This window comes from Centroberyx affinis, unplaced genomic scaffold, assembly GCF_046629955.1.
Source record: "Centroberyx affinis isolate AG114_WGS23_722 - 3 ecotype Tasmania unplaced genomic scaffold, CSIRO-AGI_Caff_v1 ptg005060l_1, whole genome shotgun sequence".
In the NCBI taxonomy this organism is placed as follows: domain Eukaryota; kingdom Metazoa; phylum Chordata; class Actinopteri; order Beryciformes; family Berycidae; genus Centroberyx; species Centroberyx affinis.
In genome coordinates this window covers 1-51,296 of record NW_027282496.1, presented here as the reverse complement: position 1 = coordinate 51,296, position 51,296 = coordinate 1, and the positions used below count along the sequence as shown (strand labels likewise).

Sequence of the window (51,296 nt, the reverse complement as noted above, 5' to 3'; positions counted from 1 at the left end):
TTATTGTATCATTAGTTTGTGTAATATAAAATCATTTGTTTAAAAATTATATATTGTATCATAGCTGATAAGAGACGGTAAAAAGGGTAAAAAGCTATGATACAATATATAATTTATAAACAAATGATTTTATATTACACAAACGAATGATAAAATAACATAAATTATAGCATTACTAATAATTAGTAAACATTATTAATGATAATTTCATTGTTTGTTAACAGTAAAATAACTATTAACTAAAGTTTAATTAACTATCAATTTACCATTTATTAATGATGGTTATTATAAAGTGTTACCCTTACCTTTTCTTTTCCATGGATGTATAAGTATTACAACTTGGTTAATGGCACTCAAAATGAGTATGCTTCATAAACATTCGATACAAAACTAAACGTATAAGGGAAACATTGATATAATTAATTTAGTGCCGGCAAAATGTAAGTCACAAGCCATACGTTTATTTAATAAGACAAATTGACCAAGAAGAAACTCCTTTGACATTTGCAATTAAATAGTAGGATTACACATTGACCACTGTGGTATACCATCTGCTGTTTCACACCTTGTGTACATAAATTTACCCAAATCACATGATTTGATCGATTAGACCACTGAAACCTTGTGTTACAGATGAGGCATCTCCAGCGATACCTCAATTTGTGAGCATTCCTCTGTAGAGGAATGCCACAAATTAGAGGACATACAACTTTATGTCAAACAATCTTCAGATGTGACAATCTTATTATTGGAAAAAAAAAAACCCCAGCTGTAATTCATTTTGCTTCTTGTAAAGAAAGCAGACTCCATAGCCTGACATCTATCAATAGCGAGCTACTTACCTTCTTATTAACATCCTTGAAAAAGATGGGACATTTTAGTGCATGTCAAAACAGAGATCTCACTTGTTCTATGAATAGTCAGGATACTCATCTATGAGTATCCTGACTATTTTGAGAAGTCATTATTTTCCATACTCCCAGCTACTTTTAAATGACAACTCAAGCTGCCTGCTGCCATTATTTTTGTTATTGTAGTTATTGTAGACACATTGCATTAACACTTTGTTGTTAATGTGAATTGGAGCAACCCAGTCTCATACATTTTTTTCAGATCAGGCTAGACACAGGTTAATGCAGGTGGAAAGGTCTTAGATGTCATTAGTGTGGGCCTTAGCAGTGCTCGCTGCTAGCTTCACCCTGTATGCTAATTATCTCCTCACTTTATTATAATGCATATGGTAAGAAGGCCTGTACCTAGTTTTGCAATGTAGATTGTGAAATGTGTCATCTGTATATAAAATGTCCTAGATGTTCTCAGAGGACTATATGTATCAAGTTTCTTAGAAAAAGTGCAGACAACTACCCAGCTCACCACAGCATGAAGGGTAGTACATCGACTTCTGTACAAATCAGCTCCTTAATCATCTTACCTTTGGGTGATGTGAAGCAGTTTCACTCTGTCCAGTTTGTACAGTATGTGTTCACTTTGTTCAGTGGAGGCTGGCAGCATCTCTAGCAGCATCTCTAAAGCACTGCAGTCATTAAATACTGTACTGAAACTGCTATTAGTCCTCTCGTTGCACAATAAGAAGTTGATCAAACAGCTGATTTGCCATAAAGTGTCTTTATTACTTAAAGAGGTCTCAGTTCAGCACTCTATTTTGAGACACTTAATACATATAGTAAGTAGGCCTAGTCGATAACTTTGCCTAGCTTAGTTTATGACAAGCGTACTGATTAATGATACTGTCCATAATTTTGGATATTTCACCATTAACAAATACAAGCAAACTTTGATAATGTCAGGTAACTTAACACCACAATTGACCTTATTCCCATGGTGGCCATTTTGAACTTACTTTAGGGTACGTCACACTCAGGGTGGGAAACTCTACCCAGAAGACTGGCATAAATAATGCATATAAAACTAGCACATAATGGATCAGGTACAACAACGAGGCCTGCTTCAGTTTAACAGAGTTAACTAGTTTACTAGCTAGCTACCCAAGCTAGATTCCGCTAGCTAGCTATAGTCGGCCAAATACCAAAATCCCTTGCTTCCAATAAGTTTTTTGGTGCAATCTATGAAATTGTAATTTTTGCTGAAGTTTGAACTTTGTGTGCATCTTCGTTCACATTAGGATATATAGTAGCTGGACTATACTTGCGCTCCTGGGCAGGGTTTCCCACCCCAAGTGTGCATGGTGAAAGTTCCAAATGGCCACCGTGGGAATAAGGCCTATAAAGGCTGTGATACTCTTGGCATTTTTTTGGGGCACGTTTGGGCGTGGATTAGCACCATTACCAGAAACAAACAAAAATAAGAAAAGTGCCAAAAGATGCTTTAAATTATCTCATGGCAACCGGGAGATTGTATGTCAGTACAACAATGCTGAGAACACTGCATTGGGAGTATCAGCATCATCCAAAAAATTGCCCTATTCGTCACTGCCTTGAGGCATAAGCCTGAACATGTAGTGCTGAGTTCTACCCACCTCATACATGGATCATAATTAGGTGTCTTAACAGCTAGTGTACACTATTACCTCATTGTAATAGAGTTGTACAGAGTGAAATATCCCTAGGTTTTTCTGCAGAATAATGTACCTATATACTGTACAGTAGTGCATAATGATGTATGTAGGAGTCTGAGAGATGGAGATACCATTCATAATTGAAATTACATGCTGCATTCTTTATTTTTACTTGTCCTGGCATTTGGACAAAATGAAAATGAATGTCCACACAGATAAGAGAATTTCTTCTGAAATTCTTTAAGTTGGACACATTGGTAAAGATGTGATGTGTGCACCATGTGCTTTCCGTACCGTCTTCATATCCTATTCTTATTGGATAAGAGAATGTGTGATTTTATTGAACGAGTGGCTGAGTTTCAGCATGGTTCAATGGCCTGAATGCAGCAGGTGACTTGTTTTTAATGAGCCTATACTGTAAGCTATGGGCCACATGTGCAAAATGAGCAGTAATCATTTGAAAAAGAAAAAAATAAATCAGGGATATTCCTGATTTATGAAGTTAATTCCATTTGAATTGAGGACTGCTAAAACAAATTGTTTTCGATAGTCAGGCATTACTTTGGTTTTACAAGAGAGAGAATACATCAGTAGACACACTCAGTCTTCAAACATTTGCAAAGTGACCTTTTTTGAAAACAGCTAGTCTACTATACACACAACTACTGACTTTTTTTTATTTGTTGATTTTAAAGCACAAAAGTGACATTTAACTTTTTTTTTTGGACTATTTTCCTATGGTGACATTCAAATGCACTGCTTCTTTTGTCATTGAGGTATTGACTTAGACCCTGTGATGAAATTCTGTTGATGTTCCTCTGTGACAGTCTATTTTAGAGTATAGCCAGTGCTGTATGTAAATACATATCCCCCATAGATTACCAGGGGTTAGCATGCCTTTATATTTTTTAATAAGCTGTATGTAGCTGAAAAGGTATTTTAGCAATATATGATGATATGAGAAAACAATTTAAAAAGCCACTTTTAGAAATTTTGAAATAAAATTGAAGTATACTTTCTTTGAAAAAGCTATTTGTGTGTTGGTGTCAGTGATTGAGTGGTGCATTTAATGTGGAGGATGTGTACTGAAGAAGTAATACCAATTTTTACGTTAATCTGTATATGTGTCATTAGATTTGAAATGAACTGGCATTAAATCTGAAGAACTAACCTCCAGATTAATGGAGAATGTTAACAAATGAATTTTACATTTTGAGGCATTTAGCTGAAAATGAGCGCATTAGTAGATTTGGCCTCAATTCCTACATTGCCAACATTAACTAACCAAAGAAAAGCATGACAGTGAAGTGCAGGTAGGACTAAATGTCCATTAAAGAGCATGTAAAAGCATGCAATTGATGCTAATCTCATAAATAAGACTAGAATGCCTCCTAGTGGCAGAGCTTTGACATTACAACAAACATGAAAAAAGTCGCATCCACTCTAAAATAATCTGTTAAAAAGTTAAATGTCATAACAACAACACAGCAGGTGAGAAACAACTTTTAATTATTTTAGTCGAACAGAACATGTTTCTAATGGAGGAGTTTGAGGAAGCATAAAATGCAACAAAATAATAAATAACCATCAAAAACATAACAAAATAAACGTTTCTTATGAAAGGTACAGCTGTTACAAATGTAAATGTAATAACTTCACATTAACAAAACCGTTAACAAATTACAAATCACAGTTTAAGAGGGTAATAATCCTGTTAACATAATAAATTTCCCATCAACATAATAATAACTTTATTTATATAGCACCTTTAAAAACAGAGTTTACAAAGTGCTTTGACAGACAAAATAAAAGCAGAATACTCAAATTATGAATTTAAAAGGCAATAAAACAATAATAAACAGGGATCGTAGGATGAAAACCAATATAAACAGTAAAACAGAATAAAAGTAAGATAGAATTAAGACAGAGTTAAGATAAAAGAACGTAAAAAGACAATAGAAAGATGATAAAGACAATAAAAAGCCGATAAAGAGACAATGAAAAGCCGATAAAAGATAAAAAGACGATAAAAAGACGACATCACATAAAAGCAAGTCTATAAAAATGGGTTTTAAGAAGTGATTTAAAAGAAGTCACAGATTTTGCAAGCATTCTCTCCTCAAGCAGGTCGTTCCAAAGCCGAGGGGCCCTGATGGAAAAAGCATGGTCACCTTTAGTTTTAAGTCTAGACTTTGGAACAGCCAGAAGGGCCCCGTCTGAGGATCTAAGGCTGCGCACTGGCTCATATGGGGTCAACATATCTGTTATGTAGCTTGGAGCCAGACCCAAACGTGCTTTAAAAGTGATCAGTAAAATCTTAGAATCGATTCTAAAAGGAACAGGGAGCCAATGGAGAGAAGCCAGGATTGGGGTGATGTGATGTCGTCTGTTAGAACCAGTAAGAAGCCTAGCTGCTGCGTTCTGAACTAGCTGGAGGTGAGAGAGCGACTTTTGGTTGATGCCAGAAAGGAGGGAGTTACAGTAGTCGAGTCGTGAGAAGATTAGGGCGTGGATTACTTTTTCCAGGTCGCTGTGTGATAGTATTGGTTTGATTCTGGAGATGGTTATCAATTGAAGGAAGCAGGACTGGACATTTTTTTTTAATCTGTGGTTTGAAGTTTAGGTCAGAGTCAAATAGTACTCCCAAGTTTCTGGCAACGGGCTTCACATTTGTGGACAGAGGACCAAGGCCACTCTCACTATGACTGATGGAATTTGTGGGACTGAACAATATGATTTCTGATTTTGAATTGAGCTGAAGAAAATTCTGTGCCATCCAACAGTTGATGTCATTGAGGCAATCTACAACAGCAGCTAAGCTGTTTGGGTCACCAGGTCTCAGGTGAAGGTATATCTGTGTGTCATCTGCGTAGCAATGAAAAGAGACATTGGCCCTCATTTATCAATCTAACGTAGAAACCAGCGCAGATCCGAGCTCGGAAATCATCTTACGACAGGGTTCACGTGTGATTCATGAAACGTTCGTATCTCACCAATCACAGCGTAAGAATGATCGGGCGTTGATAAATGTGGCGACTGAAAACAACCATCATTTAAATATCACGCCCCTAAATATTCTCGGTTTGGAGGCCTCGCCCCCAGAGTTTACGACATGGAGATGCGTAATACGTCCAAGAAGAGAAACTTCTCCGACCTCGAAATAGAAACTCTAACGTCCCAAGTCCAATTAAACCAATTAGTTCTGTTTGTCAGCCTGAAAAGTGGCATCAAAAGAAGTCGGAAAAATGCAGCATGGAAAGAAATCACTGCTGCGGTCAACAGCGTTGCCGACGACAAACGAACTCCAGCTGAGGTTTGAATATTTAATTTATACATCCGTGATATGTATAGTCTATATATATATAATAGTAGCCTAATATAAAGCTTGTATCGCAATTCTTTACATTTATGTGAGGAAAAAATGGTCAGACCTCAAACAAGTAGGCTATCTCAAAATGAAAGAGAAATTAATCTTACACCAGAAAACTGTTAACCCCGTTAATTGCAAACAATTTGAAAATACCTATTTATGTTACATGTAGGCCTTTACAAAATATAACATTTTGCCATAGGCTACATATTTTTAAGTGATGAATATGTGGCTGCATATGCTTAGATGCCAGTCAGAATATATGGTCTACTAACAATTCTCCGACTCAGCCTAGCCTATGCTGCACCGCAAGTCCATGCTGACTGGAAAACTTGCTACACGAGTCGAGACTTGACGTGAGATTTGATCGTAGCCTCCGCTCACATGCAGATTGATAAATGCCGAGCTTTGCGTGGAAATGACCGAACGCCCAGTTTTCTGTCGTACGTTCGTTTCGAAAATGAGGGCCATTGTGTCTTTGGATAATTTGGCCAAGCGGCAGCATATAGTTTGAAAATAAAATTGGACCTGAAATAGAACCTTGCGGTACACCACAGGTAATGTGAGTTGGAGAAGATGAGTAGTTACCTATGGTGACCGTGAAGGTCCTTTCTAAAAGGTAGGAATAAAACCAACCAAGTGCAGTGTCCTTGATGCCAACCCAGGTGTTCAGGCGGTCAATTAAAATGGCATGATCTACAGTGTCAAAGGCTGCACTTAGGTCTAAAAGAATTAAAATTGCACTTTCCCCCGTCAGCTGCTAAAAGGAGGTCATTGGTTAATAAAAGTTACCTAACAATAATGTAATGACCTTTTTCCTGTTACCATAATAATTATTACATTAATGGGCATTATTCCATTACAAATTTTCAGGCTTCGAAAATGTAATAATGGAACTGAAAATGTAATAATAATAAAAAGTCAATACACAACGGTCATCAAAGATTTGGTTATTAACAATGGTGCTACATCTAATAAAAGCATGAGTGTGTATGGCAGAGGTCTTTGGGAATCATAGTGAATGGACTACATTTCAAAAGTTTCAAACTTCTTATAATGTAATAACACCCAATAATGTAATAATTAGGAAAAAAGTTAGTACATTAATGGTTGGTAACTTTTATTACATAATGGGAAATTTATAACATTAACAGGATTGACACTGCAAACTGTGGTTTATTACGTTAATGGTTACATGAACAGTTGTAACAAGCTGCATGCATTAAAGATTATTACAAGTTTTATACAAAATGTAAACATCCCAAACATTTCTTTAAAAAACGGTGTGCTAATGTCTTTACATGTTTACATGTAAATGGATTTGGGTTGGCACCAATTAATTTTAAATTCAGCAAAAAGAAAAAAGAAACAATAGTTTACAAACAAGGACAATTTCTTAAAAAACGGTTCATTAAAGGCTGACAGAGCTAGTCTAGCAATATCACTGAACTGAAACGACTGAAAGTGAAGTGATCCTCAGCCAAACGTTTCTTAAAGAAGAAAAACAAATACAGCCTGAACAATATAACACTGGTCTCCGAGCATTTGAGTGAATAAAGCTGCCTGCCACTGTCCGGTATTCACATTGATAGGCTAATAAAACAACAGTGTGTACTACTAAACACCAACAACATCCTATTGAAAACAATATTCAAACTGAGAATCTGACAGTAAAACAGACCACCTGAGGTCTAGTGGACGCTGTGTTTAAATCAAACCTCCTTTGAAAAGAGCTTCCAGGTAAAAAATAAAGTATTGGAGCAATCTGAACTAGATGGCACAAAACTTGTATTGGGAAAAAAAATAGTGTTGGTATCCCTTCCAATATTGAAATATTAAATAAAGCAATACGAATACTGAAAATGAATACTAGCCATGTGAATACTGTCTGCTTTCGAATGTAGTGCGGGAGAGCTAAAGGAAGACATCAATTTTGGAATCCTCCATGTCTCTCAGTTAACGCTTATAGTCCACACCAAATCCACATGAATCCTTCAGATTTGTGTAAAAGCACCAAAACAGATCTATATGCACAGTTTGATGCCCTGAACATGTTCAGAATTGGAGGCACCACAAAATTGGTACAGATCAGACATTTTTGCCTCCTCCATTGCCAGGGTTTTGCTCCATATCTGCTGAACTGACCATGATAGAATTCTCCATTACATGATGATCTGACAAGTTTATGATTTTTCTAAGAGAACTCTGCAGTTCTCTTAAAATATGAAACCGTTCAGAGCATCAAACCGCACATGTAGACCCGTTTAGTGCTCTTATAGAAATCTGAACGATTTGACCGATTGCATCTGGACCCTAAAATCATCTGACCTGAACCTCCTGCTGTCTCGGTGGCCCCTCACCTCATCCACGTACCCCGACTCATCCCGCTGAGGGGGGGCATCCCGGGCGGCAGCGGAGGGGGCAGCTGGCCCTGCCCGGCGGGCGGGGGTGGCGGGTACCCGCCGGCCAAACCGGGCGCTATCCCCATGGCCGAGGGGGGCGGCGGGGGCAGCGGGTAGCTGTAGGCGGGAAGCAGGGGCGGGTGGTAGGACGCGGCGCCCGGGGGGTAGGCGAGGCCGTGGTAGCCCAGCGGTGGTGCGCAGGCCTGGGGCACGGCGGCGTAACAGGAGCCCTCCGTCGTCATCATGGACTGGAGCTTCTGGTAGCCCTCGCTGGACAGCAGGGAGCTGGAGGCGGGGAGGTCCAGCGGCGGCGGGGGCGGCGGAGGGGGCCGTTGGGGTAAGGGCGGGGGGTCTGATGGTTCGGAGGGGAGGTCCGGGGCTGGTGGGTAGGAGGAGGGGGGTTTGTGGTCTGGTGGGAGAGCAGAGAATTGTGGTAACGGTGCAGAAGAGTAAATGTAAAAAAAAAAACGTTTTTATAGTGTGGAAGAATTTCTCTATAGGAATACAACACACACAAATGTGCAACGACATGTGCAGAGCAAGGCCAATAATACAAAATAATAACAAAAAAAGAGATGGAAATGCTGCACACTACAGTCCATATGCAGTCCAATGAAACCACTGTGGTCTAATGCGGTTGGTGTGTGTTGAGCGGACATCAACCTGCTTGGAAATGGCTTGGCTGTCAGTTTGCGTCTTTTCTCTAAAGCCGGGTTAAAACCTGGGGTTAAGATTTAATATGATTACATCTACTAAGTAGTCAGATTTCACCAATGCGGTTAACAATCTGATCTGCTGCTCTTTCACCACACACACACACAGACACACAACCTGGCCTGACTAATATGAAGAGATCAGTGCTCGGCTTGAGGAGGAAGGCCAGCAGCATTGAGGTTTTGGCTGTATTTATCAGGACTAGTCCAGCATGTGGAATACTGCTTCTCTCCTGAGCAGAAGACTATCTGATGGACATGGCTGGCAGTCATCTCCTATCTAAGGCTGCTTTCACACCAAGCATGTTCTGAGTGATTCATTTGAACTCTGGAGTGTTTACTCCTGGTGGTGTCGTTCATTAGGAGTGAGAACATAATACCAACCAATTACAGGAAACAACCCCAAAACACAAGGGTTTATGGGTATCAGGAGAGGGGTGTTGGCTTAAGTCACTGGGACTGGAACTGAATTTATTTTCTCTAATCACGTGAGATGACAGGTTACCACAACTCTGTCCAATAAGCCAAGTACATGTGGCTTTTCTTTACAAGCCCTGGTTTGCCTGTAATTGTACAGTGTAAACCTAAATGAACGAAATACAAAACCGGCAACAAAGTCAACTTTTCCACTACGGTTCAGACCAAAGAAAACCAATTACTGGTGTTATTGCAGCCTTATTTGTCTTCTCCCACTGAACCACTCTGATCCAAATACTTCCCCAACATGGCTTCTTAAATGTAGAGTAGTAGTGCTGTGGTTAGGCTGTGTTATAACAACAAAACTAGTTAGTAGAAGAGAAGTTTCTTGAGATCAGCAACAGTAAATGAGTAGGAGATACCTGGGATATGTCCAGGGGAACAGTCCTGCCTTAATCAGTTTTTATAAATTCTACTACAATTTTGGAATTCGTTCCAACAACTCTACTCAGTTCTACTCTCCACTGTGTCCCCCATCCTACCCTCCTCATGATCTAAATGACAGCTTTACAGGGCGTTTAAATGGAGCCGAATGGGGCAGAAGGTACTGACCTGGAAGTGTGGCGGCCAGAGGAGGAAGAGGAGGGGGAGGAGGAGGAGGAGGTTCTAGATGCAGGAGCTCTGGACGAGACAAAACACAAGACAGGGAAGAGGCAAATGAAGGCAAAGAATGGACTGATTACAGCATATGGATCCATGAGCTAAAATTAATCCCTGAGGCCTCCAGTGTATTAGGCCTCTTCAGGGTTTTTGCTTACCAGTGGCCTTGCTGTCATCTTTGGGAGACGGCTGAAGAGCAAAAAAAGATAATATCAGGATCAGAGAATGCACAACTTGCTAAAAGCAGGTTGAGATGCATGTAGGACACAGGCTGTCTTCACCAGCACTAGTACACACCCATCCATCTCCACTATATATATGTGCAAAAGTCTTAGGCATATGTCAAAGATATCCATAAAGCGAAGATGCTTTCAAAACTAATGAAATGAAAAGTTTCTCAATATCAAAAATGTACAATAAACAGCAGTCTACTGGCACACTAATGCAGAAAACAAATAAACATCTAAGACTTCTAAGAAATGTATATAAAAAATCTAGGGGGCCTAAGACTTTTGCACAGTACTGTATATAAATAGATAGATAGATAGATAGATAGATAGATAGATAGATAGATAGATAGATAGATAGATAGATAGATAGATAGATAGATAGATAGATAGATAGATAGATAGATAGATAGATAGATATCACTGACCTGGGCTGGTCGGGGCGGTCTGGGGCTGCTCTGGGGGGAGGCCTTCTTGGCCGGCGGTGGGGCTGGGGAGGAGGGGACGGAGGAGGCGGGGGGTTTCTCCCCGGTCCCTGCCCCTCCCTGGGGCATCTGCTGCTTGCCCTGGGAGTACAGGTCCAGGATCTGGTGGCAGATGTCTTTGGGATCGGAGGCGAGCGGGGAGAGAAGAGGAGATGGGCGGGGAAGGAGAGGAGAAAAAAAGTCCTAATGCTGCATAGGAAAACTTTCTGGCCCCTCGCTGTATTGTCTCATGAGTCAAACCCCACTTTATGTGGTTAGTAACGCTAACCCCCTTACCTTCCAGCACCTCCACAGGCACGTCCTGGACAAACTGCTCCCACCAGCGCCGGGACGACTGCTTGGACGTCCACTCCTGGATGTCGAACTTACAGAGGCGTCCGGCCAGGTACATGACGGCCACGGCTATGATCTCTGGTTCCCACTGCAGGGCCAGCATGGTGCACAGGCTGGGGAGGACCACAGCATCACAAACGCCATATCCGTCTATTATTATAATACAAGCTTGCCGGTACACATGCATCAGTATGCTAATAAAAAGGGATTTAGTTACATTTTTTTCTTGGACGTGTTAGTTAGGGTCAGATGATATATGGGGTTGATTTTGGCCTTTTATTAAATGTCAGATATCAGCCTGTCAGTGTCAGAAAAACAGTCTGGAAAACCTGACATTTGATTTTCTTTGCAGATTTTATTATTCAATTATATTTTTGTGAATGAATCCTTAATTTAAAAGGCAGTAATGGTGTCCCAGAGTTTCCCTACCATTGCATAGGTCACCCTGCCTTAAAGAGCTACTAACCGTAAAGGAATTGTATTAGACTGGGGTTCAGTGGAGAGTTTTAGTGTCCCATGATGGACTAAATGCCGTTTCAGAGGCTTTTCCACACTGACAAATACAATTCTTCAAAAACCCGGTTGAACCCTAGCTTTACGAATATAGGAAAAGTGTGAGAGAATGATGTAATCAGATTAGCTTGAATATCAACCCCATGCTATGAGTGATTGACAGCTGTCAGTTCTGAACTCACCTGTCATTCACAAAGGTCCAGGCCATCTGAACCAACTTCTGCACCTTGTTCTTGTCACCTGAAAAACACATGACTTGTCTCTCCATCAGCCAAACCTCCATAAGTGCATACATTTTTTTCTCTAAAATTGGCTATCAATTCTCAATGCTGAGATCTTGAGCGGATGCCCCACAAATGGACCAGCAGAGGCGGACGTACCTTTGAGCTGCTTGGCATAACGCAGCAGGAACTGGTAGGGATGTTCCACCTGCAGGTCGAACTTGATGGTCTGCAGCAGGATGCGCTCCAGCACCATCACCTCCTCCTGTTAGCATGAGGATTGTTCCTTAAACAAACCGGGGCTTTGCAAAAATGTACATTTATGTTGTAAAAAGTCCCAAGCGGGGAAGGACTTAACAAGATAGATCCCACAGCTTTCTAGGGAAGAATATATAATCAATCTGTGGGTCTGAAGTTAGAAATTCCACAGCCTTTTGAAAAACAATGTGAAACACTAATTTTCATGAAATACAGACAGAACAGAATGACAACTGTTCATGTTGTTCTGTTGCTTAATGCATCTCCAAGAGCCATTTTTAAACTACAGACACTACAGAAACTACAGACCCTACAGATACTTTAGCCAATAAAGAGGAAAACTGGACATAAAACACTGAAATAACATTTAGATCAGCTATAAAAACGGTGCTCTCTCTCTGCTGTAGATTGCCTGGCTCCATGGGGCAGACTGTGAGTGGAAACGGAAACGCTTAACAGTCCTGCAGTGACATCTAGTGGGTGATTTCTGCATGATTCTGTGACTTTGACATTGGCACCCAAAACGCATGACAATGTTGCAAGGCATTACCGATCATGGCCAAATGATGGGACTTCCTGTTACCAACCTTTGGATCATCTCCAAACTGGGCGAACTGGATGTCGGTGAGCAGGCTGCGAGCGGTCTTGATGATGTCTTTGCACTTCTTGGGAGTTTCCTCCACTTTGCCTGCTAGGAAAAGGCAGCATCCCCCTGTCACCTGCAGGCACATCCAACAGGTTAGGAACCAAATATACTGGGCCTCCTCCTCCTAATTCACAGGTTCAATTTACAGTTTTTGCGACTCAAAGTGCTTCACATAATAGCCTACATCTTAATATTTACTTCAGATTCAAATAAACAGTCACTATGCCTGTTTGGTCATCTGATTGGTTTGGAAGTCTGAAGTTTGGTTAAAAAGTATGTGATATATACAGTGCCATCTACCTTATAGAACTTACTTCAGTGAATTTCCCAAGGCTGGAGTGAATAGAGAACTCCATACTTACATATCTAGGGAACTGCTTGAAGGAATGGAACATGTAGAAGCGGTGGAAGTAAATGATCCCGGTTGCCAGCGTGTCATAGTGTCTGGCCACAGAGGTTAAGAGGACTGACAGTGGAAGTTTTTGGAAAATTGTAGACAGTGGGTGGTTATTTATCAGATCAATTTCAGAGTCCTAACAACAAGCTACTAGAACCGGAGCTGTCATACACACCAGTCAATCCCTTTACTATTACAGCCTGTGAAGGAGGTGTTCCTTCAGCAGAAACTGCAATTTCCTAAATATAAAAAATTGATGAGCTGTTGCTTACATATTCCCAATCAACTCATTTGTTTAATCTTTGTCTTTTGCACAATAAATATCTATTTGTGAAAGTTGTCTTCTCTGTGTGTATTAAGGGTTTTTAGTGCTAATATGGACAGCAATGCGACAGGGCCAAATAATATCAACCACATGACTTTAGCCATCCATGTGTCAAGTGTCATTTATCAGATTATCTTTTATAGGGTGCAGCCATAGTCCTGTGTGCCAGCCAAGGGCAGAGGTTTCTTATAGTTAACATGTTTTCTGTTATATTCCATGGCGGTTAACAGGTTATATGTTAAGTTTCTTGCAGGTTAGGTTAGGTTAGGTTATCTGGCTATAAAAGGATACAGCCCCAGCCGTGTGCCCACGTCAAAGATGAACCGAGCCCCTTCTCTCCGGTACCGCGCCTCGGTGGCAGGGTCCAGTCCCTCTGACTGGGATGGGGTGTGGGCCAGGTCCTTCTTGTCCCAGTACCAGCAGGGTTTGATGTGGTCCAGGCTGGCCAGGTCCTTCTTGTCCCAGTACCAGGAGGGTTTGATGTGGTCCAGGCTGGCCAGGTCCTTCTTGTCCCAGTACCAGGAGGGTTTGGTGTGGTCCAGGCTGGCCAGGTCCTTCTTGTCCCAGTGCCAGGAGGGTTTGATGTAGTCCAGGCTGGCCAGGTCCTTCTTGTCCCAGTGCCAGGAGGGTTTGATGTGGTCCAGGCTGGCCAGCTCCTTCTTGTCCCAGTGCCAGCAGAGTTTGGTGTGGTCCAGGCTGGCCAGGTCTTCCTTGTCCCAGTGCCAGTAACGTAAGTTTCATGTAGTTCAGACTGTAGTTCTCCTGTATTATGTTTAGGAAACCAGCAGCTAACCTACTAGCAACGGTTTAATAGTCTGCCGACGAGGGGGGCTAGCGATACTGGCTACCGTTACACTACACTAGCTACCGTTATACAGCAATGGAAGTGATAAAACAATGACTCAAACCCAAGGCGATATTTGTTCACACAAACTACTGTTACAATTACACAGCACTGGAAGTGATTAAAAAGAGACAAATATCTGTGAGATGCATTCCCAGTGATATACAGAAAGTTATCCGTTCAGCACCGGCTATAGAGATAGCTAACTGATTTAGCTGCTTAGCTCCATCCAAACAAAGACCACGGGCGCCACATCTGGGATAGACATGTCTTTCAACCAATCACCACAGCTCTAACCTTACCATTTATGGTCATTTTAATCAATCTAAACTAAACTTCCAATCACAAGGCTCGTGAGGCGGGAACTGTTATTATTTACACCAATCAGAAGGCGTCTATGTTATCAACCAGTCGCTGTCCGCTAGAGCAGCGCGTGCGGCCAAACAACCAATTAGAATAGCGGAAGCAACTGTTGTTTATGTGGGCGTATTTCCTGGATGCGCCAATCAACATGCGTGGTTCAGTCAAGGTAGGTTTCAGTGCAGGAACAGAGGAACTGCTGCTGTCACATAGAAAAGGTAACGATGACTGAATCGGCGAAAAATGCTTATGGTTTGCTTATGTATAGTTCTGACTTGGTATCCAATAGTATTCAGTATGACTGCATGCATGTGTTTTACAGTCAGCTGCGGTTAGCAGGCTAGCCTAGCCAGCCAATCCAGCAGATTAGCCCCTGTTGAAACTCAGGCTGATCCTTTATCACTTGGCAGGTTAGCAGCTAACAGCGAGCTAACACAGCTAGCCTGGGTAACGTTAGATCAGAGCAGCCAGTAAAGATGAATGGGCTCTGTACCCTGCCCTGCTCCAATTACGTCTCTGCTTGGATGGGCGTGATTCTTTTTATGCTAGTAAGCTAGCTGCTGGCCTAGTGGGAACGGCTACAAATACCCTGAGCCGGTCCACGAGGAGCAGGCTAACTACTGGGTTCCAGCTTGTAGCCGAGCTAGCCCCAGTGATATCTAGCTAACACCTCATATGTAAATCTTGGCTAAACTCTAGCTTGCTATAATAAAGATACAGAAACCATACACTGTATCAAAATGATTCATTTCTATGTGTATTTTACTGTCATATCGTGACATGCAATACTTGCTGGAGAAGTTGGCAGTAGATAGGTCTTGGTGACAAACGGGCTAAATTGGAAAGGTTTTACTTGTGTCATTACTTTTGAAGAGTAGGAGTAGCTTAAGTATCCCCACAGTTGAAACGCCTAGGCTGTGAAACTTAATTTCCATTGCAGTGCTCTTCCCTGCATGTTTGGTTATGTTTTTAGGCAGGTCAACTATGTTCCAATGGGCTTTGACAGGAACTCAAAGCTTTGTCTGTCTGATGCGGCCGGACAGGAGTTTATACTGAGGTTTCAGCAAAAAGCATTTCAACACAGAGGCCTTGTACATATTAAACAGCTTCAAAGGCTTTAGTGTCCGAACCGTTTGAGCTGCTTCTGCAACTTGCCAGAGACTGTGTACAAAACCACAAGTTCACCAGCGTGTCACCATTGATTTCCACACAGCTGAAAGTTCACTGTCTATTGTGCGTTTTCCATCACTTGCTTAGTGAGGCGAAATGCACGCCTACAGAAATTGTGTATGTGATTTCATCATATAGCTAAGTAAGCTAGACCTTAACCGCCAGAGTTTGCAATAGTTTTCACGCCGTGTGCCACATTCTACGGAGAGGATAAGGCTTAGATAAAAGTTATTTGTAGGGACATGTTACCCAATCTGGGTCCTATTGGGTGGCTGGAAAAGAAACACTGTCACACACTCCCTGGAGGGGTGGATTTGACTTTTTTAAACTGCCATTGTGCGCAAGACCCAAGAAGTTAATGAATGCAGATGACAGCCCGAAGCTCTGTTCTGCTTATAAGCGATTGGCTTTGGACTAAAGTGACAACTGCTACTGAATGTCACTGAGCAGCTGTCTAGTGTGTGTGTGTGTGTGAGAGAGAGAGAGAGAGAGGTGTGTGTGTGTGGTGGTGGTTGTAGGGAGAGTGGGAGGGACGGGCCTTTCTGTTGGACAGAATGAGACCCCCGACTACCAAAAATGGCCTCAGTCACTTCTTTTGCTTTGGTGATCTGTCTGGATTGTGAAATGAGGTGTGTGTGTGTGTGTGTGTGTGTGTGTGTGTGTGTATGTGGGGAGCAGCTGCAGAGGGAAGAGGAATCCACATTAGTCCTGCTAAGGCCAGTAGGAAATCTTCTTGATCCACGTAAAGTGGACATTGACACTTGGTCTATTTAAAGTTGTCATTATGCTGGCGTAAAAGCCCGAGGCCTAACACTGTCATTACCACGCTAAGTGAAATATTAATGTGTCACTGAAGTCGAGTGTAGAGATGCATGATATTAAGGGATAATTAACGTTTTTCAGCATGATATTGACACTGTTCTTTGGCCTGAGATCAGTTTGAAGGGTCTGCTAAAAGCAAACCAAACATCAGTAAAATGTAGTAGCTGTAATTGCTAAGACATGCTTCAACTGTTATGCAAAGTCATTATGCATAAAACAAAGAATTTGTGATTTAAGTAGACTTGTCATGAATGTTGAAGCACAGTTTTCCCTCTGACTCTCATTCATTTCATATTGATGTGTGGTCATTACTAGAGAACCAAGCCATGCATTTCCATGTTCTGAGACTGCAATGAACATTCCCATTTAACATGGTAGCTGAAGTTTTAAGCCTGCTAATGGCAATGGAAGTGGGTTGGGTGTTATGCTAACAGTCTGCCTATTGGCAGTTTATTTTAACTAGCATAAAAGATAAATATTTAACTAGGGCTGAGCGATAATACAATATTATCGTTTATCGTCTTTCAGTGGAATCATATCGTGATGATATGAAGATATTTTGATATCGTGACACACATTTCTGCTGTCTGAATTGATGATGACAAGCAAATTTTACTTAAAAACTATATGGTAGGAATATTATTTGAATATTTCTGTTTTGTTTGACATCACACCTAACATTACCATTCGGTTCAATGAGATGAACATTAATTTGAATATTTAACGTGATTTTTCATACATGAACCATATCGTGATATATATTGATATCGAGAAGAATCCTTATGATTATCATGATATTGATTTCAACCATATCGCCCAGCCCTATATTTCACAATCTACCAGCACTACCTTGCAGTCTATTTTAAGCTAGCTGTAATAGGTTTTTTGTGTTAGTTGTTGGCTTTAACCACATAACCACATAACACATTGCAAAAGAAGCAGGTCAGAAAATAAAAGTAAAGGACATATAGTCGAATAAAGCAGTTTTTTAATCAAAACTGTAAACATACATTTTTGTTTCAGACTGACTTTGACATGGAAAACCCAAAGAGGATGTTGACACACTCTCTGGCTAACTAGTTAGCCTGTTAGCGTTCCAGCACGTTACAGCTAACTGCTTAGCTTGTAAGTGTTACAGAAGACTACTATCTATCTGGCTATTCACTATTAGCGTTACAGCAGGTCATGGCTGTGAAGTTCAGCCACAAAGGCTAAGCGTCTTTCTCAAGCCAATGAAGCAAATAAAGCAGCATTGTTATTACAGGATTTTGCACTGTGATATATTACTTCCTCACTAGATGCTTCTGATAAATCTCTGCTCTAATTAGCTAGCTCACTCCTCTCTATTGTGGACATGAGAGTATTTTTTTCTCAGTAGCTGTGCCAGAAGTTTATTAATGTTGTTGCACTTCCTACTGGTCACCGATAAGAGGTTTATAGAAGTCATAGATTAGGCTACTTAATGTGCCTTTAACAGAAATATCCCACCACTGTACCTCCATTTCCCAGTGACCTGCAGGATCCTTTCTTCTCTTCTCTTAATCAGAGAAGACGAAGCTTCTAGAAGCTATCCGAGTTAATGATAGGCCTTTTAAAAAGTTGGGACGTATTGTCATTTTTAACATCATGGCCAGAAGCTTTAAAAGCTTGCGCCCAGTTCTGTGGCCTACATATTGTTGGGGCGCTGTAGCCTGGCGGTACAGCAGGACTGATGCCAAAAACTCATTACTAGAAATACTTTAAACAGTCAAGAGCTGAAAGTGCGGCTCTGGGTGGTTATTTGAATTTCCTGTCTGGTTTGCATGCTTCGTCTGAGGCAAACAGCTCAACTAATACATTTTGTCTTTTTTGTTCAGGGGAAAAGTGGAATAGGAGCTACAAAGCAGCAAATCAGCTTAACGGTTTTTATAATAGGCCACACAAATGTAACGGCTTGTTTAATGAATATGTCTCTTTGAAAAATGATGTATTAAGTGAAGGAAAAATCAAATAATGGATTTTTTTTTAGCAGCACTGCTAGTGAGGGTGAAGTGTGGAAAAAAACGTGGAAGTATTCCAGCCTGATAAAGAGCATGTTGTCACCACTGCAGCATAAGTAGGTGTTTTTGTATGCCTGCTGCGACCTTTGACCTATCACTGTCCACAGTATCATCATTTATTGTCTTTGAATACAGATTACATCATACACACAAGCCAGATAGGAATGCTTGAGATGATATCAGTCTTTCTTACTTATCATTTGTCATACAAAGGACAAACATAACAATTCCTAGTATTATTTTTTTAAACGGAGAGCATTACATAATCAATGAGAGTCTTTGTTCCTAAACAGTACAGGCTGGAAAGTGAGTGTGGAAGCCAGAAATCGCAGCACCTTGCCAAGTACTCATTGAGTCATTGATATTCATCAACCCCTGCAGATATATTATAGTCATTTTGTGCTATGGGACAGTAAAAATGTGTCTAAACAACATGGCAGTTGACAGAATACATAAGGGATAGACTTGTATTTTTTTATTGCTTAGAGAGTAATACCAACTCTACCCATCCAGTTCAATTTTCAATGTCAAAAAGCTAGTAGTACAGTATTAAACGCAAACACTAATGACGCTGTATCCTCTCAGCCCAGCTGTCCATCCACCACCATGGGAAAGAAGAGTCGAGTGAAGACTCAGAAGTCGGGCTCTGGAGCCAGCGCTGTGGTTTCCCCCAAGGAGATGATGAACCTCGTGTCTGAACTGCTGCAGAGTAGGTCCACCTCCGGCTGCCCGGCCAACAAACACCTTGTTCACCTCCCACCCAACTAGGGATGGGACGATATGCTGATCTCCCAATACGATTCAATACGCGATATGGGCTTCACGATACGATGGAATGAATAAAAGTTCAATGAGAGCAAAGTATGACTGTGCAGAATTCTGATTATTTCTGAGCCACAGATCTTTCTAGCGATGGCATTGGCTCGCTAGAATGTAAACAACAATTTAAAAATGCCATTACAATGTGACAATAATATAATTTGGATGGAGAGCTTGTGAAATTGTGATGGGCAAGCTGTCTCATTTAATATCATCATTAATTTTTCTGCCCCACGATACGTATTGTCACATTTTTGTATCACGATATATTGCATTTCGATATATCGTCCCATCCCTACACCCAACGCATCCTAAGAAGTCAAAGAAATGCACAACAGTTGCAACATTTTAAAGGAGTGTAGCAACTGATAACGTCATATCTGTCAGATATACCAACTTCTCAAAATGTTATGAAACATTGCTTTAAAAAATATAGTGAAACCTTTTAATGTAACGAATGCCTAATAAGCTAATAAGTGGATTTGGGGGGTTTTAAGAGAAAAGAAAGAATGAATATAGCTATTTTCTTGCAGTTTTAAACAACACTTTGTACAGACATTGCATCCAGAAAAAGTCATGGATATTGCAATTTTAAAATTCTAAATAGCTGTAAATTGACTACGCTTGGCCACTCTAGTGTTAACCAGCCGGTATTACTCCATAAGGGCTGTAATAACTATAATATTAACTGATGATATAATAATAATGATCCAGTAATGTAATAACATGAGTTACTACAGTCCTCTTAAGGCCCATTCACACCTAGAGCAATAACTATAAAGATAACTATAAACGATAACGATACATTGTTCCTCAAGCATTCACACCATAGTCGACTTCAGTAGTGCTCTGTTTGTGGGTGCCTTGTAATTTCATCATCATAAAACAATCGGCTGCTGATTTACAGCATGGCAATTTGTTCATGTTTGGTAATGACAGCTGTAAAGTTGAGAGGAAGTAATGCTGACATGGAATCAGCCTCTTGTTAGAATGCTGTATAGTGTTTTGCTGTGTGGTTAACGTACAGTGTTATGGTTAAATCAAGTTAAGGGGTTATGGTTAAATCAAGTTAAGGGGTTGTTGTTGTTAACTCAAGTTAAGGGGTTGTGGTTAAATCAAGTTAGGGGTTGTTGTTAAATCAAGTTAAGGTGTTATGGTTAAATCAAGTTAAGGTGTTATGGTTTAATCAAGTTAAGGTGTTATGGTTAACTCAAGTTAAGGGGTTGTGGTTAAATCAAGTTAGGGGTTGTTGTTAAATCAAGTTAAGGTGTTATGGTTAAATCAAGTTAAGGTGTTATGGTTTAATCAAGTTAAGGTGTTATGGTTAAATCAAGTTAAGGGGTTGTTGTTAAATCAAGTTAAGGTGTTATGGTTAAATCAAGTTAAGGTGTTGTTAAATCAAGTTAAGGGGTTATGGTTAAATCAAGTTAGGGGTTGTTGTTAAATCAAGTTAAGGTGTTATGGTTAAATCAAGTTAAGGGGTTGTTGTTAAATCAAGTTAAGGTGTTATGGTTAAATCAAGTTAAGGTGTTGTTAAATCAAGTTAAGGGGTTATGGTTAAATCAAGTTAAGGGGTTGTTGTTAAATCAAGTTAAGGGGTTATGGTTATGGTTAAATCAAGTTAAGGGGTTATGGTTATGGTTAAATCAAGTTAAGGGGTTGTTGTTAAATCAAGTTAAGGTGTTATGGTTAAATCAAGTTAAGGTGTTGTTAAATCAAGTTAAGGGGTTATGGTTAAATCAAGTTAAGGGGTTGTTGTTAAATCAAGTTAAGGGGTTATGGTTATGGTTAAATCAAGTTAAGGGGTTATGGTTATGGTTAAATCAAGTTAAGGTGTTATGGTTAAATCAAGTTAAGGTGTTATGGTTAAATCAAGTTAAGGGGTTGTTGTTAAATCAAGTTAAGGTGTTATGGTTAAATCAAGTTAAGGGGTTGTTGTTAAATCAAGTTAAGGTGTTATGGTTAAATCAAGTTAAGGTGTTATGGTTAAATCAAGTTAAGGGGTTGTTGTTAAGGTGTCATTGTTAAGTTAAGGTATGGTTGGCTGTATGGTTAGGGTGTTGGTTGATGTCACCTTCTGTAGTGCAACTAAGATCTGGCACCAAAGATCAGTCAATAGCAGATGGCCATTTCAGTAGCATGCTTTTTACTTATTTAAATGTCAGGCTTTACACAGATATGGGTTTGGTGTTAAATTACTCTTAAGTTAAGGTGTCATGGTTATTTGTTTGGCAGAATGCAGCAGTGCAGCGCCCTCTGCTGGGAAGGAGTGGGAGGAGTACATCCAGATCCGAGCCTTGGTAGAGAAGATCCGCAAGAAACAGAAGGGTAAGACACACACACACATATACACACACTGTGGTTCACTCATTCAATCATCTATAGGCTAGGATTGGTTTATTGCTGAATTAAGAAGGTGCGGCGGAAGGCTTCTATGTTTCAGAATAAAACAACCTGAGATGAATTATGGATTCTTTGTTGTCGCTGTGTGTTTTCTGTGACTGTAATATGTATGTGTGTGTGTGTGTGTGTGTGGTCAGGTATGTCGGTAGTGTTTGATGGCGGCAGGGAGGACTACTTCTCAGACCTGATGTCCTGGGCTCGGGACAGCGGGGCTTCCTGCGACGGCTTCACAGTGGCCAACTTCGGCAAGGAAGGCTACGGCCTGCGGGCCACCAAGGACATCAAGGTGAGTTGCCCGGGTCCAGACCTTTGAATCCGCCCACTCCACCGAATTGACTGACTCTGGTCTGGCATCGTGACATGAAACAGCGGTTTCTCTCAGTTGAAAAATGATCGGCCCAATGAGCGCCGGGGGGGGGGGACTAACAATTAGCCAATCAGAGCCACGGGCGGGACTAACGCCGTTGTCAAGCTGTTGTCAAGCTGTGCGCCGGAACCAAGGAGGAGTAATAACAACAATGGCGACCGCTATAGACAAGATAGACGCTGCTTTTGAGGCTGTTCTAAATCCATTAAAAGTACCAGTTACTTTGAAATCCGAACAGCACTCTGCTTTGAAGGCATTTATTCAAAGGGGAAATGTTTTTTTCGCATCAGTGTCGACTTAGAATGACGTTAGATTCAGGCGGACACGTCGGTCTCTAGTGATTGGTTAGGGAAAATCGAATCCCCCTCCCCCACGGAAATCGGTTAGAGTGGAGGCAGAGTGTAACGAGTTGACAATTCTGTCTGACATCGGGCAACAAGGTGAGCTCACCCAGCGAGGCACCCAATCATTATTCCTTTACTTTTTCTAAGGATTTTGGGGTTTTGAACGCTCAACTCCGATTCATCTCTCCCCGGGAGATTCCTGTTCCAGTGCTGAAAACGCTGAAGAGTTTAGTAAATGAATGCAGGTCTGTGAGCGGTGTATTGATGCAATGACGCTTACTGTGTGTGTGTGTGTGTGTGTGTGTGTGTGTGTGTGTGTGTGTGTGTGTGTGTGTGTGTGTGTGTGTGTGTGTGTGTGTGTGTGTGTGTGTGTGTGTGTGTGTGTGTGTGTGTGTGTGTGTGTGTGTGTGTGTGTGTGTGTGTGTGTGTGTGTGCACAGGCAGAAGAACTGTTCCTGTGGATTCCCAGGAAGATGCTGATGACAGTGGAGTCGGCCCAGAACTCTGTACTTGGTAAGGACTTTAAGTTCAGATGAAACTTTATTGATCCTCGCAAATGGCAATAGGATACATCAAAGACGAGTAGAATCTAAATAAGAATACAGCAAAAGTTGAAATATAAATATATAAACGCCAAGTATTTAAATAAGCTCTGTACCCCTCCAGGTCCTCTGTACAGCCAGGACCGCATCCTGCAGGCCATGGGCAACGTGACGCTGGCCCTGCACCTGCTGTGCGAGCGGGCCGACCCGTCGTCGCCCTGGCTGCCGTACATCCGCAGCCTGCCCCAGGACTACGACACGCCGCTGTACTACCAGCAGGACGAGGTGCGCCACCTGCTGGGCACGCAGGCCGTGCAGGACGTCCTGAGCCAGTATAAGAACACAGCGCGCCAGTACGCCTACTTCTACAAGCTGGTACAGGTGAGTGGCGGGCATGCGACACACACGCATATATATAGAAGTACATGCAGGTATTCAGTGACATGTGACACTACAAAGAACACACACACACACAGACATGGTAACGTGTTCCTGAGAAGACTGGCAGAATCCAAGATTACACAAGCAGCAGTTTACACCACTGTTGGTATATGTGTGTGTGTATCTAACCATGCATTTGAACACAACATTCTATATCATATTTTCTTCTTCTGTGTTATTGGTCTTCAATTGTAAGACTGAATTCAAACTATCAGGACCAGAACTTCCCTTTCCTGCTGGTTTACTCCAAGAAAGTGAAAGCTAGCTTAGCGCTACTTCAGTGTTTGCTAGCTGTGAGCGTCTATGAAGCCAAGACAGCCAATGGCAAACAAAAGCACACAAAACAACCGTCACCACATTGTTATGTTTTGAAAAGCCACGTGGAAATATAAAAATTAGAAGTAAAATCAAGTCCCCACTGTCTGTAATTTGACTACTAATGTTATTGCTAACACACTTAGCAAGGCCTGCTACGCTAACGTTACATCTTCAACAAAGGATTAAAACCATTTTGACAGTTCCACCATGATGATATTTGTTATTGCTGTATTTGTTATCGTTATCTTGTGTGTTCGTCTCATCAAATATTGTAAGTAATGTAAAACTGGCCTGCGTTCAGCCCCGACAAAACGTAGCAAAATGTTTATTTAAACGCAAACGGTGGTGCGTTGAACACCCTGTTGTGTTACGCAAGCGTTGCAACTACGGCAGCTGAGAAGGCCATTCTTTGCGTTTTTTTCAAAGAGTTTTCGGAGCCTGATGAAATCGGGTTAAATACGTGTTTAATGCTACAAAATACGCTCGATGTTACAGTCACTGCCCTTGCCGTCCAGAATAGCAGAGAACATCCCAATGGAGTGAAGGGGTTTGTGGAAACTGTGGTTCCTAATTATAGTGATCCAACATTTATCTCGCATTTCAGGATGACAAGGCAAACATTTCAGGTGAAGGATAATCCACTTCTTACCTTCGAGACTATGTTACGATCTATATGAGCTAATTATTATATTATGAGTATATGATATGATATTGTAATATTTACCATTATATATTTAGAGGAGTAGAGTGGAGTAGAAAAGTTTATGAAAGTGTCACTCCACAATGGTTCATACACCGTTACGAGGAAACATGGCGTTCAACCCGGAAACCGTAGCAAAACGGTGCACACCGTTTTCAGATTGAACGTGCCCCTGATGTTGTGATATAGTGATGACTTCTGTTGTCACATGATCTGGAATTATTACCACCTGTTGGCACAGAAAGTCTTTGTAAACCCACACCTGATGCCAATCAAGTGAAGAGCGAACCTGAAGAAGCCACAATGTGAAACGTGTTGTTCGCCCCGATATTTTTTATGAATTAAACTAAAAAGTCGAGTTGAGCAATCCTGGTGTGCGCTGGATTACTTTGATCTTAAAGGATTAAACCACTTACAACGGAGAAGTCCAACAAACAACATTATCTAATGTTGTATGTAAAGACATGACCTACCTTAACAGAAAACCAGAGAACTTGAAGTGAATCTTCTCCTAGCTAGCCAAACACAGTTTGAGTTGTAGAGAAATGTGAGTCTTCCAATGCAACTGCAGTGAAAAGTAGTGTCAGCAGGAGCATCAGCTGGTCTATAAAGGTTACTACCACAGGCATTTCTCTCTCCCTCTCTCTGTCTCTCTCTCTCTCCCTCTCTCGGGTCAGTAGAATGGAGTTAAGACGTTTTGCAGCAGCAGTAAGCGCACTGTGGCCTCTTGAACTCAATTCCCCCACGTTTCGCTGATAAGCAGCAATGATACAGAAGGGGCTTTGGGGAGCCTGCAGTACCCCGTCATGACCAGGAGGGGGAGGCATTGGACTGTCTACCAGAATGTAGATTTAAAACAGGAAGGATTGATTTGGAAAAATGCAGCACATCACCTCATATGAGAGGAGGAAACCTTCTGCAGCAGGATAACTGGTGGTCTAATAGTTGGACTGAGGGTTATAATCACTGATATAGTCTACTGTATTCTGTTTTTTTTTTTTTGCAGAAATAGTGTACTTTTGACCCAATACAAGCATAACTTTTAGTCCATTTAAAAAAAAAAAAAGTGATGTTGATGTCAAGATCAGCAGATGCCAATGATTTAATTCAATTTGGAAAGAGAATTTTTAGAAGAAAATCAATCTGGGGAAACTTGTGAAAACGCTCACATCAAGACTTTTTCAGTCCGGTTTCACGCGCCAGCAGACAGCAGAGGATGTAAATAAGATGTAGGCAGAGTGATTAGGGCCTATGATGAAATGTTGGTTAACACTCCAAGACAGCAGATAGTGGGATGCTAATCTCCGAATATGCTAATGTCCCATTATTAAACTGAAGCATGGTAAAATGACAATTCCCTTCAGCTCGGCTTTGATCAGAAAACACCACAACCGTTCTCTTAGAAGTCAGCCTCTTTTTTCCTTATATCAAAGAAGCAGCGGAAAATGTCTTTCAAATGATTCATTCCTTTTGTCAGCGGCTAGGTATTTGTTTTAATTAGATGATGGACAGGCAAGGGAAATTAATGGTTTGCATGTGTCAAGATAACAGGCATCATAATATACGTTTTTGACTGGATCTTTGCTGACAGACGGGTTTTTAATAGAATGTCTCAGATTGTTCTCAATTTGTTTTGATTAGTTTACCGTTTTTTAATTAGTTCCACGACATTTATAGGAAGCTTTTAATTTATATGAAGGTTTTTTTTAACATGTAAGATAAATGTTTACCCCTTATCATGTTTTCCTTTCTGAAATCTCACTATCATACTATCATACTGTCGTTCTCAGGCCACTAGGTGGCAGTGTTGGATTCTGAATAACCTCATTCAATAAGATGGGAAAAGAATCCCAGTTTCTTTAATCAGTGACACATTACTATTGTTTTCAATGAGGATTTTGAGAGTCCCGTGGTTTAACTGTTGTTAATGTCACTACTATTGGTTTTAGTGTCACATAATCTAAATGCTGTTAATTTCATTACTATTGGCTTCAATTGAGAGTTTTTGTGTCCCGTGGTCTAAATGCTGCTAAATTCATTACTGTTGGTTTCAGTGGAGAGTTTTAGTGTCACATGGTCTAAATGCTGTTCATTTCATTACTATTGGCTTCAATTGAGAGTTTTAATGTCACATACTCTAGTCTAAATGTTGTTAATTTCATTTCTATTGGTTTCAATGGAGGGTTTTAGTGTCACATGGTGTAAATGCTGCCAATGTCATTAGTATCTTCAGTGGAGAGTTTTATTGTCTCATGGTGTAAATGCTGTTAATTTCATTAGTATTGGTTTCAATGGAGAATTTTGGTGTCCCATGGTCCAGCTGCTGTTTGTGAAGCTTTCCCACCTGGCCGCGCAGGTTTCTTTGGGTGAGACTCTGGCCTTGATGACGATGATGATGATGATGATGATTTTGGATCTCAGAGGATCCAGATTGTCTTCTGGTGGAAGATTATTAACCAGTCAGCTACAGTGACTTCTGCACTGTGCTTGACCTATTGATGTAGTATAAGCAGCATGCAGGGCTGACCTCCTGCTTCATGGATGAATGAATACGGATAATGATAATGGATTATAGGTAGACCTAGATATATGGATGGATGGATTTAGATCTGATGGTTTGTAAAATGTTCTCAATGATGGAAATGTATTCTGTCATTGATAGGTACGTAACTCTCTAGCGACGTTACCAGTCTCTCTTTCTACCTATTGAGGCTCAATTATGCTCAACGTTAAATACGTATACGGATACGGACGGGGCCTTCTGTCCGTACTCTGCGTTCATTTCGTCCGTATTTGTGCACGTTTTCTGAAAGCTTACGGATACGGACGCAACAGAGCAGTACCACCGGAAATCGTGGGGGCAGTGTAGCCGATAGTTCAAGCGAGACACGACAAAGACATTTAAAAAAAATGGCGGAACTCTTTGAGGAGAGGTTTTGCGAGTTGGCGACGATGGACAGAAACATTTGACTCTCTACTGCCCTCTAGTGGATGTATTGCTTAACATCCATGCCAGCGTAAAGGACGTATGGAAGTATGTGGGCAGTGACGGTTACATCGTTTGAAACGGACGTATTTATTTTCGTACGTAAAGGGAGCATAAATTAGCCTTTAGTAGGGCCGGGCGATAATTCAATATTATCTTTTATCGTCTTTCAGTGGAATCATATCGTGATGATATGAAGATATTTTAATATCGTGACACACATTTCTGCTGTCTGAATTGATGATGACAAGCAAATTTTACTTAAAAACTCTCATAAAATGAGGTATGGTAGGAATATTATTTGAAAATTTCAGTTTTGTTTCACATCACACCTAACATTACCATTCGGTTCAATAAGATGAACATTAATTTGATTATTTAACGTGATTTTGCATACATGAATACATATCGTGATATATATATTGACATTGAGAAAAATCCTTATGATTATCATGATATTGATTTCAACCATATCGCCCAGCCCTACCTATTAGCATTATAGACTCATTAATTCTTCCATTTTAAAACGTGTAAAAGTCCCCATAGCTACTGTAGCATCATGACAGTCTAACAGCAGTATAATGTAGACTACGTCAAACTGTGAGGTTTGGACGGGACTGTGTGAGCGACTAGAGCGGTGTATTTAATAATGATGTTGCTCAGAGTTCGACTCTTCAGGAGCGGCGACACACACACTCACAATACGTAACACACACACACACACACACACATACACACTCTCAGCTCTCCGTTGCGCTTGGCTTGAGATGGAAACTCGGCAAAGAGGGCTCACGGAGGTGTGTGTGTGTGTGAGTTAGGTGTGTGTGTCCTGTCCCCTCGTCTTCGATACATCTCCTTTCATCACACACACACTTCCCTCCTCCTGTAATCTCTCGTTCTGTCCCCTCCTCCTCCTCCACTCTTCCTCCTCTCTCCCCCCACCCCCCCACCCCCTCCCTCCTCCTCCTCAGATGACCGGGCTGGAAAATTAGCTTGTCACATTGGCTTTGAATTGAATTGACCTGAATGTACCTTCCTCAAAAAGACCCCCTCTCTCTCCCTCTCTCTCTCTCTCTCTCTCTCTCTCACTCTCTGTCTCTCTCTCTCGCTCTCTGTCTCTCTCCACCCCCCACCCCCCTCCCTCTGTCCAGTGTGTGTTGGATGTATGATCCACCGCACAGGCTGATGTATGTTGATGTACACACACAGACAGACACACAGACAGACCTACTACTGACATAGATGTGACTCCTGCATGTAAACACACACACACACACACACACACACACACACACACACACACAGCCCAGACCCTCCCATAATACAAGGCTCTTAAAAGCTCTTAAATAAGGTCAACTGTGTTTCAAAGGTTTTTCAAACTGCTTTTTCGCTGCTAAGTGACAAATCTACTACTGTTTTTTTACTTTTCAAACCTATTATAGGGGTGCAGAATTTTTTATTCAAATTGGCATTACAACAATCTTAACTTGTAGAAACCTGTAGTCGCATTGAGATTTTCATTGATATTGTTTCGTTCTTTCCTCCCTCCCTCCCTCCTTTTCTTTCTTTGTCTTTGTCTTTCCTTCATAACTTTGTTTCTTTCTGGTATCCGCAGATCTCTTCAAGTCTTAAATGATCGAAATGGAAGACCCTAACCCTCATTTAGAGTCTCAACTCAATTTTGTCTTCCACCAGAAGACAAAATAAGAGTCAATAAAACAAAATAAAAATACAATAAAAATAAACACCAGGGATAAAAATTAAAGTAAAAACCAATGGTTAGAACTTAAAAACTAAGGCTATAACATTACTCCAAATTAAAAGTGAGATTAAAAAGATAGGTCTTTAATTTCCTTTTAAAAATACAGAGAGAGCTTGCCATTCAGTATTGAAAGCTTTAGGGTTAGGGTTTGCTTGCACAATACCCATGAGCCTCTGCTCTTTGTGGAGTCTTTATCCATTAATCGATTAACAGGACACTATCTCTACCTTTACCTTTACTGTCTCTGTCTCTCATACACTCGCTCGTTCTCTGATCCCCCCCCCCCCCCCCCCACCCATGTCTACCCTTTACCCATACCTTCACCCCCTTCCAACACATGCGCACACACACACACACACACACACACATACAGACACAACGCTCCACAGTGGCACATGATGGATGACCCTTGTCTTCTGATGCTAATGCACCAAGAGCTCAGCGTGCAGAGCTGTGTGTGTGTGTGTGTGTGTGTGTGTGTGTGTGTGTGTGTGTGTGTGTGTACAGATAGGCGACCATTCTACGTTTTTTGTTTTTTTACACACTTGTGTCCGTCTCCTACAGGTCCTCTGGTGAAACTGTAACTGAATGCGTCTGGTTGTCAAGGTTTTTCTCTTCCATCTTACTGAGGTTTTCTTTCGATTTCTTTGCTTCCACCTAGTACATTTTTCTCCGTAAGAACACACACCAGCCAGTCATTTTGATTGACGGGTCGGGTTGATGTATTAGCTGTTTTGGTTGTGTAAAACATCAACGCCAGCAACATTAGCACAAACCATGATCAGTCATTCTCAACCTTTTTCATATCAAGGACCCCCAAATTACTACACACTGGGGCCACGGACCCCCATTTGATGAGATTTTGTCTCTCTGACCCAAATCTGTGAATATGTTTATTGAGATAACAGTCAGACTATGATCAAAACAGTCATTCTTCTACGTTCTCTAATTGTGTTAACTTCTTGTAAATTAAATAATGCTGAAATGCTGGGGACCCCCTGGAACCTCCTGAAGGACCCCTGGTGGTCCCCGGACCCCACGTTGAGAACCACTGGTTTAGATTGTCATAAAAGGACTCATTTCACTGGTTAGTTCCTGCTGTCTGGTTGAAGGTGCGTCCACAGCATCAAGGCGTGTTCTCTTTACCCCAACCCTTATTTTGAAAATGAATACATAAAGCTACCTCTCTTTCATCTTTTAATGAGTACGATGATTTAATAAATTGTGTGGTTTTAGCTGGTAAATATTGTATCAACAAATGTGCCAAAGCTTTGCCACCTCATCCTTAACAGAAGACGTTCATTCATGAGTCTAAATTTTATAATGCAACACTAAGATTGTTTTATATTCTTTGTGTGTGTGTGTGTGTGTGTAATATGACCTCTATTTTTCGTGTGTGTATATGTGTATCAATGTATCTGTACGAATGTATGTACTTATGTGTGTATGTATATTTGTGTGTATGTATATATGTATATACACCTATATATTCTAGTATTTTTTTTTATGTGTATTATTTTTAGCCTGTCTCATAACTCTGAGAACTCTAAACGAGTGGTCCTCAACCTGTTGAGGAGTGACACATAAATAAAATTCTCTCTCTCTCTCTCTCTCTCTCTCTCTCTCTCTCTCTCTCTCTCTCTCTCTCTCTCTCTCTCTCTCTCTCTCTCTCTCCTCTCTCTCTCTCTCTCTCTCTCTCTTCTCTCTCTCTCTCTCTCTCTCTCTCTCTCTCTCTCTCTCTCAAACTGGAGCATATGCTGTAGTCTACAGTAATACCCTATGCATTATAGGCACTGTTCTAAGCATAACCCAGGCATTTGGCCCACAACACAAAAGGTTTATGAGCCTGCAAATGCAGTAAATATTTCACCTCTAAAGGTGAAAACTATTGACCTAGGCTATATAATGGTCAGCTGGGTTTATATCACACACCAGCCCACACCGCCGAGGCAGCCGATCAGTCACAGCTCTACTGAAATGGGCAGCATTACAAAGCTTCTATAGAAATATGTGCATTCAAAATCCAAATGCTACAAGATGAAGTGCGTTGTCGAAGGCTATAACCCATATATCTGAGGTAAAATTGATGATGCGTCAGTCGACTTGTTATGCTTTCGGCTCAGGAAATTGATGAATCCTGTAATCGACTTGTGATACCTTACAGTGACGGTATACTAAATATATGTTAATCTTCGAGTAGTTCTTGAAAATTTGGCGTCACGATGTCCTTTGGGAAACGGCATGAGAATGTCAAGAACTTTCTTGAAGTAGTGCGCGATGTATATCATAAATGTTCAAGATGCACAGTTTATGCACAGTTTATGATGTTTTCCATAGCACTATTGTCATCTTTGGCCATCGAAACATAGACATAGGCATATTTTTTTTATCTTTTCACAGATATACAGGAAAACCCATTTGCTGGTAAAGAAGGCAAGACAATGTCCGCCATAGCTGATCAGTACCATTTTCGCGATGACTCACATTCTGAGCATTTTTAAGCATCAAACTGTACTTGGGTACAATTTTTTTTTTTTTTACACAAATCTGATGATTCATGTAGATTTTGGCTCGGACTGTAGCGGGTGAAGTCTTTAAGCTAGATTCATCCGCTCAGTCTGTTCCATGGAAACAGAGGCTGATAGGCCCATATTGTCCCGCACTCTGCTGCCCCTAAATAGGTCTTTTCTATTGTCTCTTGCTTCATGAACAGAAGCTTCGTATACATTTACTGTACGGACGTTATTACACAGAGACATTGATGTTTCTGTAGAAGACTTAATTTTTTATTGCGTACCAGGCAATTGACATTTTATGCCATTTTATGAGCCTTATTCCTCCACATGGAGTTGTATATTAACTTATCAACAGTGAAGCAAGTGGAGTGGAGTTTAGGTTGGAAATGGGAAACTTCCACCTGGTAGGTTGTGATTCCATCCTCTAGCTTGGAAAAAACGGGAGCCCAACATAATATTCTGTCCCCATGCAACAGCTAACATTATGCCAATGATATCTGGCAACATTAGATAGTTGGTATAGCCCAGACTCACCCCAACAGTCAGGATGGTCCAGTCGGGGCTAGAATCAGCCTTAAAATCGTGCTGTGTGACCTAGGCTTAAGAAGAGATATGTTGGAGGGTAGGGGTCATACATACACACAGCATGATAGGTGAGATGGGGGAAGGGGAGTCAGGCTGGTAACCCCCCCCCCCCGACCCTTCTGGTCTAGATGGGACAGAGTCAAGTCAAGTAGAGCAAAGATAATTGTTTTCATTCTCTAGGTGTGTGTGTGTGTGTGTGTGCCGGAAGCCTGGTCACTTTGTGTAGCTCGACAAGCGTGATCCTCCTCACTTACCTGTAGGGATGAATCAGCGTCACTGCCGGACGCTCTGTATTAACACACACCCTCTCTCTCTCACACACACACACACACCAGCCATCTATCCCAGGAGGTGAAATATGATGTGACCAGTCTATTTTACCTTGAGCTGTGTGTATATGTGTGTGTGTGTGTGTGTGTGTGATGTGTCTTTAGGAGGTGAGGTGTTGGATGGTGGTGTTGAGCTCTCACTGATCTTGATCATGATAACGATGAGTCTGGTGTTTCTGGACTTCTGTGTTGTTTAGTTTCAGCCAAGTTGAACCATATGAGTTGAAGGAGTTTTGTAGATTGTGCCGTTGGTCAACTTAGCTGTTAAGTGATGAGAACATGGACACCAAGATCATCCACGTGTCCTCAGTATATCATTGGCTCTGGTGCTCTGTGCTAACACTTTAGCATAGACTGTGCTGAGTGATAGTAGATTCCATGCTAACACTTTAGCATAGACTGTGCTGAGTGATAGTAGATTCCATGCTAACACTTTAGCATAGACTGTGTTGAGTGATAGTAGGCTCCATGCTAACACTTTAGCATAGACTGTGTTGAGTGATAGTAGGCTCCATGCTAACACTTTAGCATAGACTGTGTTGAGTGATAGTAGGCTCCATGCTAACACTTTAGCATAGACTGTGTTGAGTGATAGTAGGCTCCATGCTAACACTTTAGCATAGACTGTTTAGTGATAGTAGGTTCCATGCTAAAACTTTAGCATAGACTGTGTTGAGTGATAGTAGGCTCCATGCTAACAATTGAGTGTACATTATGTTGAGTGATAGTAGGCTCCATGCTAACAATTGAGTGTACATTATGTTGAGTGATAGTAGGCTCCATGCTAATACTTAAGCATACACTATGTTGATAGCACGCCACTAGCATTATCTGAAAAGTGAGAAAATGTGAAGTATATTAGCCTTATAATATATAAGGCTAAGTGTGGCAGTTTTGTGTAGGAGATTGGTACAATATACACACAATTTTGATACAAAAATAATGTAGCTGTTTTGAATTAGCAGGGGCTACTTTTCCTGTTTCTGTAGGAAGTGAAGGTGGTTAGTTACTTAGTCAAAAAGTTAGTTTTGTACAACTGACACTTGGAATGGACTGTGGTAACAATGAAGACAACTTTTTATATTTTATAATCTGCCTTTAATATACAACAGAAAGAACCAACTCCTAGACACTTCTATTACCACTGAACACTATTTCTATCTCTCCTCTACTGCTCTCTCTCTACTCTTTCTTACTCTTCCTTTCTTCCTGTGTTCTTCTCTTGGTCTCTTTATTTTTATTCTTTGGTCCTCCCCTCTCTTTCATTTTGTCTCCTCTCTCTCATTATGCAATCCACTGAGCTCTCTCTCTCGCTCTCTCTCTCTCTCTCTCTCTCTCACTCTCTCTCGCGCTCTCTCGCTCAGGACAGTTTGCAAATGACTCTTGTAGGTGGTGGCTGTGGCTTTAAATGGAGAAACCAGTGGCATCGATGGACACACTCTCTCACACACACACACACACACACACACACACACACACACACACGCCGTGTCAGGCCCAAATTGATGAGGCAGATTTATGACGGCTGCTGGCCACAACAAATTAAGTTGACAGTGATGTATGGGGGGGGGCGAGTGTCACCCTGCACTGACGGACCACACACACTCACACACACACACTCTCTCGCACACACACACACACACGTGCGCACCCCAGCAGTGGCCCCCTACTCCCAGTCCTTCTTGTTAGGCGTCCCTGTCAGGCAGCTACCCCCCCCCCCTCCCTCAGCATACCAGCATAATGAAATTCCTCACACTGATTTGTGTTTTTTCTTTCTCTCTCTCTCTCTCTCTCTTCCTCCTCCACCTCTCCCTCCATCCCCAGACTCATCCCACCGCCAGCAAACTGCCCCTGAAGGACAGCTTCACGTTCGACGACTACAGGTCAGCGGAAGTGTGTGTGTGTGTGTGTGTGTGTGTGTGTGCGGGATGGGGGGGTTGTGCTGGTACCTACCTTGGCCTGTTTTCAAATTGTTCACATCTTCTTCTACTTGTGTGTGTGTGTGTGTGTGTGTGTGTGTGTGTGTAAGCCTGTGTTGTTCCTGGAATCTGGAGCAAACGGCAGGAAACGGGGATGGCCGCGGAAAATCGGAGCGTTTGTTCTCATCGTTCTTTTATTAAGAGCCAAATTACGTTTGAGGGAATAATTTATGGCGAGGCTTCCCTTTTTTTCTCTCCTCCTCCTATCTATCTATCCTCCTCCCTCCTTCCTACCTCCTCTCGCCATCCTCTTCCTCATCCTCCCTACTCTCTCCATCCTCTCATCTGATGCAAGTCTTCCCTCCCATCGGTAACACCATCGCCATGGCCGACAAACCAGGAGCCACTTTCCTCCTTTATAACTATATCTATAATATCTATTGTCCACCTCATGATACAATTCAATATTGATACTATGCGTTACGATGTGATATTTCACACTGTATCAAGAATATATACAGGTCCTTAAAAAGTCTTGTTTTTTTAAGTTAAGTGACATTTTGAAGCAGCTATGAAGCTATAGGTATTGACAGATTCTTTTCATTCAGTGATTGTAGTTGAGGCAGAGTTGGAAAGTAAGGCAAAGTAAGTAAGACAAACACCAAAACGATATTTTTGTTTTGGTTTTTAGGATATGCTACTTCAAAATTGCATCCTGAATCCTAGCACGGTGATGTCTAAAACTAATGATAATTGCACTTATTTGCAACCTGGGCCATATTTTCCTACAATCGCCCAACAGTTTAACCAAAACCAGTGTATTTAAGTCAAGACTTTATTTTTTTTTTTTTATTTAACTCTTTATTTATTTAAGTTGTGAATTATTGTGCATTATCCATTCTTATAAAACATAATATCCGGATGTCAAAGTTGATTTCAGCGTATGTTTGAAGTAATTGAGGATTCAGCTTCTTGTGGCCACTCCTATTGAGACTGCAGGACCGTATTCAAAGATACTGCAATGTACAGAAAATCGGGTTCAGATTTGACAAAACTGAGCAGATGGCTTATAGTCAAAACTAGAATCGGGGTCTCACTTTCTGTGTTTTTTTTTGTGGGAGTTTTTCTAACCCGAACCCTTGTGTTTGTCAGGTGGGCGGTTTCCTCGGTGATGACCCGTCAGAACCAGATCCCCACTGAGGACGGCAGCCGGGTCACCCTGGCCCTCATCCCCCTCTGGGACATGTGTAACCACACCAACGGACTGGTAGGTTCTCTCTCACACACACACACACTAGGGTTGGGCAGTATCCCGATATTATCGTGTACAGGGGATTTGTAAAAGTTGAAGGTATTATATTCAAGACGGTGACGATATAACAAAATTCAATAGATCGCGATACAAAAATGTGTAATGCGTATCGTGAACCTGTATCACGTATCACGTATCACGTATTGTATTAAAATATCACATAAAATATCACACTTGTTTGTGTGTGATGTCAACAAATCTGGTTTTCTCCAAGTTTGCAGTCCACTTAATTAATAATAATTTTCCTATATTTCACAATGTAAGATATGGGGCAGTCAGCGATGAAACAATATGCATTAGCAAGGTGCGAATGGTGCTGCCCCCTACTGGCAGGAGACAATGTAAAAACAGACATTATGGGCATTATTTTCACAATACTGTGGTCAAATGCAATATCACAGGAAAATATGGTTACAGTATTATAATATGAAAACATTTTGTTGATGCCCAGATCACCACCGGCTACAACCTGGAGGACGACCGCTGCGAATGCGTGGCGCTGCAGGACTACAAGGAGAATGAACAGGTGAAGAGACATTTACTCTATATGTTACTGGCATTTATGTCTTTACACCTCTCTCCCTCTCTCTCTCTCTCTCTCTCTGTTTCCATGTTCATGTCTCCCAGTCAGTCCGCATGCACACAGGCCTCTTATCTTATCCTGTTGATATTGGTAGCTGAATGGAAGAGAGAGCGAGACGGAGAGGTAGAATGGGGGGAAGAGAGCGAGAGAGACAGCCAAGCGTCCCCTCCTTTCCCTCCCTCACTCTTTACAACAGGAATTATTTGATAAGATTCAGAGGGACAGCGAGGTGATCCCGGTTGCACCGCTGGGGCCAATGGAGGCCTTTCCTCTCCTCTCTGGTCTTATCTCTCCCCTCTCTGTCTTCCCATCCTCCTCTTCCTCTCGCTCTCTCTCATTTGGTCTTCCCATCCTCCTCTCCCTCCCTCTCTCCACCCGGTCTCTATCTATAAACTGAGGAAGTAAGGTGTTGTATCTGTAAGTGAGCAGGGTCTGGATTCTTTATATTCTTCATCAAGTGGGGAGATTCAGTCATTTCCACTCCTTTTTGAAAACGAATTGAAACGCCATAGATTCACCCTATTTGCATAAATTATTATTATTTGGGTTTCAGGTATGGTCACTAGCGGGACATCTTTTCCACGCAGAGGAAGGGATGAATCAAAACTGGAAAATGCATATTTTCTGAAAACATCTTTACAATAAAAATAAAAAACACAATATCAAGTTACCTCAAAAGAAGACATTTCCACTTTTTGTTGTAATCGTCGGATCTTTTGCCGTTCTTGTCCTTTTGGTATCCTTTGGTATTAAAGGATAAGGCTTGTGTTTTTTAATGCATTCCTTACCATCAACAAATCCTATGAAAATAACAAAATCAGCAATGATTTTGTTTTGCCAACAAGTCTCGTCCATGTAGCCGGTGCCCAATGAAGCCATGTCCCAGCAGCCATAGAACTCCATTGTATTAAAAAAAAGATGAAAAACACGTCAAAGAGCCATGCTGCTGCTCTGGCAGCATATTTCATCATCACGATGCACCGGGCCGGCCGACTTTTTCCTCAAACAACTTAATAAGCCGGCTGTAAACACGTTTGCAATCTCAGGAAAGTAGTTCCGTAGCACCGAAAATAGTCCCCGGCGTAATGAAGAATTTGTTCCCATTTGAATTTGATTTGGTAATAACTACAACAGCCTGACTTTTCATCGTAACAGTTAGCGATTTTTAAAATTGAAACTACGTCTTTGTGAGCTGTATTTCAAGGTTTTTAGCTTACAGTTGGAGCCAATGACTTCCGTGTTAATGGCTAAAAACGGTACGTGGGAAGTCAGAAAGTAACGGGAGTAGAGCAAACGCATTGTTGATTTTGTTATTTTCATAGGATTTGTTGACGGTAAGCAATGCATTAAAAAACACCAGCCTTATCCTTTAAGCTATCACAGACTGGAGCGTACTGTATGCAGTATACAGGCATCACCTTACAGGATTTCTGGGTAATGAAGTCCTCCAAATTCATGGCTCGCTGCCATTTGGTGCCGCCAATGGGCAAAACTTTCAAAATTTGAGACTTGAGAAATAATTGTTGTACAATAGCTGGGTTGTATGGCCTAAAATGAATATCACAATATAATTTGAAGCATGGACAATAACTTTATATATCATGGTATTTTCTGTTTTTCTTAAAACAGTATCAGTATTTTTCATTTCTTTCGAAAGGGAACCAGTTATACAGAGACAGTTATAGCAAATTTTCTTTTTTCTCATAAGGATAGCCTTTAGAAAAGTGATGCTTGAGAAAGCGATGTTTGAACTGTACAGCAAGCGTTTGTCTTTTCACATATTTTTCAGATGATAATTGTCTGCTTGTGGTCTGACTGTTTAAATTCGAGCCATGTCCGTATAATGGAAGTTGTACCAGTCTTTTTCACAAATTCCTCAACATCAAACCAATGAACGCACGGCTGTCCGAAGTCGGACAGTTGGTTGCGAAGGCTGAGGACAAATCTTGCGGAATCTCTAAAGAATTCCGCGTCAGCGTAGATTACGTTTCATAGACACTGGGTAGAATATCTGCTGCCTCCAATCCAAAAGAAATAAGTGCCGTGTACTTTGCTCCCAAGTATTTTCCTCTTTCTTAATAAAATATCCAATGGTGTGTTCCTCCCGCAGATCTACATCTTCTACGGCACGCGGTCCAACGCCGAGTTCGTCATCCACAACGGCTTTTTCTTCCAGGACAACGCCCACGACCGGGTCAAGATCAAGCTGGGCGTCAGCAAGAGCGAGCGCCTCTACGCCATGAAGGCCGAGGTCCTGGCACGAGCCGGCATCCCAGCGTACGTCACGCTTCCTCTTTTGTCATCTTTCGTCTCAGTGGTTTTAAAGATTTATTTTTGGCATTTTATGCTTTATTTGAGAGATATAGGAAGGTATGGGAGAGAGAGCAAGGGGAGGACATGCAGCAAAGGACCGGGTCGGATTCGAACCCGGGAAGCGGGAAGGCCTGAGCCAAATGGTACGCGCCCTACTCGGTGAGCCACCAGGGCGCCCCCGTCTCAGTCGAGAGAGGACGAACATTCGTGAGCTCGTGTTCGTGCCTTGGGATCTAGGAGCAATAAGGGAATTTGCCACCTAGAATTCTGTCCTCTGTCTTTTTTTTGGCTAGACCAGACTTGATCACCATCTAAAAAAAAAAAAAAACCTGTTTCCCACCAGTTGGAGACTTTCCCTTTTGAATTACTGTAATAGCTTTTGAATGGACTACTTACCTACAATCACAGGGTCAGTTCTCATGAGCTTTTAAACCTTCGCAGCGACTGAATCTGCGAACTGGCCTCGGATTAACATTTTACTCTAAAATGCTTTATTAATATGGGTCAAGGAGAGGTTCGGGCGCACGTCTAGCTTTAAAATCCCCTCATATAGTCGTCGTTCACGTTCCCCCCCCCCCCCCCCCCCCCCCCCCCCGTACCGCAGTAAATATTTCAAACAATTAGGCCCCCCTTTGGCATAATTGAAACACATAATATAAATGTTGCAGCAGGTCTCCTTTTTCTTTTTTTTTCTCTCCCCCCCCCCGCCCCACCAAGTATCAATTTACCATCCGCCCCAACACTTTCATCACCAAGAAGCTTAATCATTTTATCATTAGCCCCTTAATATTATGCAGCATTCTCTGCTCGGCATTTTTAATCAGACGCCTTTTAATCTCTTATTGATGACAGTCTAAATCTCAACAGTGGAAATTAAATGAAACAATCCCCGTTGTTGCCGGGGCGCTCTATTAAACTGACAGATATGGTGATATATCATTTTCAAAGGAAACAGCAACAGCCGCACTGTCAGGCCTGACTGGGACGTCGAGCCGCTGCCATCTTCAGCCTCCTTTTCACAACTCGAAAATGAGTCCTTTTTTTTCCCCCTCTACTTTATTTCTTTAACTTCACACAGTTTGATAAGTGGAGGAGTTGTGAACACGTTTTCCTATTCATTTACAGATCTGCAATCTGAGGCAAATGGGTCTAGAAAAAAATTGTAAAATGCCCTTTGAGTTGCATTTGAGCGTTCTGTAAAGAGTTAACTTTTCCTCGGCTGGATGCTCTATTACCGGCGCGATGGACAGAGGGATAATTTAATAGGAACAGTGGAGAGCCGGCTCCCGTAATGCGTTTGTGCGGTGTAATAATGTCGACCCCGCGCTACCGATCGCCACATCGATCACTTTGCTGAAAATGCAGGAAAATATTGTCCCTCTCTCCGAAATTACCTCGGCCTGTAATGTTATGATCCGGAATGGATTCTGCTGAGTCCTGGATCACGCTCCTCTCATATGTTTTCTGTCGTACCGTTGACGCTCTCAATTCCGAGAAATACATAAAATGGGGAATCAGGATAAAATGAGGGGATTGACCGCTGTTGTGTTTGGAGTAAAAACTGAAATACGCCCGATTGATCTCGGGCAAAGTAGTGTAAATGAAGAAGTCCCCAATGAAATTATGAAATTAAGATTATTTGGGTGTAAAATCTCAAACATTCCACCAATTTGGCTTCTCATACAACACCCCAGAAAGGGTTGTTTGACTTTGCACATGACGTTTCTGTCGGGTATCATCTTACCTGGCTTGTTTTAGCTTTTTCTCACCTCATGTTGCCAAAGCCTTATACTGAAACCTGGGTTTACTACCACTAGGAAGGTCAGAGACAAATGGCTGCAACATATTTTATACCTCCAGCACCTTCATCGATTCAAGCATAAGTGGTTTATGTTAGTTAATGAAGATCTGTTCCCAAAGATGCAACAAAACTTGTAATAATCAAAAGGATAGTTGTAGGAAATAACATAGTTTAGAAGCTTTATGGCTATCTAAATACTTAAATGTATAATGATCATATCAGTTCAAAAAGTATTATTGCAGTTATTGTTCAAACACAATGGGTACATGACACTGATCCAGTAGATGTTATGAAAGTCTCTGATCCAAGGAACAAATTCTATTTATTACAGGCTTATTGCACCATATGAGTTGTATCTTACAACTATATGACATGTTTCATATGCGACTAGTTTGTGCTCATGGATAGTTTTATGTGTCTGTGTGTTGACGCATTCTTGTTAACACAGTAACTCAAGAGCAATACATGATAGGAACTCTATACTTACACCACAGGTGCCTCCTATAGAGCAGATTAGATTTGGGAGCAACTTGATGCATAAATTTGTAATTAATGAGGAAAAATGTCAGGAAGTGCCATTTTTCTTTAATTTTTTTTATCTGTTTGACTGATTGGTTGTGGTTTGTTTTTAGGTCCAGTATCTTTGCTCTGCACTGCAACGAGCCCCCCATTTCAGCCCAGCTACTAGCCTTCCTAAGAGTTTTCTGCATGACGGAAGGTAAGACACCGACACAAATACACCAACACACACACACACGAGCGCGCTTATATCTCAGCGCTAGGACATTCCCGGCGGAACCCCTGAGCCACAACACACTCTCAAACAAAGCACGCCACGGTTTCCAACACACTCCTCGGAGGCCGCCGTCAAGCGACTGCTTCCTCCCCCCCCGATCGGCAGAAGGGAAGAGACGGAGAAGGAGGTGGAGGTAAAGGGAGAAAGAGAGAGGGAAGAGCAAGGCCTGTCCATTCCTTAGCTGGTTAATTGATCAAGGCAGGCCACCAGATGTGTGGAAGAAGCAATCCGCTGGGGGTTTGCAATATTCATCGGCATGTATGCAGAACGGCGCCGGTGTCATAAATCCCCAACCACACAAGGCCACATCCTCCTCTGTCAGAGGACTCATCTTCAGGACCCCGCTTGATATATTATTCACATTTTTCGCTGCATGTTAATTTTTAAAATGGCCCCAACGCCTTTGGAGGTGGAGAGAGGCGGGGGTCTATCACAGTGTGTGTGTGTGCGCGCGCGCGTGTGTGTGTGTCTACATTTCTTAACAGATGTGACATGATGGAATAGTGTGCACACACACCCAGGGCACTGGCATTCAGCTCTTTCATCTTCCCATGTAACCAAGCCGCGCTGAACTCCGCACATCAAAGCCAGCAGGCTAAAGGTTTCAGAAGAATGAATAGTTAACCAGGGGGGTGTCAATGCCTTTTACACAGAGCCACAGCTAATGACATTTAATCTAAGTGTTAATCTTGACCAAAACAGTGTTTAGCCTTCTGCCTGACCTACCACTTTTTGATGAAGAGACACTAACCATGAATTAATGGGACGAGGTCTACTGCTTCCTTTCTGTAGGCTTGCATGTCTTATGTCCTTTACGTAGTCTTTAGAAGCAGAGTAGGGGTTTCTGGCACAACTTCACCTACTTCCAAGGTGCATGAAGAAGGGAAAAAGGTCAAAACTCCAGCAACACTTGTAGTATATAGAACAACGTTATTGTTTAGACCAACGGGTTTCGGCTTATGGCCTTCATCAGGGTCATCAGGGTCATTTACGTGGCAATCTCGGAACTCTCGGAGCAACTTGAGACTTGGAGTTGGAGTTGAGAGACGACGTCTACGACCGGATTGTTTCACAAGTTTTTTTAGGTCCAGACGACATTTCAGCTAATCTCTATAAACAGATATCTGCATATGAGACGTCGTCTCTCAACTCCAACTCCATTCTCGGGTCTCAAGTTGCTAATCGGACTGTAAACCCCGAAATATTGTCCGTCGCCCCCAGAGTCTAATCGTCGTCAGACCGATAGACGATGGGTTCCGAGATTGTTTACGTAGTCTTTACTTCTTTACCTCTTGCCACTTCGGCTTTTGTTTCTTTCTTCGATTAGACGTGGTCCTGCTTTTTTCCGTTTCAGAGGAACTCAAGGACTACCTGCTCGGAGAACGCGCCATCAACAAGATCTTCACCCTGGGCAACAGCGAGTTCCCCGTCAGCTGGGAGAATGAGATCAAGCTGTGGACTTTCCTCGAGACCCGAGCCGCCCTGCTCCTCAAGACCTACAAGACCACCTCAGAGGTCGGTCTCCGTTTGCCATCTTTGCTCCCCCCCATTTTCTTTCGTTGTCTCTTTTCTCCTTAACGTTCTCTTTCCCCCTTACTCCTCCTTCTTCCAGGAGGACCGCTCCACGCTGGAGAAGCCCGACCTGTCCCTGCACTCGCGCGTGGCCATCCAGCTCCGGCTGGCCGAGAAGCAGATCCTGGAGAAGGCGTCGGCCAGCGGGCGGGCCAAGCGGCTGCACTTCGAGAAGCAGCTGGAAGAGGGCGCCCCGCTGCCCCGCTACGAGGAGAGCGACATCGCCCTGCTGGAGAACGCCGACGCCGACGCCAAGCTGCCCATCATCCTGCGCAAGCTGGAGGAGGTGGAGGAGGGCCAGGAGATCCAGGCGGAGGAGCACGGCCACCTGCTGAACGGCGGGAAGGCGGTGTACGAGATGGATATCAGCCCCCCGACGGAGGCGAACGGAGACTCTGGCCCGGTGCAAGAGGAAACTCAGGAGAAGGTCAGCGAAGACGTTAACTCAACATTGGACTCTATTAAAAGTTCTAATGCAACCCAGAAGGGCCAAAGGGAAGCGGCCGACCTAAGTGCCAATCGAACTGAAGAGAATCCCAAAGAGAACAGTGACTAGAGTCGTATTCCTTACTGCCACAGCCCATGCTATTTATTTATTTTTGTGTCTCTTAAATGACTCAGAAATATAGAAGCTGAAATAAATTTTAATTAACATCGCGGAACTTTTCTCGACTGCACGTTCGTCCAGCGTGGCTTTTGTTAGTTGTCCGCTGCTGAACTTGCCAGTTGTTTAAATGCTGCCAGTGTGTCCCCCCCCACCCCCCCTCCCTAAGCCTTCTGTGCAGTACAGTTTGTCATTTTTATAAAAAAAAAAAAAAAGTTTTGAGTTTTAAACACGATTCACTGGTTTACATTTAAGATACAAACTGCGCGAGGCGCTATAGGAGAAAGCAGGGGACACTGTGGAACTGGTTCCAGCACTTCTAGGTGGACAGGAAAAGAAAAAAAAACGACGAGTTAGGTGAATGTTATTTCCAGAAAGCCAAAATCTCTCTAATCCTTTGAATTGGTTGGTTTATTACTGCAGTTTGTCTCCATATATGTCTGGTATGATTTGAGTTGACAATCGTATTCTCTAGTGCATCTTGGTTGTGCTGCTGAGTAAAGACGATCACTGCCCTCTCTTCCCTTTTTCTTTTTTTTTTGTTCCCTCAAAATCATTTCAAACCAAGTAACTGAAGGAAAACGGGGGAGAAAAAAATGTGAAATCTGAATTGTGTTATTGACTAGACCAGAGGCCAAAATGGCAGATGGTTCTCATTTTTGCTTTCTAAATGAGTTTTTTTTTTTTTACGTTTTATTTTCAAAATAGAGATTTTCAGTATTTGTATTTGCAGCCCGAATTAAGATGAGAATGTTTTTTTTCTTTTTTTTTAAATTATGTTGTGAATGTACTCAATTTCTCAAGCTGCAGTAATTATCAAAGGATGTTACTTAAAGGGAGTGATGACATATCATTGTTTTTGCCCATGAGAAAGCCATATATACTGATGACCCAAACGAGACATGACTTAACGGACAAGATGATGATTTGCATGGATCAGTTTTCCAGTCGAAACAAGGCGACTTTGTACATGACACCTTTTTGTATGAGAAACAAGAAAGCACTGTCAGTACGCTTTTACTTTTTTTTTCTTTTTTTTTCCCTCTCTTTTCAGCTTTGGCTTGTGTTAACCGGTTGAGTAATGAAGATTTAGCAGACTTAATATTGCCATGATGTTCCCAGTTCAAATGGTATGCCCTAATATGAGCAAAATTAGGCTCAGTTCAACTTAAAGTCAAATTTCTGCTAAATGTGTATTACCAACTTGTACCACATTCTGTAATATGATAAGCCTGTTTTGTATCACGTTTGATGTGTCACTTGTCTTTCTGTGGCTAGAGCACTTTCCATCACAAATCTGTATTTTTTTATGCAATCATGTTCTTTACCAACCTTATTGGTGACATTTTCAGTCTATTTGCTGCTTTTCTAAAAGACCTCTGTACCATAGTTTGTGCGAGCCTCCTAGCTTTAACCATAGACTCAACAAATCCTGGGTACGTCGCTATCCAGCCGAATCGGACTCCTCACCAGCTTACCGTATGCAGTAGTTCTGGGTTTCTATCAGCGTTAAAAAAAAAAAAAAAAAAAAAAAAAAGACCCAGATTGTACAGTAAAAGCTAGAGTGGGTAAGGAAACTTGTCCTGAAGCTGTCAACATCCAACAGCCAGAGATTAAACTTCATCTCATTTCTCACCTCGCTGTGTCGTGTTGTTCTTTTCAACTTTTCCTCTCCTCATCTTTTTGGATCAAGCCATCCTCCTCCTCCAGAGGCACAAGGTCACCCTCCTATTATTCCTCTCCTTTCTTCCTTTTGTTGGGGGGGGGGAGGTTTATTTAATGTATTTTTCCCCTTCTTTGCCCCCTGGCCCTATTACGAATTTATAAAAGAAACATTATCTTGAATCATTTAATTCGGGGCAATTAAATTTTGAAATTTCCCATTCATAATTCATGGGTCTCTAAGATAAAACCCCTTTAATCCTTGAATATATTATTATAATGGGCGTTGGGGTGGGCAGCGGAGAGCGAGGCATGTCCAGTATTGTTAGTACTCACTGTGTCAGTGCTGGGAGCAGGCCTGGGACCAGCACTCCCAAGTAATCTTGCCCTATGAATTATACACTGCCATCCATATTAATATACAATGGCAGCAGCCACGGCCCGGCCCGGCCGACTGCAGGACGGCACCATTGTCATGCAAGTGTTTACCAGTGTCACGCTGGGTGGGTGGGGGGGGGGGGGGGTCAGGTTAAAGCCAAGCCATTAGCGTTTTTCGGAGAGTGGGTTTGGAATTGAAGGTGCGGAGGAGAGACGAGTGCATTGTTGTCAAGCTCTTCAACCGTCTACTATTTTACCGAACCGCACCCAACGGAGTCACCGGTTCCAATGCACTGACCTCAGCTGAAAGGTTATTTAGGTTGTTTATCACAGGAGTTTGCTAAACTTTAAACTGAGGATGAGCTACAATTCAGCGATTCTCCCTGCCATTCTGTAGTTCAGTGGTTCTCAACCTTTTTGTCCCGGGACCCCCTTAAAACCATGTCCCCCATCACAGGCTACATCTGCAGAGTGGTAAACAGTTCAACCAAAGAATGATTGTCTCCTTTCAGCTTGTTCAATTTGGTTATCAGAAGAGGCTGTGAGTATTTCACAACAAAAAGCAAAAATTTGAGAAAAACCTGGGAAAAAAGACAGAAATTTGTATAAACTACTACTATACATACATTTGTATAGTAGAAATATGTTATTTTCCTATCCCATCAGTCACGTCACGACCCCCAAAAAGATTATCTCACGGCCCTCTGGGAGGTCCCAACCCCTAGGTTGAAAATCACTGCTGTAGTTTATGGCATCTCAGACATTTACAAACATAAAACACTACATTAAACCACGGACCCCCATTTGATCAGATTTAGTACCATATGGGCAGATTTTAGTTGTTGATTTAGTATTGAATTGTGGGACTGTCTACTGTAGGCTATGTAGGGAGAAAATTCTAGTGAGATTAAACTATTCATAATTTTGCTGGGGACCCCTGTTACCTATTCAAGGACCCCTGGAGGTCCCTGGAACCAAAGTTTGGTACCACTGACCTAAACTAAACAGTAGTTTGGTGTTTGTCTTGGCTACTTTGAATCGAAAAAGAGGAATGTCCGCACTTACAAAACATGTTAAAATGCTTTCGCTTTCCCGTGATCAAGACCAAGGGCTGAAACGTGTTCATATCTTTGCTGCCGTGCATTGAGTAAGCATTTTGTGAGTGTGGACATTCCTTATTTAACCCATAACGTCCAAAGATTTGAGCTAAGCAGGCTAGCTCTTTGTTCCAGTTGGTACATTTTAAATGCAAACCAGAATCTTGAGAACCTCTCTTGTAGTAAACAGAAGCGTTATCTATGTTCCCAGGGTCCTATGTTCCCCAGACTTATATAGCACATAATGGGAACATGACAAAGGGTCCTATGTTCCCCAGTTCTACATATGTGCTCTCCCAGGATCCTATGTTTAACCCTAACCCTAACCCTAACTAACCATATTAAGCGAATACAGAGCTGGGGACTCCGTAGAAAACATTCACAAAACTGCACATGGAGGCGGTCATGCCAAGAGTTGAATCAGACAAATTCACACACATTCACGCACGAGCTACTGCTTCTCTTGAACTCCACTTGCGCGGCGGAAAAAGAGCCAGCCGTTAGCACCCTGTTCAGTGTGACCGCATGTACTGTAGTCACACGGTGCCTTTAATGCATAAAAGAAGACTGTGGTTTAGCACTGAGCGCTTCTAAAAGGAGTCCTGTGCCTTGACCCGACTGCCCACAAATAGGAAGTGCTAGCATGGAGGTTAGCTAACAACTCTGTATACTGATGTGTACTTGCTTCAGAATGCACCACTGTCCTATGTGGTTTAAAACCTCAGTGGACAGCTAGCCGGATGGAAAAGTACTAATTACATTCTAACAGACATTCACTGCAGCTGCATACAGCATGACAGCAATAGCATTTGTGTCTTTTCTCGTCTCTTCGTGTCTGTAAGAAGTCCAGTAAGCGGCATACATACTGTAGCGCTGCGGTTTTATTTCTACACTATCGCTAGGTGCTTTGGCCAGCTGGGAAACTACTAGAACTCTTGAGAAATGGGGTAAGAGAGCAATATGGGGGGGGGGGGGTGTCAATGCCTTTTACACTAGAAAGGCCAAGCCGTGGTCAAGGGACAGCTGTTTGTACTTTTAGAAATTGAAGTATCTCAGCTTTCTAAATGTCCCATGACTTTTCTGAGACCCATTTTCTGTACCAAGTGATTCTTAATAGTTCTAACTCTATTTATTCCCAGTTGATGCCTTGTTGGCCTTCTGTTGGACCCCCAAAATCCACAGGTCCTTCTAGTCTAGAGGTAAATGTTGTTACAACCTAGAATTGGACAATTCTCTTCAGCAGCAGATGTTCGTGAGAAACTTGTTGAAGATGTGGGCTGATGCCATGCCCATGGCTTACATACATTTCAAAAGTTTTGAGAAATGTAATCTAGAAATAAGTTCATGAACTCTTTTCATCTTCATCTTCCTTCAAATACCCCTCGATCTCTTTGATATAGGGACATATATGCCAAGAATCCAGCGCATTGGCGTAGGCCTACCCAATGGGGTCTAGCGCAATGACCATCAACTACAGCGTTCCTAAAATAACTCGCCTGAACTACCGAAATAGGAATCCCAGCTTAACCTCTCTGGAGAAACGTCCCATGCTATTCCCCCCCGTACTCTTCGCCCCCTTTTTTTTTTGAGTCTGATTCAACCCTTTAGGCAGCAGCGCAGCTCATAATGGAAGCATCCATTTATTATTGAAGAGTTGTGGGGGTAAGAGGGGAGAGACGGAGAGATGGCGAGATGGCTCCGGCCTGGCGTGAGAGGTCTTCGGGAGCGGAGGAGATGAGGAACGACGGGATGGAGGAGGGAACGAGGAGAAGAGGCTGAACGTGAGGACGCGAGGAAGAGGAGGAGGGCGGCTTCATCCTCCTCTCGGAAGAAAACTCCTCAAGCGGTTACGACGGTTGTGAAGGGAGCAGCTTGCACGGGTCGCTCTTTAACATTTAAACAGGAGAAATGATACGTACAACAGCGGCACTACAGCCAGGGGTAAGAAGACCGAGAAAGACTTTCACTCCAGGGCTTCATCATTGACCATCAATTGTATTATTTGCGGTTATGACATATGATTAGGCCAAAGAGATCAGAACGCCTGCAAAGAAGCGCAACTTTGTTTACTTGAAGCGAATGGTATCCCGCAACACAGTTCCCTGTGGTTGCCATGTACCGTCTTCACCACACACACACACACACACTCTCACGCTGCATCCCAAGCCCGAGAGTTCAGGCTGATTTGCTATTCCTCCTCATGCAAGCAACATTTAATTTTTAATCCCATTTTAGCCGACTGGAAATAGTATTTTGCAACAGTGAAACCGCCCCATGTATAATGCATGGCATGGCCTCGCTAATGCAGTGGGGCCTGTTTAGTGGCAGCGGAGGGCCACATGGGGGGGGGTCAGAGGTCAGGGGTCACGTGACCTCACATAGACAGGATGGTAAAGTGTAGAAAATGGCCATCTTTAAGGGTTAAGATGTTTCTCTTCAGTTTATTGTTGTTTTTTGAGGTTTGAGTGGTGAGTTCCTTGTAGATATTGTATGTTCTTGGAAGATTTTCATTCAGTACTCATGATCCTTTCCCATTAGTTAATAATTAGTTAATAATAAGCAATGTTACATGTTAAGCAGGGGTCACATGACCTCACATAGACAGGATGGTAAAGTGTAGAAAATGGCAATCTTTAAGGGTTAAGATGTTTCTCTTAAGTTTATTGTTGTTTTTTGAGGTTTCAGTGGTGAGTTCCTTGTAGATACTGTATGTTCCAGGAAGATTTTCATTCAGTACTCATGATCCTTTCCCATTACTTAATTAGTTAATAATAAGCAATGTTACATGTTAAGCAGTGTCACGTAAAACCTGAAAATTTGTGAAACTGCACTGGAAACCAAAAAAAAAGAGATTTTATGACAAAATACATGATTAAATGACTACAAATGGTTGCAGTGTGCTGAAAATAAAGGAAGGAGAGTAAACAAGGTGATTGGAGGAGAGGGGAAGAGGTGGAGAAATGGAGGACAACAACAGAGAGATAGGGCAGAGGAAGAGAGAGAACTAGAGGAATGGAGAGATGAGAGAGAGAGGAAGACGAGCTTTGACACAGAGGGAAATAGAAGAAGAGAGACGAGGGAGGGGTGAGAGACCATGGAGGTGTGGAGGAAGAGAGAAAGAAAGAGTGAGAGAGAGAGAGAGAGGAGGGGTGTGTGCAGCCCAGCTGAACCTAGATGCAAATGGCATGCTGATAAGGGTCCATAAATCCTGTGTGTGTGTGTGTGTGTGTGTGTGTGGTCTCCCCAAGCATCTCCAACCCCCCCCCCCCCCCACACACACACACACACACACACACACACGCATTCATATAAAAACATACTGTAAAAGACTTGTAGTTATGAACCAGATGAACCAGGATTCCTCTCCTCTTCCTCTCTCCTCCTCCTCTCCTCTCCTCTCTTCTCCTCTCCTCTCCTCTCCTAACTGACCTAGAAACACAGAAAAGAAGGATGGAGAAAAAAGAGGGAGAGAGAGACAGAGACAAAGAAAGGAGAGTGACCAACGTTGTGACAAAGCCATTCCTCTAGCCCAGTTAAATCTGATGGCCACTACTCCCTCCTTCCCTTCTTTCTTCCGTTCTTTCTTTCTTTCTCTCTCTCTCTCTCTCTCTCTCTCTGTCTGTCTTCTCGGAGAGAGGGAACATCATTCTCTATTCTCCAGGTCAGAGAGGGAACAATTAAGTGTGGAGGGCGCTGGGAGTCGCCGACAGGTGATGAATGGCCGGGCCGGCTGCAACTGACAATATGCAGACAAGCCAGATCATTTGCAAATGGATGCAGGGAGACGGGGCGTGGGGGGGGGTGGAGGGGGCGGGGGCGGGCGGGCGGGCAAAGTCAGGGGCAGCCGAAGTGGAAGAGGAGGAGGAGGAGGAGGAGGGGGGGGGGGGGGGGGGGTTAACCCTTTCCAGGTCTCATTTCTCACCAAGGAGAAAAAAAAAAAAAAAAGCAGAGAGGAGGAGGAGGAGGTGGAGGAGATGCAGCCACCTGCCCAGCAGAGAGGCTCATTTGTTAGAGCTGATGGAGGCTCGCAGACAGCAGACTGCCCCGGGGAATACGCACTGCAGGCCCGGCTAGCATGGCATAGCATCTCCACATCACTTCACACTCTGCATGTTGACCAACAGCCTCGTGCACAATTCACCGTGACTGAGGCAAAGTCAGTCCTGACACCCCTCTATGGACTATATATACCTCTATATACCTATATATCTCTATGCACCTCTGTATACCTCTATGTACCTCTAATATATCTTTTTACCTCTATGTACCTCTACGTACTTCTATCGACTATATGTACCTATATACCTCTATGTACCTCTGTATACCTCTGTGTACCTCTATATATATTTATTTACCTCTATGTACCTCTACATACTTCTATCGACTATATATACCTCTATGGACTATATA

The 51,296-nt window shown here is 42.2% G+C and overlaps 2 protein-coding genes across 3 annotated transcripts; one reads left to right on the top strand and one right to left on the bottom strand.

Moving 5' to 3' along the window:
- Nucleotides 1–8,262: 8,262 nt before the first annotated feature.
- On the bottom strand, nt 8,263–18,201 carry LOC139666540 (cyclin-K-like). The gene is made up of 11 exons (XM_071545806.1): nt 18,196–18,201; nt 13,795–14,213; nt 13,144–13,225; nt 12,723–12,854; nt 12,037–12,142; nt 11,839–11,896; nt 11,087–11,256; nt 10,754–10,926; nt 10,257–10,287; nt 10,051–10,119; nt 8,263–8,717 (listed from the first exon to the last, which is right to left on the bottom strand). Exons 1-11 carry the CDS (start codon nt 18,199–18,201, stop codon nt 8,263–8,265), a joined length of 1,701 nt encoding a protein of 566 aa, XP_071401907.1.
- Nucleotides 14,905–45,371, top strand: setd3 (SET domain containing 3, actin histidine methyltransferase). Of its 2 annotated transcripts, XM_071545805.1 has the most exons (14): nt 14,905–14,925; nt 19,324–19,447; nt 21,793–21,885; nt 22,098–22,246; nt 23,111–23,183; nt 23,337–23,593; nt 34,674–34,732; nt 35,921–36,035; nt 36,532–36,606; nt 38,774–38,940; nt 41,410–41,495; nt 42,928–43,088; nt 43,186–43,584; nt 43,630–45,371. In XM_071545805.1, exons 2-14 carry the CDS (start codon nt 19,345–19,347, stop codon nt 43,699–43,701), a joined length of 1,809 nt encoding a protein of 602 aa, XP_071401906.1. In that variant the 5' UTR covers nt 14,905–14,925; nt 19,324–19,344; the 3' UTR covers nt 43,702–45,371. The 2 variants fall into 2 exon arrangements, with proteins under 2 accessions (XP_071401906.1, XP_071401905.1); XM_071545804.1 differs by having other exon boundaries at nt 43,186–45,371.
- The last annotated feature ends 5,925 nt before the right edge of the window (nt 45,372–51,296 follow it).

Excerpts from the sequence above, each read along its gene's own strand:
- LOC139666540 (XM_071545806.1), bottom strand. Across the intron at positions 13,226-13,794 it reads GTGGGCACACGGCTGGGGCT|ACACTATGACACGCTGGCAA; the intron begins GTATCCTTTTAT and ends CTCTGTGGCCAG. Across the intron at positions 12,855-13,143 it reads TCAAGCAGTTCCCTAGATAT|GTGACAGGGGGATGCTGCCT; the intron begins GTAAGTATGGAG and ends ATGTGCCTGCAG.
- setd3 (XM_071545804.1), top strand. The coding sequence starts at position 19,345 with ATGGGAAAGAAGAGTCGAGTGAAGACTCAGAAGTCGGGCTCTGGAGCC. Across the intron at positions 36,036-36,531 it reads GTAACCACACCAACGGACTG|ATCACCACCGGCTACAACCT; the intron begins GTAGGTTCTCTC and ends GTTGATGCCCAG. Across the intron at positions 43,089-43,185 it reads CCTACAAGACCACCTCAGAG|GAGGACCGCTCCACGCTGGA; the intron begins GTCGGTCTCCGT and ends TCCTTCTTCCAG.